The 71,248-nt window shown below is 46.9% G+C and overlaps 4 protein-coding genes, 1 long non-coding RNA gene and 1 other non-coding gene across 6 annotated transcripts; 3 read left to right on the top strand and 3 right to left on the bottom strand.

The window, feature by feature from the left end:
• The first annotated feature begins 17,518 nt into the window (after positions 1-17,518).
• Positions 17,519-23,055, top strand: LOC142564706 (amine sulfotransferase-like). Its single transcript, XM_075675841.1, has 2 exons — positions 17,519-17,658; positions 21,768-23,055. Exons 1-2 carry the CDS (start codon positions 17,533-17,535, stop codon positions 22,608-22,610), a joined length of 969 nt encoding a protein of 322 aa, XP_075531956.1. The 5' UTR covers positions 17,519-17,532; the 3' UTR covers positions 22,611-23,055.
• Positions 23,056-34,743: 11,688 nt separating this feature from the next.
• Positions 34,744-35,313, top strand: LOC142563363 (sulfotransferase ssu-1-like). The gene has a single exon (XM_075673924.1). It carries the CDS (start codon positions 34,744-34,746, stop codon positions 35,311-35,313), a length of 570 nt encoding a protein of 189 aa, XP_075530039.1.
• A 5,388-nt stretch (positions 35,314-40,701) lies between these two features.
• On the bottom strand, positions 40,702-43,245 carry LOC142564705 (globin-like). Its single transcript, XM_075675840.1, has 2 exons — positions 42,784-43,245; positions 40,702-41,058 (listed from the first exon to the last, which is right to left on the bottom strand). Exons 1-2 carry the CDS (start codon positions 43,237-43,239, stop codon positions 40,798-40,800), a joined length of 717 nt encoding a protein of 238 aa, XP_075531955.1. The 5' UTR covers positions 43,240-43,245; the 3' UTR covers positions 40,702-40,797.
• A 15,073-nt stretch (positions 43,246-58,318) lies between these two features.
• LOC142563362 (globin-like) lies at positions 58,319-60,923 on the bottom strand. Its single transcript, XM_075673923.1, has 2 exons — positions 60,468-60,923; positions 58,319-58,756 (listed from the first exon to the last, which is right to left on the bottom strand). The coding sequence occupies exons 1-2, from the start codon at positions 60,921-60,923 to the stop codon at positions 58,496-58,498; spliced, it is 717 nt and encodes a 238-aa protein (XP_075530038.1). The 3' UTR covers positions 58,319-58,495.
• Positions 60,924-61,139: 216 nt separating this feature from the next.
• LOC142565098 (U2 spliceosomal RNA) lies at positions 61,140-61,338 on the bottom strand. Its single transcript, XR_012824792.1, has one exon. It is a non-coding gene; the product is annotated as a U2 spliceosomal RNA (small nuclear RNA).
• Positions 61,339-67,764: 6,426 nt separating this feature from the next.
• Positions 67,765-68,826, top strand: LOC142563694 (uncharacterized). The gene is made up of 3 exons (XR_012824385.1): positions 67,765-67,943; positions 68,545-68,622; positions 68,734-68,826. It is a non-coding gene; the product is annotated as an uncharacterized LOC142563694 (long non-coding RNA).
• The last annotated feature ends 2,422 nt before the right edge of the window (positions 68,827-71,248 follow it).

Here is a 71,248-nt window from a genome sequence, read left to right as displayed (position 1 = left end):
GCATCTAGTTTCTGCTGATTGATCTTTTTAAGGATGGACTTCGCACTAGCGAACCTTCTACCCTCGTTATGCATTGGGTGGATGTGTCGCGGGACGGGGTCAACCATGATGCGAGTTCTGGCTTCCCGGGTGAAGCTAAACTTTGTTGACGATTCTTGTTTAGTTTGGATACCCGCTTCTTCTAAAATCTTGATCCCTGGCGCAGTGGATGATAGTCTGGTTATTTGATCCGTTGTGTGAGCTTCTATTAGCTCATCAATGGTGTTGCGAAGTCCTAGCTCCAGCAGATTCTCGGTGCTCGTGGACTGCGGAAGGCCGAGCACGCGCTTGCTTGAGGCCAGTTCTGATCAGGGAGTCGAGTTTGACCTTTTCTGCCTTACCCCAATTAAGCTACGGCGCGATGTGGATAACATGACTCAGGAAGAACACCTGATAAGCTCTGAGCAGATCGTCATCTTTGAGACGGCCTTTTCTATTTGAGACGCGGGCTACAAGTCTTAGGACATTAATAGCCGGTCCTGTGAGCCCGTCGAGGGCCGTCGAGGGACAGCAATTGGCCCCAACGAGGAGACCTAGAATCTTGACCGAGTCCATGCTCCGTATGGGATGTCCATTCTTAGCACGAATTTCTATCCGCAGAGTCTCGAGAGGCGCAAGGTTCCTGACCCCTTGTCTGGACTGTCGGTATAACAGTAGCTCTGATTTAGTGGGGGATAATTCAAGGCCCATGTTTGAGTCTTCCGTAGCCTCCAACGCGCTTTGTAACGAGTGTTCGAGCATGGCTAGCGAGCCGCCTGGCGCCCAGGTCGTGATGTCATCCGCATCAATTTAAAATGATTCTGCCTACTATTACGTTTGACCGGCGGTATCTGGCGACCTTCGGGGAAGCGACGGTCGAAATGGCGCCGACAGCTCTGCTGCGACTACTCGTTTTGTGAAAACAACGATGCGTCGAGTCAACAGGACATCGGCGCTACCATGGCTGCGGGGGAGACTCATTTTGTAAGGGGTACAATGCGCCGCCTCCCCAGCCCGATGGCGCCACCATGTCTAGGGGCGGCCGGTGGAGCAAGTATTGTTAGTGTGTACGCCGTCACCGGCACGGTCTGTTTGGAGCAGGGGAGCTCCTCGAAAATATTTTGCGGAGCTGTCTTACGCAGCTTAAAAGTCGTGAGTCAATGAACAGACGCGGCGGCCACTGACTGCAGGGTCAACTCTGGGATAAAGAGGCGCCTGCTCGGGGCAGCACCGTGTGTCTGTGAAAACCCTCTCACCTTGGTGGGGTCAGTGCAACCTGTGCGGAAGTGAGTGCGTAAACCCTAGCCCTCAAAGGCGGGTCAGCTACGATGACTTTGAACGCTCCGTTTGGTCTAAAGGCCGTTTTTACCTCACCTAGGGATCTAGGGAGGACAGAGTGTTTATGAGCAACCGTGGCGCGGCTGCTGGGGGTACATTCCTCTTGCAGTCATGTTAGACTGCTGAACTGTAACGTTCTCATGTAGATACTTAAATAAATTCCATATTCCTCGTTCTCGATGAGAACAAGTCTCTCCTTTCTACAACGTCCTCAGCGTGGATAAGTTGGACGACGGCATGGGCCAGCTACCATCTATTTCATGGCCGACCCTAACCATTACACTACTTAAATCATGAACTTCGTACTCGATTCTATCACTACAACCTGTGGTGATTTAATTTCTATCAATGTCTGACAACACATGCTGTCTAGCTATCAGTCCCGTTACATAGGGTTCGTTGTTTCATTGCGTAATTCCTTAGAGAAGAGTCCACCACCGGAACAACTTTATGTGTAGTACAAGTGGTTGTATATAAACCGATTCTTTATATTGCGCGGCCGCACGCAGCTAGAGTCACATGATCGCTCGTTGCACGGCCCAATGCTTAATAAACAGAGCACAGAGGAAGCTGGAGGGAGTTACAAAACGCCAATATGTCTTCCTCGCACGTGATCAGATTCTGCGTCCTGACGCCGTGAATATCAGATAAACATCCTGTAATACAAAATGGTACTGGCTGCCAGGAAATCTGTTATAGTAAATCATTTAAGGGGCTTTGAAACTTGCCACTGATTTTCATAAAGTTCATAGGTCGCGGACTTTCATTTAACGATAAAGTAAAAATCTAAACTCGAAATTGTCCTTCTAGCACTTCTGCGCTTTAACACTTGATTCAAGCTTTCCTCCAAGTATATTTAGGCCGCTTACAAAATACATGCTAACGAGTTAAGCATCTTCACATTCTCTCGCAAAAATTATGCTCCCGCACTTCGGTGAAGCCACGGCAAATAAAGTATGGAATACTGTCTCGTAAGTGCCATTGCGAAGCCACTCACACAGCTGACGCTGTAGGACACCGTTGACGCGATAATGCATAGAAACAATACACTCCTAGCTCGACGATAGTTTGACGATATCTCTTCCGCTGCCGTTGTCAAGTTTCTCGCTTCGCGTGTTCACAGACCTCTCATTTCCTCATATCTCTGTCGATGATAACGACAAAGAACGTACAGTCACCGCCCCGGCGTGGAGGCCCGACCGCGACCGCGACAACCAACCCCGCCTACATTCCTATGCTTATAGTAGTGGGTAGCGTGGTCGCTCCTCATTAGAGAGATACATCGTTAAAAGAAGAGGGCCAGTCGAGGAAACGTTCCCGGTTTGAATTTTAACTCTTCCGGCATTCGAACGAACGCATCCTTCAGTGGCGGCACTGTCAACGGAAGCGTTGGAGATCTTCACGTGGGTAAGAATAGTGGCCAAATTTCTTTCATCGTAGTGTGTATCATTGTAATTCACTGCAGTATAAGTTTATTCGTTGTTTAGTTTCTTCAGTAATCGTGCCTGTTCTAATTTTTGTTCACGCGCCGTGCTGGCTCAGGGACTATGACCTCGCGTCGCAGGGCATGATCTGGTGGGTTCACTTCCTGCCAGCGGTACTACAACAACGTCGTAGTGTCAAACACCTCGTGTCAGGATGTAATACACACCGCGTATCGCAACTTAAACGTTAAAAAATTCCCCGAGAATGTTAGTTGGATCGCGTGACCATACAATAAATGTATGTCCCGGCGGACATCATTCGCAAGAAAAGTTAAGCAATGCTATTCAATAAGTATACTAATCACATTGTAACTTTCAAGCACAGAAATCTTTGCGGCACATCTTTGTAGCGTAATGTTGAACGTAATCGTCATAAAAGGCTACTTCCATTCCTACACAGTTCAAAACGACCATGTACGCCGCGATATTGGCCTCGAACTATATGTTGAATTTATCTAATTACGCACGCAGCTCTTGGAAGTGCAGCTCGTGGTGCAACCCTCCTGAGACGTAGCAGCACGAAGTGAACTGAAGCTGCTGTCGATCTTCTTCCCACAATATTATACGACTCCCGTTAGGATGCATAGTCACTTCAGCAGCAGAGACGAAACGGACGGCTTTATCACACCGTGTAGCGCCGCTTCAGGGTTTTCCACCCTGCTTTGACACAGAACTGTTGCAAAGGGAGCCGTGTTTTGCAGTGTTGCGTGCTCAATCAAGTAAATTGAACCAATAATTCAAGTACAGTTATTTCGTAGAGCACGGCCGTTTTAAACTGCCGAAACTTGAAAGTAGTCTATCATGAAAATTTGCTTCAATTTTCAAAATAAGCGTATGCCGACAGTGAAAAAATGTAATGATGAATTACTTTAGTTTTGAATTGAGTGCTCTCGTTTTCTTTTTGCAAGTGATGAAAGATTAGATATCATTTTTGTGTAGCGGCGTGATTTGCGTTATCTTTGCGGGCTTTCTTTCGAAAAACGTGGTCTAACTAATCAAAAGCTGCATAGAGGAAACTCCAAGGTTGGCGCAAAGAAAACTTGCGTAAGTATATCATACACGAGACCTTTGCCTCATCCATGAAAATGTAATGTCAGGTAGCAGCCCTTCGAAAAATTGTTCGGCATGCTATAATCTATCGCAATGCGATTGCCATAAGGACTGCGTCCCCTCTGTGCTGCACAGAAAGTTGAAAATACATCTGACTAAATCCCATTCACCTGAAGTGAAGGTTTTCATTCCAGCTAGCCGACAATTCTGATTCCCTGACACGTGGTATACCACGCAGTCTAGACTGCGAGAACCTGGGATGAAAGTTAGACGACAATTGGCATCAAACAAAGATAAAATGTAATCTCGTCAATCACAGGCTGCGAGAAAAGCTATTGGGTCCGCTAAATGGGCAATTCATTGCTCAAACTTTTGACACGCCAGACAACGCTACATCGTTTACTGCTACCTCATTTACGAGGTAGCAGTAACTCGCTACCTTTACTTATTTACTCGCTACCTCGTTTACGTACAACGCTACGACCTTTTACTGAATTCGCTCTTGTCTACACAGTCTGCATATTTATCCGGCTGCCAAGATACAGTACGCTTCAGTAATCACCTTGCTTCGTGCTCTGGTCGGTACGAAACTCCAAAAAGCCTATTCGGAACACCGCTCAACACGTCATAAGATGATCCTCGTAAACATAGCGCTAGGGAACCCTGGTGCTGTTATTCTGGAGTTGAGCAGAACATGCCCGAAATATGATGTTTTGGGGCGTTTCACAGACCTTTATCGTTCAATGCAATATTCTGTAGGCACAACTTTGCTAAAGCACGAAATTATCGAGTTCGTGCTTACGATTGAAATGCAGATGAAACAATTGTGCACATTGCACGCACTGTGAGAATCGGCGTACACATACGAAGCTTTATTAGCCACCAAGGCAAAATGGCGCATTTCGATAAAATGCGCATCCGTCATCCACTACGTTAGACGCTTGCCGAAAAAAAATCTTCCTTCATTTCACCCTTTGAAAGTAGATGTAGAGCGAAGCTGTTGCCGAGGTCACAAGCCACCACCACAAGCGACGTACGGTACGCCCTCAATCACGTGTCCGCAACTGCAGCATGCACCCTCATTCTTCTAGGCCCTGTGCCATGCGCAAGTACATTATTGAATTGAATGAATGTTTAAAATTAATATCCGTCAGAAAAATGCGTAATGTACGACTTACACGCAAGCTGCAGACATGATAGCTTCGTATTGATATTGGAATATACGAGAAAACATAAATCTGTTACGCGGAAACAGAAAGAGAATGCCCTTTCCCTGCCGCTGTTTCTGCTCTCGTTTGAAGTCTGTCTGAGTGACCGCCGCCCCTAGGGGGCAGCACCTTCAGCACAGCTAGCTTCCATACTCATTCCTGTAGATCCACCACCTAGCGCAAGTCCGTCATTTAACTAATTGAATTTCTCAAAGTAGAAAGCGTGAGGAAATTCATTAAAACGCTACTTACGCACAACCTGCACACATGATAGCATAGGATTCTAATTCGAATATACGAGAAAACTTAATTCTCTTTAGTAGCAACAGCTACATTTGGGCGACTTGGTTCCTTTTGAGTAAAACTTGAAGCAGCGCGAAGAAGACGAAGACAACAACCGAAAACACGCAAAACAGAACAGCGCTCGTTCTACAACTCTGCAGCGTGGAAAGCATTGAGGTTTCCTTGGCTTCATTGTTTGCTGGCTTTATATGGTCCCGATTCACAAAAAGTGAGCCTCTCAGTTTCATTTCTTATTTCTTCTCTCGTGTATATATATATATATATATATATATATATATATATATATATATATATATATATATATATATATATATATTGCTACGGCATGAGCCGGGTGAGAAGAAGAGGAAGAAGAAGTGAGCTGGTGCAGCCTCAGGACGCCATCTTGACTTTACCATCCATTTCGTCCCTTGAATAAAGCCGGTTTAACATTAACCGTAACAGTTTTGTGGTGGAGGTGCGGGGTACTTCGACCAAGACGACGGAGCTGCTGCAGCAAGTGCCACGCCGGAGCCGACGCCTCGCTCGACTGCCTCCAACACCGCTTGAGATCCCGATGTCCCACAGCAGCGACGAACAGCCTTCTCTGGCAGCTCCGGTGCGAACAACCGGCGCCTGGATGCATCAGATGGAGCCCCGCCCTTTCTCTGGAAAATTCGGCGAAGACGTGGAGGAATGGCTCACCCACTACAAGCGTGTGAGCAAGTACAACGGCTGGAACTCCACGACTCAGCTCGACAATGTGGTTCTGTTCCTCACAGACACGGCGCTAGTGTGGTTCGAGAACCATGAAGATACGTTCACAACGTGGGACAGCTTCGTTACTCACCTCACAGAGTGCTTTGGCGATTCCACCACGAAACGGAAGCGGGCGGAGCAGACATTGCTTCAGCGCGCTCAAGTCCCAGGTGAGACCTGTACTACGTACATAGAGGCGATCCTGAAGCTTTGCAAGACTGTCAATCCTCGAATGTCCGAAGAGGACAAGGTTGGACACCTTCTCAAAGGCATAGCCGAGGATGTTTACAATTATTTAATCGGAAAGGAGAGTCTCGCCTCGGTCGCCGACCTCATCAAGCATTGCCGCACATTTGAGGCCTTGAAGCTGCGCCGTATCACGCCAAAGTTTGGCAGGCTAGCAAATGTCACAACGGTGGCAAGCGTTGACGAAAACGACAACTACAGCTTTCAATTTGACCTTGCGGCAACTATAAGGCAAATTGTCCGCGAAGAACTTGAACGACACACCAAAGGGGCGGATGTCGAACAGCTTGGTTGCGCTTCCAACCAACCTCAAGAACATGCATCTGCTGTGTCAGCATTGTCTGTCATGCCAGGCGTTGCAGACTGTCGAGGTGATCAGCTGCGACAGCACCGACGTACCTTTCCCGACGACATGACGCACGATCAACGAACTCGTCGAGCTACCACCACGAATCGGAATTCGGAAGATCGCGTTTATTATTCGCAGCGTCCCAGGGTTGACTCCGAGGCATACAACGTCGGCCGCGCATCTCCTGTATGTTACAGCTGTGGCGCCTCAGGACACATTGCTCGTTTTTGTCGCCGGCGCCGACAGACAACAACATATGGCCCACCACCAACTTGGCCTAATTTTGGACGTGATAGTTATGACGACCGTTGGCCGATAGACCCTGCGAACACCACAGGCGCGCCACCTCGGAATACCTTCCGTCAGTATAGTAGAAGGAGTGGCTCGCCAGCTTCTGACCGCAGCCTGACGCCCCCAACCAGTCGCCAACGCCGTTCACCGTCACCACGGCGACGTGCTACGTCTCCACCGCCGTCGGGAAACTAGCCGGCGCGGCCGATGGAGGTAAGGTCGCCGGACAGTCTGTGTATCTGCGAAATACTCCTCTGCCTATTATGATGGTGAAGAACAAAGTGCGTGTGTTAATTGATAGTATACCTGCAACAGCATTAGTGGATACTGGTGCTACCGTTTCCGTCATGAGTGTGACTTTCAAAGAGAGGCTGGGTAGGAAAGTTATGTTCCCGTGGAATGATGGTGTGACGTTTCGTGGTGTCAGCGGAGAGTGCCTAGTTCCCCTTGGTATTTGTGTTGCGAGTGTTTTATTCGGAGGAGAAGATCTTAAAACAGAATTTCTCGTACTACCGCGATGCACTCATGATGTGATTCTCGGGATTGACTTTCTTCAGGATTGTGGTGCATCCGTTAACTGTGGCACAGGCGAAATTACTTTGAATAGCGCGCTTCTCGCCACCCTTGCCGACACATCCTTACCAGTGAAAAACTATTGTGTTGTTTCGAACGATTTGCTGCTACCGCCTTGGTCGCTGTCACGTATCCCTGTCAATTTCGCTGCTGCCGACCTTTCATCGTTTGACGCGCAAGTCCATCCACTTACGTCGAGCTGCGCGAAGAAAGATGTACTTGTACCACGCTCTGTCGTGAGAGTAGTGAATGGCGCCTCCAATTTATGGGCTTTCAATTGTTCTTGCGTCCCTGCCGTTCTCCCGCGTGATATGAAGCTTGCTGAATTTGACGAGATTACTTACAGCTCCATTACAGTTCTAAGCGAGGAGGAGCAGTCTCATACTAGCGATCCCCAAAGAAGCATTTCTGAAGAGCAGATCCTACGAATGATCAACAAGGCACTGCCCTCACATGAGCGCCGCGCGCTCGCACAAGTTTTGTGGGCACATCTTTCTGTGTTCGATTTCACACAAGGCCACAAGCAGGCTTCACTCCCGCGTTCTCGTGCTCGCCACAGAATTGACATCGGATCTGCGCACCCCGTTCGGCAAAAGCCTTACCGCGTTTCTTCAGCAGAGAGGACAGTTATTGCTGAACAGGTGAAAGACATGCTGCGGAAAAGTGTTGTCCAAGAGTCTTCTAGTCCGTGGGCAGCACCAGTAATCTTAGTAAAGACGAAGGATGGATCGTGGCGGTTTTGCGTTGATTACAGGAAACTGAATGCGGTCACCAAAAAGGATGTGTATCCGCTTCCTAGAATTGATGATGTCATCGACTGTCTACATTCCGCTGCCTACTTTTCATCACTGGATTTGCGATCGGGGTATTGGCAGATACCCATGCACCCAAACGATAAGGAGAAAACGGCCTTCGTGACACCAGACGGTCTTTATGAATTTAACGTTATGCCGTTCGGCCTTTGTAACGCGCCAGCAACATTCGAACGATTCATGGATACTATCCTCCGAGGACTTAAATGGGAAATTTGTTTGTGCTACCTCGATGATGTGGTGATTTTTGGCAGCACATTGAGTGAACATAACAGCCATCTCAATCTTGTTCTGGATTGTGTCAAACAAGCCGGCTTGATCCTAAATTCCAAGAAATGTCGTTTTGGAGAAACCGAGACGTTAGTACTTGGGCATCTGGTCGACAAAAACGGTGTGAGGCCAGATCCACGGAAGATTGAGGCAGTCAGCTCCTTCGAAGCACCGAAGTCAGTGCGGGAGTTGAGGATTTTCTTGGGCCTGTGCTCGTATTTTCGGCGCTTCGTCCCAAGATTCGCCGACGTGGTGTACCCCCTAACATGTCTTCTCCAAAAAGCCGTCCCTTTCAACTGGACATCGGCTTGCGACGACGCGTTCCGTCAGCTAAAATTTCTACTAACATCAGGGCCCATATTGCGTCACTTCGATGCATGCGCACCTACGGAAGTGCATGCTGATGCCAGTGGCATCGGCATCGGCGCCGTACTTGTGCAACGTCATCAAGGAGCTGAACACGTTGTGGCTTATGCTAGTCGCTCTTTGACTAAGGCGGAACGCAATTACACTGTGACCGAGCAAGAATGCTTGGCAGCTGTTTTCGCTGTCCACAAATTTCGACCTTATATCTACGGACGCCCGTTCACTATCATTACTGACCACCACGCGTTGTTCTGGTTGGTGAATCTCCGTGACCCGAGTGGACGACTGGCACGTTGGGCTCTTCGACTGCAGGAGTACGACTTCGTAATTTCCTACAAGTCCGGGCGTCGCCACGCAGATGCGGACTGTCTCTCCCGCCTTCCTCTGACGACGACGGAGTGTGACGAAGACAATTTTGATGACTGTTTTGCTCCCATTTCTTCTACATTCCCAGACTCGATGACTTTCAAAGCAGAGCAGGAAAATGATATTGGTTTGGAACCTCTATTTGTGGCCGCATCGCGTCCTGGAGCCACCGGTCGATTTTGTGTCCGTGACGGCCTGCTTTACAAGACCAATTATTCGGTTAAAGGCGCACGCTTCCTTCTGGTGGTGCCGCAGAGTCTGCGAACGGACATACTGAGAGCCATGCACAACGATGTGACCTCTGGCCATCTAGGATTCATAAGAACTTTGAACCGGACACAGGAGCGTTTTTACTGGCCCAGAATGCGGGACACGGTCAAGCACTACGTCGCCAGTTGCGAACAATGTCAACGCTACAAGCGCCCTACGACCGCTCCGCCAGGTCTTCTCCAACCTCTGCCGCCGCCTCGCCTGCCATTTGAACAAGTGGGTATCGATCTTCTGGGCCCATTTCCCCGATCATCTAACGACAACCGATGGGTGATCGTATGTGTCGACCATCTGACCCGTTACGCGGAAACGGCGGCCGTGCCATCTTCAACAGCTGCGTCCGTTGCAACGTTTTTGCTTCGATTCATTATTCTTCGACATGGTCCCCCCCGTGTGATCATTAGCGATCGCGGTCGTCAGTTCGTTGCGGACGCCGTAGAAGAACTGCTTCGTCTCTGCAGTTCGCAGTTCCGTCATTCAACGCCTTATCACCCTCAGACAAATGGGCTTGTAGAACGTACGAACAGAACTCTAACTAACATGCTGGCCATGTACGTATCTTCCGATCACAAGGACTGGGATGACGTACTCCCCTTCATCACCTATGCGTATAATACTGCAAAGCATGAGACGACCGATTACAGTCCTTTTTATCTCCTTTACGCACGTTCACCGCTAAGCTGCATTGACACTATACTACCGTTTGACTTTCACAGCGAGTACTCTGTTGCCAAGACGCTTTGTCTTGCCGAAGAAGCCCGGCGTATCGCTCGTCTTCGTACTGTGGCATCGCAAGACCGATCGAAAGAGCGCTATGACAGCCGACACCAGTCTGTCTCGTACGCCAAAGGAGACTTTGTGTGGTTGTGGACTCCTCAACGTAAACGTGGCTTATGCGAAAAGTTTTTACCTCAGTACACGGGCCCATTCGTCATTGTAGATCGCTTGAGTGACTTGACGTACGTAGTGGCACGCTTGACGTCGACTGGTCGTCGGTCTAGCCGGACCCAGTTAGTACATGTTGCCCGTCTTAAGCGGTTTCACCCTACGCTTTCCGAGTGATTTGGACTTGCCCAGCGGGCTTCGTTTGGCAACCGGGGATTGCTACGGCATGAGCCGGGTGAGAAGAAGAGGAAGAAGAAGTGAGCTGGTGCAGCCTCAGGACGCCATCTTGACTTTACCATCCATTTCGTCCCTTGAATAAAGCCGGTTTAACATTAACCGTAACAATATATATATATATATATATATATATATACACTCTCTTGTTTATTTATTTATTTGATTTCAGTACTCCTGCTCTCATTGAAAAGCTAGGCAGGTGTGCAATACAGGCTTACAAGGCAAATATTTTACACGATAAAAAGGAATGGGCTAACGTGATTACTTAATGTGACGGAAAAACAGCCGCTGATAAAAAAGACTAGGCACGAATAACCAATATCAACCAAGCCATACTACATCGTATAAGGAGGCGTCACAGAAATAAATGCATTAGTTATCCAAAGTAAATCATCGCGTACAAGAAACATGCCGAGCGGGTAGAAATACGAACTTTCTCATAAAAAGGGGCAAAGTTTCAACACTACGGCAAACGACATACACACAAAAAGAAGTGCGAGCGCACGTATCGACATTTCGAAACTGAATATGTTAGTGTTGATCTGTTTCTTCTATGCGTGCAGTGAACTTTGGTAGCGGTGCAATTTCCGTGATGGTAGGGCCTAGTCTCTTTCATTCTGGTATGGCGAGTCGGAAGGTGGAGTACTTAAACTTATGGAGTCAGTAGTGATGGCACCACCATAGGTAGCCGAACCTACGACCATTGGTGGGAGTCGGAAGCACAACTTTTGGTTTTAATTAAAGCGAAGTTAATTAAGGCGCTCGCACCCACGATCTTTAGTGTATGTCGAACCCTGAAATCTTTGCAATTTTTCAATTTTTCAACGGAAACTCAATGGTACCAAAATTGATCGTGCCACCATTCGGGGTCCAACCAACTTCCATTGGTGTAAATTAAGGCAGAGTCAATTAGGGTAGAGTCCATTTAGGCCCTCGAACCTAACACATTTGGTGAGAGAAAAATAATATCAAGTTACAACGCATTCGAATGGAGTCAAGTAATTAAGGAATGTCTCCTGAGTGCGGCAGGGTTTCGCCTTCATCCCCTTTAGCGTTTGCTTAAGAGGAAGCTTTAGCTCGAGTGCTCCTATCTAAATACATGTAAAAGGAAAATTCGTTTTTCTCGGCAAGGCAACCACTGCACCAAATTTGACGAGGTTTGTTGCATTTCAAAGAAAAACTTAAAATCTAGTGACTGTTGGTTTCGAATTTTTGAGTTAGGTCATCAATCTTTTATTAAAAATTGGCGAAAATCAAAAAGTTTCAAAAAACGAAACTATCAAGTTTACAACTCTGTAACTCAACCACTAAAGATTATAATACAATTCTGTTAATTGCATCTAAAAGTAAATCCATAGCGGACAAAATTGATATGTTACACATGAATATAAAAAAATTTAATCGTAGGGAAATACAACTTTTGTAAAACCGTTGTAACCAACGTAACAAATTCATGTAAGATGTAAAATGACATATTGAATTTGTCCGCTTTGAATGATCTAATGGATGCCGTTTACAGAACCGCGATATCAGTTCTTGATGCATAGCTATCAATTTGTAAACTTCGGGCTTCTATTTTTTTCAAACGGTCAAATATTTGAAAATCGTTTTAGGAAAATTCAAGCCCTAAATCGAAATTCCGCTTCCAACAGTCACTAGAATTTAACTTTCTCTTTCAAATGCAACAAATTTCATCAATATCGGTCCAGGGGTTATCTCATAAAAACGTTTTTGCGTTTTACATGTATTTGAATAGGCCGCGTCGGAGTTGGGCCCGAGCTAAAGCTTCCTCTTAAGTGATTGCCAACTTTATTCGAGTAGTTGAAACAGGAATTGCAAGCTTGCACATTTTGGGTTATTTTCTTACATCTTTAGAAGCACTCGCGCTTCTCAGGCTTTTGCATCACCGCTTCTCTCATACAGTAAAAAGAATCGCGTTTTTTCTTTTTTTACGTGTCTAATGCCAACCAAGGTGGCATTTTATTGAGGTTGACACTAAGGAATACTTTCTTTAGCAACAGTGCTGAACGTCGCAAGAATCTTATCTCTTTGCCGAAGCATCTTGTTGTCGATGGTACTTCGCTGAAATGGTGATCTGGCACACAGCCCCTGACGACTCCGCTAGGCACAACTCCCTTTGTCGTTTCAGGTCTGGAGACAGTGAGTACGGGAAGGCCGTGCCTCTTTCACCGATACGGCGTATCTCGCCCTCACCGAAGTTGAACACGGCGCTGTCATCAATGGGCACTGGCAGAGCAGAGCGCCTTTTGCGCGTGATCAGCGCACAAAGGAAGCGGCGTCAAAGACAAAGGCTAGCGTTAAGGGAAGCCTGCACCAAACAATCTAGCGGGTCATTCTAGCGTACGGATACCCTGCACACACGACGAGCACGAACACGCTGGTGCAAAAAATAGTATTGGTTCTATCAGGGCAGTTTGTCAGCAACCGTTACCCGCTACACTGGCTCGAAGGGTCTGAACTAACATTCCATTGTATTTCTGCATTCGAGATTACGCACGCCGTCTTCCACTTAATGCTCTACACTCTGTGCTTCCGTATGAGTGGCACCACAAGCGTAAAACATTGTTGAAATGGTGCTCGAAATATTCGACTGATCTCTCCCATCGATGACTTGCTATTTTAAGGTGTGCGTGTTTGCATGGATTATGTCTGGGGACAAGCAACGTTTTTTTTTTGTTCTTGAAATGGAAATAAATTAGGCTGTTTTCCCTGCGAAATCTACGATTCACTACGCAAAGATTATTGTCATTTTTTCGGTTTCGGAGCCTCCCTTAAGCACGAAACTTTTGTAGTAATTTTGACATTTACGGTTCCTCATTTAGTTCTCGAGCTCAGGTACCGCACCACGTTCTTGCTTTCCACCGCACATTTGGATCCGACCACGGCATTTAAAATCAAACCAGTGATGTCATGCTCAACAGCACAATGCCACTCAGCGAGCAACCGCCGCTGCTATTACTCGTCCAATATGCGGGGGTGGTCATTCTTAACTTTCGCGAAATCTTTAAAAATTGTCCGTTGCAGATGACTCTATTCCTTGAGCTGGAATATTCAGAGAGCTGGACATGCACGAGCAGTCGAAACACATATTCAGCTATTTAACAAGAACTTAACAATGATTTACTAATTAGCTCCTTCATTAATTACTTTATGGCACAGGTGGCAACTTACCCATTGTCCCCGGTGAGTTTGCAAGGTGTATCCATTTTAGATAACTTTTCCAGAATGACACCAGTTTGGAGATATGCGTCGTCAAACTCGTCGTAAGAATTCATGGTTGTTCCACTTATTCTTTTAACAAAACAATCTTTCATGCACTGAAACATAAAGGTAACTGGAACGCCCATGTATTTCGTTCCAAACTTTCGTAAATAATATCTTGAAACCGGTGTAAAACTGGAAATTCAATTCAAGTGGTTTCATCTTGAAAACACGGAGGCTACGATTCGTAAATTGGGACATGTGCCGTAAGGTCATTCATTAAGAAATCAATTATTGTAATTATGTTCATTATTCATTGAAGAATATTGATTTCTCTGGCTACTAATCTCCCCCTTTTCGAATAAAGAAGCCCAAGGAAAGCAATTATGCTCTCGGCCACAGGCAATCTCTAATAATTCCGTAGAACCTGGGGATATCACCCCGTGTGCAACGGACAAATAAGGTACATAGGCTTTCTACGACTGGCGATGAAGCGGTGGCAAAGCTACGGTTACTTGTCGAACCATGGCATTCTACGCGACAATGGCCCCCATTGCTGTCAACATTGCCAACAAAGCTGCAGAGTTGCACTACTTTTTTTGTGTGTGCGTAGACGAAAAGTTGTTCAATAAACAACTCCACCTTTTCAACTCTATTATCCACATTTCACTGCGCACCTACGTCCGTGTGTTCCACGTCAACTATGGCCACATCACCACTGCCGAAGGGGCCCTTCACCACGTTTGGGCTATTGCTTGAAAAGTATCGAACCGCCTACGCCGCTATAAACCAGCAGGAACTTCAAACAAACGCCCTGCTTTCTGACTCTGCACAATGATGCTGAAACTAAGGCGCGTGAGTCGTTAAGTGTTGCAAAGCTAGAGACCCCCTCTGGCCGATTTTAAAGACTTTTCACGTCAAAATATCGCACTGTGGCAGAAGCAGTAACACAGACGCAATGCGTCCTTTCTATCGCACCTATACTTCAGTTTGCACACCAGTAAAATCAATAGCCACCACTGATTTAGGCAGCGCTTCATCTTTTATATAGGCGTACCACCCACGCAGATGTATCTGAAGGTCAGTGATTTCAAACACTACCGAGTGCCCAAATAGCATGCCCACCTAAGGGTGGCAACGCGTTCAAAGCCACAGTAACGATGCTGCCCCTTACAAAACGACAGAAAGTTCATGCGCGTTGACAAACACCACTGAGCACGGGCGCATAGGTGATGCGTAGATAAAAAGTGGCACTGGAACTCGATAGCCTGAGCGATAGCCTTTTCGGTTCAGTTTCGGAGTGAAAGAAGGTCGCAAGCTTCCGCACAACTTCTGGTTCGCGCTAAAATAACGTCATTCTATTTGGTTTCCTTGTTCTTATTTTTCATTTTCATGGTTCAGTTCTAGTTTGGTACATGGGTTTTCACTGTTACTGCTGATGTCTTCACAACGAAACAGAAACGGCCAGAGACGGAAATTTTGAAAGACAATTTTAGTAAACATCGTGGGAAGGTTTACAAGGCCCGCGCTGAAAGAGCCATGTCAGTAAATTTTATTGCCTGCATTTGTGTATGTGAATAAATATTGGTAGCAAACCAATGTAAAAGTCATCGAACCCTTTTTAGTAACTGCTCAGTTCCTTTCATCGGGCAGTAAGTGCTCACTACAAAAAATTAAATTTTTGACTCATACAATTGTAATCCGTTCCCTTCTTTCTTCGCTAACGTGTACAAATCTGACTGATGAAATACACACCCAAGCCGCATAATTTTATAAGAAAGTTTTATATGCCTTCTTTCCCAGCGTTTGGTGTGCCTTGGTTGGGGTCGGTATATCGCCGAATAGGATTGGGCAATCGTGGACATAGCTCAATGGAAAAGTTGGTCGAGCCCGGAGACAGCGTCACAGCGAAATGAGCCAATGGGCGACATTGCGATCTTCGGTCAAGGTTACGTGATTGGGAGCCTCTGCGCCCTGCTGTATTGCCTGGCAGGCATGGTAGCGCTGTGCTGCAAAACGCTCTGCAGAAAATGAACAGTTGTATATAATTTATTTACCTGCTTCACATAAATTGCAATGTTTGGTTTGGATCTGCATATATATTCTTTATTGAAGTGAGCAGAAACGATGTGACACGGCAACATATATACTTGCCCATACCTTCTGCAAGGAACCCAGAACGAGACGAAAGAATGCTTCGAATTAAAATATATGCTGGAATTACGTGCTGCAATGAGCCTGGGACGCCGTGTTCCAATGCAAACTCCTTTTAAAAGCATGACGCGTGAATTGGAGAGCAAATTAACAATTCGCATGCCGCTTAGGTCACGCCCCAACTACAGATCACTGCGAAAAGACACTCGCAGGTTCTTTTGATTGGGAAGCAGTGCGCCTCTTGAGATGGCCGAGCGCACGGATGTCCAAGGGTACGAAAATCCGGCGTGGCTGTGCTGATTCTTGTCCGCACAATGTCCGTTAAACACGCGGCAAATAATGTTATTGTTGCGCTCCCACAGCTATTATTGACTGTACTAGGATGACCGAGCCTCCCGATATGCAGCCTGCTCGCAGCTACGCCGCAAGAAAGTTGGCAAACGCGGTCAGCGTTGACGGATGACTAGGCGCTTGCAATATGTTCCAGGAATTACTTGAAAAATTCCAGCACTGCAACTATTGGGTGTTGTTTTAGTTTTACATACGGCTAGTACTTTCGTACGCAAGCAGGTTTTGTAACTCGTAAACAAGACGAATCACACAGATCGGCAGCATTAACACAAAAGCATTATTGCAGAGGTTCACTAATCACCAAGTACACATAACAAAAAATTGATGTTTCGAATAAAATGTGTTAGTGATTCTGCTATTGTGCAGTTTACAGCAGTAGTTTGCAACAGCAGTTTACAACAGTAGCCAGGTAGTTTGTTCCCTTGTGCTATTACAAACGGGAATAAGGAATTCTTATGCACACTGACATGACCTGCTAATCAACGTGTGACTACACTGTGATCTCCTTTCTGAGTGTCTTCGTGGGCCCTGTAGGTAGTGTGAATGTGACATCTGAAACTGACCATGGCAAAAGAGATAGGCAACTTAGGTCTTAAATAATTCTAGGTTGTGCAAGAAGTTGAAGGCTCGCTCGAGTAACTTTGCCTGTTACAGGAATCAGTCCTGGGTAGTCGCAGCATATAAATTGCGCTGCGAACTTTTGAATTCTGTCGACTTTTTTTATTTAAATGCTTTCGATAGGGACGCAAATTTATATGTGCGTACTTCAGGGTCAGTCTTACAGGTTTTGTAAGTATTTTGATTTCCTTTTTAGAAAGCAGTTTGCCTTGGACTTGCTTCAACTAAGGGACCACCTTGGTACGACGGCTGTACCGTCATCTTGGTGGAGTCAAGGAAAAGCTTTGAATATTGACGCGTTTGTCAAGGCGCGAGTACGTTTCAGGAAACGGTTTCAACTAACTTGCGCTATGATGTCTTGCAGACCCTGAACCGGGAGCCTGATGGCTTCCGACGACAAGAAGCACCGTTCCATGGTAATTGATGGCATTCCATACACCGGGTTCGTGGATGAAGAACTTTTCTTCAAGGCGAAAGAACTTAAGCTGCAGGAAGGCGACGTGGTGCAGGTGAGGAAATTGGCTTCAGGGACCCTGAAACGATTTTGGAGGTTTTGTACAAACGTACTGAGCCATTAGAGTAGGTCTTTCTGATCATTAATTGACGCATCTAAGTGCTCCGCGGAAAGCGTGTAATTTATTATAAGGTTTTAAAAATCTACATCGCTGCCGATCGCAGCAGCCTGCTCGGCCGAATTTTCAGCCGCCCCTGCCCATCTGTCCTAACTCACCCAATTGACTTCATGTGGGCGAGCTATCCGATTGGCTGCCTAGGGCGCGCCATCGATAATTTTTCCACCTTTATGGCGAACAAATGATGTCCGTAATAGTTGGAATGTTAGACAATTTGTTTCTATAAGAAGAAAGTAACAGAAAGAGAATGCACAAGAACAATTTCTCGCTACACTTAAGGATTTCCGGCACACAGCAAGTGTCATCTGCTTGTGTTACAATGTGCTCCGTGTTTGCGAGAGCTACATAGTCAGTGTTGGTCTTGATCTTTCCTTTTGCGAGCACCGTGGTTCGCCCTTCTTACATTGTGGGCTGTAAACGTAGCGACTGCCAATAAGTCAAGCTGCGACGTTGTGTCCCTCTGCAAGGTAGCACACAAGTGGAGTGGCTGCAGTGCATCGGACTGTCGGTATCCGATCGGCGCCAGGATTTCCGTATTTGCAGCCCTCACTTTACGCCGGAGGATTACTACCACAATAGTGTTTTATGTATCCGGTATTCGGGTAAATGCAAGTGCGAGTGGACTGGGCTGGGAGTGTCAAGGGATGAGCGGAGGCGCAAACATGAGCGGTCTGCACGGTGCACCCACCAGGTGGCACAGAGCTCAACCACACGCAGTTGCAGTAACGAAATGTATTCTTTGCTGCTCGTGTTAATTTTTCGCAGGAGTGTAATCGTTAGCACGTTGTTTTTGTTACGTTTAAAGTGTTTTACACTTGGTTAGAGCAATATAAGCTCTTTGTTTGGCTGGTTAAGCTCTGCGCCAACGGGTGGCAGGACCGTGGTGACCGATCAGGCAGCTCCACATACGTCTACGCTAACGTTCCTTCATCAGCTTGAGTTTATGCCTCCACCGTTCCGTTGAAACGCCCAGCTCGCCTGTGGTTACCGGAATACCAGACACGTTCGGCGCTGCGACAGAATGCACGCAACGCACGCTGCTTCCATAGCTCTCGCTTGGGGTCGACTGCCAAGTAGCTGGCGGAGAGTTTGGAAAGGCTTCGCGCTCCCTCCTCGAGAACCGGAAGTAGACGACACGACGTGCCATCATGACGCAGAGCCAGTGAAGGCGGAGCTTAGCCCCGGTCACTTGGCGAACGAGTTGAGGAGAAAATGCATGTCTATAGGGAGAAGAGTAACTTGCAATCGTCCATAGCTCTCTTAATGTGAGACGTTTCGCACAAATGGGGGTGCGAATGATCTACTTTAGCTGTACACTACGCGTCTACAAAATTTGTCCGAACCCTTTCAGAGGCCCTTTAAGGTCTTATGCTTGAAATAAGCGACAAGTAACGGACACAGGAAAGGACCGACTTCACTTTATGTCCATATACTATCTCAAACGTCTGTATTCTTGTTGTACGCTCTGTAATACGTAACACTAACACTGCGCATATTACTGTCTTTTCGGGCCTTTGCAGTCGTTCACTCATGACAAGGGGAGCATTCGCAACATGAAAGTGGAGCTCTTCTTATTTCCCACTTTATTGAGCGGCTTCTGCACTGTCTATATAACATGTAAATTCACTATGGATGCAGATAAACGGCAATGGTTAATATATCTCCATTTATTACGGAGTAGAAGCTCACGTACTAGAATTGACACGCGGCGCGTCGGCGGCACACATATTCATTAGCAACAACCTGTTTTCCTCTGGCTAAGCATATTTCTCTGCTGCTTATGGGTAATACCTAGAGCCCGGACTTCACGGAAATGCCTATTTTGTCCTGCACGCCAGGGCCCCATCATTTTGGTGTACGACCAAAAATTATGCGGTGGTTTAACAGGGTCTTTAGAGAGCCTTTGAATGCATATTTTTGTCGCTTGCTCCTATTATGCCTATTTTGGATTCTAGAAACTGTAAATGCTGTTTTGGGGCTCTTCTGGTGTTTTGAAAGCATATTCTGTTACTTCTTTCTACAGTACATGACAGCGTTGACAGACGCTGTTGCTAATGTCAGCACACAGGAGATGTCGCCTAGTTGCATTGTGACCTTGCACATAAGAGCTCGCGTTGTCAATGTTCGTTGAGATTTTTCGGACTTCTCACTACCTGCCAGTGCAATGCCAGATAAAATCGTCATGAAAAGTCTCTTTCTGCGGCAGGGAATACGCAACTCCGTATTAAACTGCAAGCGCGGAATTTTTCAGGAAAGTTCGTACAGCAGACTGTAGTGTCGAAATACCTAATTTTGATTTTGATTAGGCCGTATGTATAGCAGGCATAGTTAACCTTGGGACGTCTGACTGAAATACCGACGATGGTAGTTGCGCAATTCCCCCGCTTCGGCGCCTCCACTCTTCTATGGCCGTAGGGATACACAAGCCGATGGCGGCCAAGGTAACCGCGGTGAGCAAAGCGCTCTATGCTTCACTTTTTGATACCCTCCTCTTTTTATTTGAATAAGCAAAAAAATGCATGACAACGAGCTGAGCCATGTAATAAAAGAAACACCTTGCGAAGCATACAGTCATCGTACTACAGAAAGAAAGAAAACAGAAAGAAAGATTTATTGTGAACAGCTCGTGAGTTGTGACACGTCTACCGCGCGATAACACATACCTGATGCTCTCTACGTTTGTGGCAGCACTTTTCCAGTAGGTATGTACGCAGCTGCAGTCTCAGACAAGAAACGTCAATTTTTTTCTATTTAAAGCAATTTCAAAGGTTCTTAGACGTGAACATATGAATCCCAGATTGTGTACACTCAACGGTAAAACGATCAATTTACCTCTGTCGATGTCGAGTGCTCGCATTCAGTCAACAAGTTGACTCTGAGGGAGAAGAGGGGAGCACAATCTTGAACCGCAAAACCTGTAAATAACAATCATGTGTCACTGTTCTTGTCTATTTTACCAACATTTGTACACGTATACTATGCAACCATTCTTTTGCTTCTAAACCACTTGTTTACTTCAATACATTAGGCACAAATTTTAGCTTCTTTCGTTAACCATTTAGCAGCATCTTATGTTTTTCGCACCTGCTGCACTTGATGCGCCATTGCAAGCAGGACAGATATTAAATATAGTACACTATTTCCTTATAGTATTGCGGCATACATAATAACTCAAATGAGGCCTCTTATGGGCCCAACAAATTCGTATCAAGTGGTTTTCCCATTATGATAGTTGCCTTCCGGACATCACAGGTCAACGCTATGTCAGTTTCTTGATGTGCAAATTGGCTATACACATTCAATACCTCAAACAGTCATGATTTGCAAACAGTTTCTTGTGCCTAGCCCTTCCCCTATCGTTACTAAAATGAAGCCTCTCGCGCCTGTTTTACGCCATTAATGCTCACATTTTCATTGCCAAAAAATTCCCTGTCTAGCAATAAGTATGCCTTAGAGACATGATGTACATACCTCTGCAAGCATTTCATCTGCCCCTAAAGAATTCATCCTTTAAACGGAAATAGCAATCCCCGTGTTACCTTCTTTGCGTGGTACTGCGGCTAACCGCATGCATGTTTGCTTGCGAGGTCGTTTCTGTTTTGGAAGAGGATGCACTACCGCACGCACAGAAAGTGATATTCATTGGTTTTGATGATACGTTCGTTATGTTAACCTTCCCGACGAGCCCTGCACGCTGCTGCAGAGGGTATGCAAATGATATTTCAATTACACGTGTCACTGACGTGTAATGGGGACTTCCGATTAGTTGTGATCGTCTTTTTTTTATTTAGGCGCGCCTATATCTAAGTAAACCCACTGCCGTTTGTTCATTTCGCTCCCATCGAAATACGGCCGTCATTGCCGGAAATGTGATCCGTGACTTAAGGCTTAGCAGCGTGGCACCATAGCCGCTAAGCTGTCGGGATAAAGGCGGTTTAAGCTGCGTAGCAAACTCGGAGCACTGACTGTGCCTCACTCATGTGCAGGTGGCGTTTCCAAAATGCGGAACACATTGGGTGCAGCAAATCATACAGCTGATTCTTCACAAGGGAGAGGGGCCACGTGTCTTCGAGGAGTTCGTCAAGCGGTCTCCCTTCATCGAGTTCCAAGGCGAAGAAGCCATCGAGGGAATGGAGGCACCACGAACGATGCGCACTCACTTGCCATTTCGTCGTCTACCGTTCGAGCGGAAGGCAAAGTACGTCTATGTTGCACGAAACCCTTGGGACACCGCCATTTCCTACTATCACTTCATGGCCATGATACCCGACTGGGAGCTGCGAAATGCGAGTTTCGACGAAGTGCTAGACGCCTTCATAAAGGGGCAATCTGGTTTCGGCGACTACTTCAAGCATGTCGCAGAAGGCTACGCTCACAGGGACGAACCTAACGTTTTCTTTATGACTTACGAGCAGCTAGCGCGGGACAAACGCGGGACGATCATCAAGTTGGCCCGCTTCCTCGGCGAAGAGCACGGAAGTCAATTGGAAGACAACGACGACTTACTTCAAACTATCGAGGATCGTAGCAGCGTGACATACATGAAAGGGTTTCTCAAGGCAACTCACGAGGAACTGGCCCGCCTATTTGTCAGGGATCCCGAAATCCTAGCCATGATGGAAAAACTAAAGACGGAAGAATCTCGCACATTGTTAAAGGAGGAAATCAACTTTGTCCGCGTTGGGAGGGCTGGTGGGTGGCGCGAGGCCTTGACAAAGCAGCAGCTGGCAAGAATTGAGGACAAGATACAGGAGGCTTCGAAGGACTCAGACTTCATGAGCCTGTGGGCGAAGGAGTGGCAGGACGCCAGGAATATAGCCAGCGCTTGATACAAAATTTTGCATGACACACAAAGTGAACTCTGAGAACTGAGCTCGTAGAGATGTAAGAACTGAATGGCTAGTCAAACTTACTACAACGGCCACGTGTTTGCGTAACGACTAACTTCACAAGAACAAATTTCCCTGATGCACTCTTAGCAGGTCACAGAGAAATTTCCTCGCTTGTTATCTTTGTTACCGCGGCCCTAACAATAGTCGCCTGCATAGAAAAAGGCGTTTATGATCGACACTTTGACGTCGCAGACGTCGGCTGCGAACAGTCACTGTCAAATGAACCCGGCCGCACCAGGCGAAGCCGTAATAACGGCGGCCACACTTTCGTCACGTCACCATTGGCAGTTCAAATGTCAGTCCTTGCAAGCACGAATTTGGTGTTCGCAAGCACTCGCATTTCAAACCGTCAGGTTCACTGTCATTGGAATCCAATGCATAGCCTTTAAGTCAGCATTGGAAACTACTGCTTTAGGCTCCTCCCACGAGGTGCGATGAGGGCATAGACTGGTGAGAGGAAGTTGCGAAATCGTATTGCTCCGCACACATGTTCAGCTCCCCGGTAGCGTCTTTTAACGTGTTCATGTTTTACAATATGTCTTTCGAAGCCCGTTTAAATATGGTCTTAGTTATATGCGGACGTTACAATATCTCATTTCAGTATTTCTTTCGGTAATAAATCTATTTGACATACTGTATTCTGCATTGTGTATAGTTTTGTTATTGAGAAGCTCAGAATGTAAGCCTGCTGAAGTTGCATTCATTGAAAAGGTAACTATTTATTGAGCATATGCTATCTTAACATGAGAGCAATTTTAATATAGGGAGTCAGTGTTCAGGGATACTCCTTAAATGCCTTATTAGACTAGCGAAGGTATACAAGCACTCTAAAGGTAAAACGAGTTCGCTCACATAATTTGTCCGCAGTAAACAAAGTAGATTACTGTTAACATACCCGCGACGTTCCGTGATACTCATTCGGCCATGTATATAGGACACTCCCGCTTTCCTATGCTCATAAGAAAATTCGAGCGAGTTTCTACCAACGCAGTGATATAACCTGCACAGCACTTCTTCTTGAGGCGCCGTTGGTGTACAACAAACGTTCTTGCTTTCTTAGCTGCAAACGATGTCTCAAGCGCGTAAGGGTGGTGGTGCTAGATTGGTACACGGCATAGACCTGTGATACGGCCTCATAGCAAAGCCCGAGCTCCGTATGAGTTTGTGTACTACATACGGTTGCAATCGCCGTCATTTTGTGTTCCTGAACGCATGTTCGTGGTAAATTAATGGCGTGTCTTACGTAGGTGCTATAAATTTGTACGCCATCTTATTATACAAGCTTGCCCCGTCGGCAAAGATACAGTCTCGGCTGGGCAGACATTCCGCGTCTGCAGTAGTCGACTATATGCAGCGTTTGGACATAGCATCGAGTGCGACTATTGCGCGTTGTATTTCCTCTGACGGAGTGCTGGAACTTAGCACGCTAGCTGCCTCCCACAGATCCTGCAAGCGCCTTCCTCTGGTCGACAATACGTGCCGATGGCCAGCCAAGGAAGTCCTTACAAAGTAAGTTCGCCCGACTCCAGCATCCTTATGGAGATTGCGTTATATCTGGAATTGCATGCGTGACAGCTAAGCAGCAGCTGCGCTTTCAGAGGACTTCCTGTCTAAGCTTTCGTTCATTCACATACAACGTCGAATTGCAAATTTGTCACAAGCTGCGCGAAAGCGTCAACCTTCACTTGCATCGCTGTTCCGGGAGAGAACACGTCAACAGCCAACATGCATTATACCGTGCCCACGAATAAAGCGCAGCCTCAAAACTGTTGCTATGCTAAACACCACTCAGCAGGAACAACAAACCTTTTCAAGCAATGTTTTTACGACGACACAATAAAAAAGTTCGATTAAATAAAAGTAGACAAGAAAGCGACTGGAATTCGCGAGCTCTCAGCGTGTCCTCTGCGACACATCGCGGCAATTTGGTGGTACCATTACATACAGCACTCCCAATTGTCGCTTCAATGATTGGCGAAGCGTTATATTGTAGCCGGCTTCATGTTATCCAGTGACGGCGCATCTAGGTTGGCCTTCTGGGTTAGCTTGTTCGAACGCACTGCACCACGCAAGCCAGGCTGTGCGGCTGGTGGTGCTTGCGTGCCACCAGCGTCCACTGCAGGTGCTGGTGGTAACGGCGTTAAAGAGTCCGGAACGTCGCAGTGGGCACTTTTTAAAGGAGCACTGTTCGCTTCGCCCAAGACAGTAAACCCTGTCGTTATGCCGCTGACGTTTCCGGCGGGCGCCGCAGTATTCGGCTTCGAAGTGCCAGGAACGCTGTACTGACGCCCGTCGGTCAGTTTCTCCGAAGCACCAGCGCCGGCGGTGGCTTCCTGTGTGGTTACTAGCCCCAGCGCGGTGCTGGAATCAGCTGCAGCATCAGCAGCGTCTGTCTTCGATAGTTCAGCAAAGGCAGCGACCGGGCCGAGCGATGTGCGTTCATCTCCCGACGACGTGTCCTGGCTGGTTGGCGAGAATTCTGCGGCCTCGTCGTACACGTTCCTCGTGATTGTGTTCATTATCTGAAAAGTACAAGACACCATAGGCAGAACGGAAGGTTTATTGCTGAGTTCTCGACGTTTACAAACCGCCATTAACGGTCCATAAGACTGTTGCATCCGGCTAGTTGTTTATTTCTAATTAAGTATTTCGAGTAAACAAGAGCAGTGAATGCATGAAAACAGGAAAACCGACCCAGCCATGACTTGCGAACTTTTCTGTCCTTCACCATTAGGTACTGCTAGAAATTTACAAGTGAATGTGGCTTCTCGAGTAGCCCGACTCACAAGCAGTTTTAAAAACACACTCCAAATATTGTCAGAGCACTATATTTTTATATCTTTTTATGTCCGCTGTCCCTAAACATTCTTCCCATTAGTGTCATTCCCTATCACCGTTTATAGGCAACGTTCGCAAAGATCTGTAAACGAATTAGCGTAAAACTCGTCCCTTTGAGATATTGATGCATTCGGATATCGCTATTCCTAGTATAGATGTATATGGGCTGCTGGCGCTCTCTTTAGCATAAGATATCGTTTCGCAACACTTATACTGCAAGTTATCAGCCATAATAAGTGCGACTGTCGAACATTGAAACGATGCTGCGCTAAATATGCGTTAAAATCCGAGTTGGAGGTTCAGCTCAGCAGCAAGTATGTGAAAGTCCTCCTTCGTAAATGACAACACTGACGGAAATGTTGTTACGAAAGATGTTTATTTTGTTTCATTTATTTTATCTATTTAGAGTTTATTTAGTTTATTTAGTGTTTATATGTAAGAAAGAAAACATGCTCTTATCTTTCCCACCCTTCGCCACCGCATGTCCCCTCAGAAACCCAATCCAAAACAAGCGACATTTGGCTCCTGCGAGGACACCTATATTAAGCCGAAATTTGCTTAGACGCCTTCTATAATTCCTGGGTGATACATAGCTGAAGTATGAATACTAAGCCTTGAAGGTCGACGTGGAATGGATGGCACGCAGCATGTTGCACCTCGTTTCAAATCTACGATGGCCTTTAGTATTTCTTTATGTTACCAAGTGTCTTTGTGTTATAGCATGTAATGTCCATAATAAAAGTAGAAAGCGCGAAAAGGGAACGAGAGACAAGATAGCAGACAGGACGAGTCCTGGCAACTAAAATATTGTTAATGCTCTTGTTAATCTAGTACTGAGGTGTTGTTAAAGCTTTTGACGAATCAAGTTCCAGATGGGTCTGTTAAATCTAGCGTGCCGCAGCTTATGTTATCATTCGTGCGTTATTCTGACATGAATATGCATCACATGATTACACTAATGAACTTCAGTAGCGCGTCAACGCTCGACCTGTCATCTATCTTGCCCTCATTTTTTTTCTTTTATTTGAGGGAGGGAGGGGGGGGTTGGTATCATTATGAACGGAAACCAACTCGTCCAACTTGCTATATCAGGGCAGACGGAGAGGGATGGACTGCAGACCCTGCCGCGTTAGATAAGCAACGTTAGGTTCTTGACGCTCTCACGGAGCAAGCGCCGGCAACTTATGTCAGGCTGTAGGTCTGAAAGAGTGGCGGTTTTGTGCGTTAGTATTCTAACAGAAGGTGGCATTTTCTTTTCCTTTTTTCTTGGGAAGGGGGGGAGGGGTTTATTATTCGGCTATTCTAAGACTAAGTCAAGTATAGGTCCTCCTGCAGCAAGGAACACTCCTCCTCTCTCGAAAAGGGTCTGGTGGTGCCTAAGAAGTGCACTCTCACCTCGAAAAGCCCCTCCCACGCGTTCACGGTGGCTGGCGTCATGAAAGCTCTGTTGCTGGCCACCATCTGCTCGAGCGCGGCGTCGAAGAGGCCCTCGAAGTTCGCGGGCCGCACGCCGGCCCGCGGCAGGTGATTGGCGGCGTTCTTGCGGATCAGCTCGACGAGCACCTCGTCGTCCTCGATGCACTCGACGATGGCCGACAGCTGGTGGCCCACGGCGCATGCGTGAGCCCGGAATTTGGCGTCGTCGCGAAGCGCGCGCAGTTCCTTGTCCCTGAACCTGGGGAACAGCTGCAGGTACTCGGGGTGCTTGGCGAACATGCCGATGAAGATTCGCCCGCCGTAGTCCGGGTTCCGCTCGCAGAACATGCGCCAGCTTTTGCGAATCAGCTTCTTATCGCGTTTCGTCAGGAGGCATCGCTGGTTGCTGAGGCTCTTCCGCAGAACATTGCCCATCTTGGATCTTCTTCCTCTTGTTCTTCCAAAGGTTGGTTCTTCCTCTGTGAAATTGCGCAATGAACTCTGAGGGATCAATCATGGATCGGTTGATCCCTCAAGAAAGTTGATCCCTCAGAAAGTTGAAAACCCATCTGACTAAATTCCGTTCACCTGGGCGGAACATGGAGTGAAGGTTGTCATTCCAGCTCGAGGACAATTCTGATTCCATAGTACGTGGTGTACCACGCAGTCTAGACTGCGAGAACTTGAGATGAAAGCCCGATTATACAAACTTGAATAATTAGCTGACATTACGAGTATGTTTCTCGCATCCTGTAGGAGGGTGGTCCGCCACATTCCTCGAAGAACATTCTAGATAGCGCATCTTCATAGTCTACTAGGATGGAGCATTGTGCCTGGTAAGTTGGTCATCCTGTTCGAACCCCTTGGTGCGTCTGCGCTGGTTTTTATGTCTATATATCTATATCTATATATATATACATAGTCATATCATAGGAAGCCAACAAACACTGACACCAAGGACAACGTAAGGAAAATTACTTGTGCTTAATAAATGAGATACACAAATGATAAATTATTGGAAATTAAAGTAAATGAAAAAACAACTATATATATATATATATATATATATATATATATATATATATATATATATATATATACTTTTTGTTCATTCATTTATTTTATTTCAGTAGTGCTGTTCTCGTTGGCAGGTGGGCAATACAGGCTTACTAGGCAAATATTGTAAACGCTAAAAAGGAAAAGGCAAACATGATTAGTTAATGTGACATTACATGACATGACAAGAACTTCATTTGAGTCCTAAGGGACTGAGACCACGGGGAGCCAAAACCGAAGGCTCCCGAAAATCAAATGGGTGGCTCCGCCCACGATGGAACCGGGAGATCAAGTCCCGCCGCAATGTCGTGGGCCCTCTGGACAGCCTGGAGCTGAATGTGGAGATTGCTGCTCTTGAGAGATTCTTGACATTGTTCCTTCGTGATGGCTGGAGAGGCGTTAAGGGCTGGGCACAGCCAGAGCATGTGGTCAAAGGAGCGTAAGTCATGACCACATTTGGGGCACGACTGTGAGTGGCCAGGATCTATCTTGTTAAGGGACCGAGGAGTGGGACACGAACGGGTTTGCAGCAGTCTGAGTGTGGTAGCCTGAGGTTTGTTCAATTTGGGGTGTCGGGGTGGAAATGTCCTCCTGCCTAGTCGATAATGGGAAACAATTTTGTGGAAAGTACATAATGCATCTTTGTGGATGTTGACTTCGTTCCAAGCATGACTACCCGAGATAGCGCGGTGCGTGAAATCGCGCGCTCTCCGGTGGGCCTGCTCGTTAGGATTGCATCCAAGCGGGTTAATTGAGCAATATAAATGGGCTGGGAACCACGAGATTTGGTATCCTCCTTCGGTGCTCTCCCTAGTTCTTTGAAGTGCTTTAATTGCAATACTCTTCGCCTGTTCAGACATGAGGGCGGACGAGGAGGATCTAACCGCTGTGCACGAGTCCGAGAAGACGATAGCGGGAACTTTTGAGCTGTGAAAAGCCAGAGCGATCGCCGCTTCCTCCGCCACATGGGCAAACTTGGCATAAATAGAGGATGCATTGACCAAATTGCCCCCCGCGTCTACCACCGGGACAGCGAACTTATCCCCACGGTCATGTCTGGCAGCATCGACAAAGAGGGCATCTAGTTTCTGCTGATTGGTCTTTTTAAGGATGGACTTGGCTCTTGCTAATCTTCTACCCTCGTTATGCACTGGGTGGATGTTTCGCGGGATGGGGTCAACCATGATGCGAGCTCTGGTTTCCCGGGTCAAGCTAACTTTAGTCGCCGGTTCATGTCTGGGTTGGATTCCTGGGGCGCTATAACGTAAAACTATTCCAAACTTTTCTATTCCAATTCTGCTATCAGCCCTCCTCAATTGGTGAAAAACTTTTTTCGACCACTCCCACTTCAATTGTCTGTCACGCGACGTCACGAAAACCGCGATACCTTCCCATCTGATTTGATGTGTACACACCGATTATGCATGATTCAACAGAAAAAAGAAAAACAGTTACTTCTGATTTGACCCCTTTTCGCCATTAGCCCTCGGCTATTGGTAAAAAGTTTTCGGGCTGCCCACACTTCACCTGCCTGTCACGCGACGTCACAAAACCGCAAGAACTCACCGCGTCAAAGTGACGTGTACGCGATAAAGATGCATTATTATGCCGAACAAAACTGAATTTTCTTCGGAATAGCCGCAGGCTGCCCTTTTCCGAAAGGAATAAAAGATGGCTGCCACCGATCGCTCAGACGCTGGCTACTCGCTCCTGCCGGAGAGCATGGGTGTATTTGCGTATAATAAAACTTCTTGCGCGGCCGTGTAACGTTTTCGAGCGCTTTCGGCACGTTTACCCCCTGATTCTGCCAACTCTTCTTTGCTGAGGGTCCGTTTTAGCGTCATTCTTGAGCTTCCGTTGCATGCCGCCGCGATTTTCGACCAGCCACCGCAAGCTAAGTAAGGGAAAGCTGAGCAATCGTAGACGCCGGCACCACCTTCTTCACCCGGTTATCGACTTTCAGTGCAGTGGCTCGGCCCCATCGAATCTCTCTCCACTTGAGCGTTCTCCTTGTTTCTTGTCAGCCAATTAGATACGACAAGACGCTCAGTGTAGGCAATGTTATTCGTTTTTCAAGCAAACAAAAGTGACCTCCTATGAACGAGGAGAGCGTTTGATTGGTCGGTTGAGGCAACCCTGCGGGTGACCGCCCGAAGCTTGTGTCGGCAGTTATGCAAACTTGACGTTTGGAGATAATAATAAAAACATGCTGGAATAGTTTTATTACGTTATAGGGCCCCAGTTTGCAACAGCAGCCACGCAGTTTGTTTCCATATGTTCTTACAAACAGGAATAAGGATTTCTTTCGCACACTGACATGACTTACTGGTCAACGTATGACTACACAGTGATTTCTCGTTTCTGATGGTCTTCGTGCGCCCTGTAGGTAGTGTGAATACGACATCTGAAACTGACTGGGGCAAAAAAGATAGACAACTTAAGTCTTAAACAATTCTACGTAGTGCAAGAAGTTGAAGACTCGCTCAAGTAATTTAGACCGTTGCAGGTATTGGTCGTGAGTATAGTCGTTGTACATAAATCGCTCTGCCAACTTTTCATTACTGCCGACTTTGTTATTTAAATGCTTTCGAGAGGGACTCCAAATTATATGTGCGTAGTTGAGGGTAATCCTTACAACTTCTGTAAGCCCTGCAACATGGCATATTTTGATTTCCTTTTTAGAAAGCAATTCGCTTTGGGCTTGCTTCAACTAAGGGACCACCTTGGTACGACGGCTGTGCCGTCATCTTCGTGGAGTCTACGAAAAGCTTTGAATATTGGCGCGTTCGTCAAGGCGCGAGTGCGTGCCAGGAAACGGTTTCAACGAACTTGCGCTATGATGTCTTGCAGACTACGAACCAGGAGCCTGATGGCTTCCGACGACAACAAGCACGGTTCCATGGTAACTGATGGCATTCCATACACCAGGTTCGTGAATGAAGAACTTTTCTTCAAGGCGACGGAACTTAAGCTGCAGGAAGGCGACGTGGTGCAGGTAAGAAAAATGGCTTGCTTTGGGGCCTTACGCTTGAAATAAGTGACAAGTCACGAAAACAGGAAAGCACGGATATCACGTTATGTCGAAGTACCATCTCAAACGTCCGTGTCCTTGTTGTACGCTCTGCAATACGTAACACTAACACTGCGCGCGATTACTGTCCTTCCGGGCCTTTGCAGTCGCTCACTCATCACAATGGCAGCATTCCCAACATGAAAATGGAGCTCTTTTTATTTCAAGCGCTATTCAGCGCCTTCTGCACTGTCTATATAGCATGTGCATTCACTTCACTCCAGATGGAGGAAAACGGCGATGGCAAATATATCTCCGTTTCTTACGGTGTAGAAGCTAACGTACTGACATTACTACGCGCCACGCCTGCGGCACGTATATTTGTTAGCAACAGCCTGGCTTCCTGTGGCTACACATTTTTATCTGCTGCTTTATGGTAATAACTAGAAACCGGACTATGCGGAAATGCTTATTTCATCAAGCACGCCAGGGCCCTATAATTTCGGTGTATGAACATCAATTATGGTGTGGTTTAACAGGGCCTTTAGAGTGCCTTTCAATGCATATTAACGCGATAGCGTTAAGGAGCTCGCGTCGCAGAAAAGCCGGTGTCTTCGGCGTCGGTGTCGGTGTCGGCGTCCGCGGCGTTGGCCGTGAGCGATAAATCACGGCAGGCACTTCATTAATAAAAAAATTGGAGGACGCTTAAGCTTCGCCTTCAAGAGTGGAACGCGACAGCGTTGCCGTCGACCCGCCAAGGGGTGTAAGACAATGCGCTCAGACAGTGATCACTTACGAGGCGCCCCGCATCGGACTCTGCGCCCACCTATCACGCGGTGAGCGTCGAGCAACGCAGCGTTCGGCGCGGCAACGAAACGCGCGCCTGAACAAACGGAACGAAGCAGAGAACTCGGTGTCTCGGAGGGGGAAACGATCTACGCCAGCCAAACGTCGTGATCGGCACGGGCAGAGAGATAGATAGATAGTAATCTAAAGAAAGGAACGGCGCTTGATTCTGCAACCCGTGTGGGAGCACGGCGAAGCGTCGTCAGGGGAGAGGGAGTCGGGGACGCGTGGCGCCTGGCACCGGTCCGCGCACAGCCCCAGTGCGCGCGCGGCGCGCCACCTGTCGGCGCAGTGCCGTACATTGAGAGGAGGAGGTCTATTGTTTGCCGCAAGATGGCTCTGCGTGTGTGGTAAGCGCAGAAGAAATGTAGCGGAAACGTACTTGGCTATTCGTGTAAATGCGACTTCTGTAAGTTACATGCTCATAATTACCGATATACACCGCAGTATAACTTTCTACGGCTCGTTTCTAAGGCAACACCGCGTTCACTAGAGGCGCTTTTGTACCGCTTTGAAGCATCGAACTTGTGGCTCAGTGGTAACGTCTCCGTCTCACACTCCGGAGACCCTGGTTCGATTCCCAACCAGCCCATCTTGGAAGTTGCTTTTTATTTATGAAGTGCCTGCCGTGATTTATCGCTCACGGCCAACGCCGCGGACGCCGACGCCCGACGACACCGGCTTTTCTGCGACACGAGCTCCTTAACGCTATCGCGTTAAAAGCAACTTCCAAGATGCGCTGGGTGGGAATCGAACCAGGGTCTCCGGAGTGTGAGACGGAGACGTTACCACTGAGCCACGAGTTCGATGCGTCAAAGCGGTGCAAAAGCGCCTCTAGTGAACGCGGTGTTGCCTTAGAAACGAGCTGTTTCTAAGGCTCAGGCGTGCGTCGCTTGCTCAGGCGCACATTTCGTTGTCGCGCCGAACGCTGCGTTGCTCGACGCTCACCGCGTCCTATGCGGGGCGCGTAGTCGCTGCGCCGTAGCCCATTGTCTTACACCCCTTGGCGGGTCGACGGGAACGCTGTCGCGTTCCACTCTTGAAGGCGAAGCTTAAGCGTCCTCCAATTTTGGCTTGCGCCTATATGCGCATATTTTTCCTTTCAGCATCTGCAAATGCTGTTTTCGGGGCTTTTTTTTGCTGTTTTGAAAACATATTCTGTTACTTCTTTCCACAGGACATGACAACATTGACAGACGCTGTTGATAATCTCAGCACACATGAGATGCCGCCTATTTGCAATGTGACCTTGCAAATAACCGCTGGCCTTGTCAACGTTTGTTGATATTTTTAGGGCCTCTCATTACCTGCCAGAGCAATGCCAAATAAAGTCGTCATGAAAGGTCTCTTTCTGCAACAGGGAACACGAAACTCTGTTTAAAATACAAGCACGCAATTTTTCAGAAAAGTTCGTGCTGTGGACTGTAGCATCGAAATACTTAATTTTGATTTTGATTGCACTGCGTGTATAGTAGGCATAGTTAACCGTGTAACGTCTGACTGAAATATGGTCGACGGTAGTTGTCGCTTCGGCGTCTGCACTATTTTATCGCGGTAGGTATACACAAGCCGATGGCGGTAAATAACCTCTGTGAGCCAAAAGCACTTTGCCTCACTTTGTCGTGCCTTCCACTTTTTATTTGAATAAGCAGAGAAATGCATGATAACGAGCTCCGCCATGTAATATTAAGGCACAAATTTTAACTTCTTTCGTTAATCATTTAGCAGCATCTTATGTTTTTCGCACTTGCTGCACTCGATGCGTCATTGTAAGCAGGAAAGGTGTTCAATATAGTGCACTATTGCCTTATAGTGTTGCGGCATACATAATAACTCAAATGTGGCCTCTCGTGGGCCCAGCAAATTCGTATCAAGTGGCTTTCCCAATATGATGGTTGCCTTCAAGACATCACAGATAAACGCTATGTCAGTTTCTTGATGTGAAAATTGGCTAGACACATTCAGTACCTCAAACAGTCATGACTTTCAAACAGTTTCTAGTGCCTAGCCCTTTTCCTATCATTATTAAAATGAAGCCTCTTGTGGCTGTTTTACTGCCCTAATGCCCACATTTTCATTGCCAAAAAATTTTGTCTCTAGCAATAACAATGCCTTAGAGAAACGATGTAGCTCTGCAAGCGTTGCTTCGGCCCCTAAAGATTTCATCCTTTAAACGGAAATAGCAATCCCCGTGTTACTTTCCTTGCGGTGTACTGCGTCTAACCACATGCATGTTTGCTTGCGAGGTCGTTCCTGCTTTGGAAAAGGATATACTACCGGAAGCACAGAAACGGTTTCTCGCTGGTTTTAATTATACGTTCGTTGTGTTAACCTTTCTGACGAGCCTTGCACGCTGCTGCAAAGGACAGGCAAATAATATTTCAATTACACGTGTCACTGACGTGTAGTGGGGACTCCGGAATAGTTGTCATCATCTGTTCTTTTTTACGTGCAGCTATATCAACACACTAACGTTTGTTGCATTTCGCTCCCATCGAAATATGGCCGCCATTGCCGGAAATCTAACCCGTTACTTGGAGATTAGCAGCGTGGCACCGTAGCCACTAATCTGTCGGGCTAAAGGCGGTTTAAGCTGCGTAGCAAACTCGCAGCACTAACGGTGTCTTACTGATCTGCAGGTGGCGTTTCCGAGATGCGGAAGTCACTGGGTGCAGCACATCATACAGCTAAGTCTTCACAAGGGAGAGGGACCACGTGTCTTCGAGGAGTTCGTCAAGCGGTCTCCCTTCATCGAAGTTCCAAGCCATCGAGGGAATGGAGGCACCATGAACGATGCGCATTCACTTGGTATTTCGTTGTCTACCGTTCGATCGGAAGGCAAAGTACGTCTATGTTGCACGAAACCCTTGGGGCACCGCCATTTCGTACTATCACTTTATGGCGATGATACCCGCCTGGGAGCTGCGAAATGCGAGTTTCGACGAAGTTCTAGACGCCTTCATAAAGGAAGAAACCAGGTTCAGTGACTACTTCAAGCATGTCTCAGAAGACTACGCTCACAGGGACGAACCTAACGTTTTCTTTATGACTTACGAGCAGCTAGCGCGGGATAAACGCGGGACGATCATCAAGTTGACCCGCTTCCTTGGCGAAGAGCATGGAAGTCAACTGGAAGACAACAACGGCTTACTTCAAACTATCCAGGATCGTAGCAGCGTGACGTACATGAAAGGGTTTCTCAAGGCAACTCACGAGGAACTGGCCCGCCTATTTGTCAGGGATCTCGAAATCCTAGCCATGATGACAAAAATATACACTGAAGAATCTCGCACACCGTTTAAGGAGGAAGTCAACTTTGTCCGCGTTGGGAAGGCCGGTGGTTGGCGCGAGGCCCTGACAAAGCAGCAGCTGGCGAGAATTGAGGACAAGATACAGCAGACTTCGAAGGACTCAGACTTCATGAGCCTGTGGGCGAAGGAGTGGCAGGACGCCAAGAATATAGCCAGCGCTTGATACACAATTTTCCATGGCAGACAAAGTGAGCTCTGAGAACTGAGCTCGTAGAGAAGTAAGAACTCAATGGCTATTCAAACTTACTACAGTGGCCACGTGTTTGCGTAACGATTAACTTCACAAGAATAAATTCCCCTGATGCACTCTAGGCAGGTCACAGAGAAATTTCCTCGCTTGTTTTCGTTGTTACCGCGGCACCAACAAGAGTCGCCTGCATGGATGGATGGATGCAAAACTTTAATGAAGGTCCTGAGGTACGCGACTCAGCGCGCTGCGGGCCGCTCCCACGTTGGGACAGTCAGGCCATACCCGACCGCGGCATCATGGGCCCTCTGGACAGCCCATAGTTGCGACCCGGCATCGGGGCTCTTGATAGCGGAGAGCCACTTGTCCTCATTAATTTGTTCTGTGCCTCGTAACGAGGGGCAACGCCAGAGCATATGGTCTAGGCGAGCGATGTCGTTGCAGTGCCTGCAAGAATCAGTGGCATAGGTGTCGGGATAAAGCTTGTGGAATAAAGCTGGGCTGGAATACGAGTCTGTTTGCAATAATCTGAGGGCCAATGCCTGCGCTCTATATAACTTCTTGTGTGGAAGGGGAAAGTCTCTCCTGCCGAGACAAAAATGCTGCGCAATTTCATTGTATGTGGTCGGTTGATCTCTGTTCTCCACCACTGCGGGCCGGCGTTGGTGTTCTCCATGGTCGCGGAAAGCGAGACCTCGGGCCTTGGAGTGGGCCAGCTCGTTGAGGTTTGTGGGGCCTCCCACGATCGATCCCATGTGAGCGGGGAACCACGTGAGGGTGTGGGTAGCAATGCTTTTGCCGTCGAGGATGCGACAGGCTTCCTTACACACAGCGCCAACGCTGAAGGCGCGGATGGCTGCCCTGGAGTCGCTGAAGATATAAGCATGTTTGTCGTCCAAGAGGGCCAAGGCAATGGCCACTTGCTCGGCCGCACGCGACGGCGTGCTTCGTACCGAAGCGGCGTTAACGGTCGAACCCATGTGGTTGATCGACACTACCGTGAAATTGTTGCTGTTGCCATACTGGGCCGCGTGAACGAAGCAGCTGCCGCCAGGGAGTTCTGTCGCGCGGCGTAGGAGCGCCACTGCCCTGGCCTTCCTTCTTTCTACGTTGCGCTGGGGATGCATATTGCGCGGGGCAGGCGATTTGAGGATGCTATCTTTCTGCTCTTTCGGAAGGCCTTATAGGCGTCTTCGACACTGGCCGGGGGGACGCCCATCTCTGTTAGGAGTCGTCTGCCTGCCCTGGTGCCGGAGAGCATGAGAATCTGTGCCCTTTCTTGTGCTTCTGCAATTTCTTCCAGGGTATTATGAATACCCAACTGCAGGAGTCGGTCGGTGCGTGTGTAGTTTGGTAGTCCGAGCGCGCTCTTGATCCCCCTCCTTATCATGGCATTTAGCTTGTCTCGCTCGGCCCTCTTCCAGACGTTGCATGGCCGCTATGTACGTGAAATGGCATAACAAGAAAGCGTGGACTAGCCTTATCAGATTCTCTTCGCTCAGGCCTCTCCTTCTGTTAGCCACCCGCCTGATTAGACCGATGACGCTATCCGTCTTCTTTGCTAGTTTGTGAATGGTGATGCTATTCGTGCCCGCCCCTTCGAGTGTCATTCCCAAGATTCGAATGGACGCGACTTTGGGAATGAAATCGCCGCACTTAGTGTAGAGATTAATGTCAATTTCAGCGGGGGGTTTCCAGTTATATGGCTTGCGGCCCTTTCTAGTTGGGCTGTAGAGAAGGAGCTCTGATTTCTTTGGGGAGCACCGGAGTCCCGTGTCGGTTAGAAAGCGCTCTGTAGTGTCGACAGCTTCCTGGAGAGCGGCTTCGACTTGTCCGTCACTGCCACCTGCGCACCAGACAGTGATGTCGTCTGCGTAGATCGTGTGACCGATGCCCTGGACCTTGCCTAGGTACCTTGAGAGGTCGACCATTGCGACGTTAAAGAGGAGCGGTGAGATGACTGACCCCTGAGGGGTGCCGCTTCTGCTCAGCTCCATTTTCTCCGATTCCAAATCTCCAGCCTTGAGGATGGCGCATCGTTTGCTCAAGAAAGATCTGAAGAAGGCATGGAAGGACGAGCCTAGGTCGAGTTTGGAGATGGCGTCGAGAACGAACTCCTGACGGATGTTATCAAAGGCCTTCTCCCGGTCCAAACCAAGGATGCCTCTCATGTCCCGAGTGCAGCGTTCCAGGATTTGTATCTTGATAAGCTTCATGGCGTCCTGGGTGGAGAGGCCTGGCCTGCAGCCTATCATGTTGTGAGGGAAAAGGTCGTTGGTCTCGATATACTCGGCAATTCTGTTATGGATGGCTTGCTCGTCAGTGAGATGGGGCAGAGGTTGTCCAAGCTCGGCGGTTTACCAGGCTTTTGGGATTAGTATGACCTTCGCCAACTTCCATTCTTCCGGTACAATTCCCTCCTCCCAAATCCGATTTATCTCATCTGTGAGAACCTCGATCGATGCGTCCTCTAGGTTTCTGAGAGACTTGTTAATGTGATCCGGGCCGGGCGCTGACCTGCCATTGAGGTCGTGTAGGGCACGACGGATTTCACTGGCTTTGAAAGGCTCGTCCAGCGCGGACTTCGGCTTCCCTTTGTACACTGGGTATGTCGCATCATCGGCCACAGTTTTGAGCGGCAGATACTTCTTAGCTAGCATCTCCAGCACGTCCTTTTCCGAAGACGACTTCTTGGCTTCGTGGAGGCTTTAGCGAGGACACATCTCTGGTTTGACTTGGTGCCGGAGTCGTCGAGCAAGTGTGTGATAAGATTCCACTTGCCTCCCGTGCGCATCTACCCGTCGATTGAATTGCAAATTTCGTCCCATTGCTGCCTAGACAGGGCTTGGCAGTGCTCGTCGATCTGCTTGTTGATCTCGGCTATCTTTTTTCTGAGCTTGCCATTTAAGCGTTGGCTTTTCCACCTCTCGAAAAGTGATTGCTTGGCTTCGAGAAGGTGTGCTAGCCTGCTATCCATATTGTCTGTCTGTAGATCCGTCTCTATGGTTTTGGTGGTGCTGCAGACATCTTGCAGAATTAATGCGCTCCACTGGACGAGACTCTCCGGCTTTTCTCCACGGGCGGCGCGGGCCCTGCGAACCTCACGGAATTTGTCCCAGTCAGGGACCGAGAACGCCTTCTTTCTTTTCTGCTCCACTTGCAAGCTGGTGACCGTGATGTAGTGATCGCTACCGAGGTCTATGAGCAGATTCGACCACACGACTGAGCCAGCGTTTTTAACAAAGGCGAGACCTGGGACAGAGTCCCTGGTCGAGGAGGTGCCACGTCTGGTGGGAAAGGCTGGTTCCGTCAATAGAGAGAGTCACGCATCTGGCAAAAGGCATTTATGATCGACACTTTGACTTCGCAGGCGTCGGCCGCAAACAGTCACTGTCAAATTAACACGGCCGCACCTGGCGAAGCTTTAATAACGGCGGCCACACTTTCGTCACGTCACCATGGGTAGTTCACATGTCAGTCCTTGCAACCACGAATTTGGCGTTCGCAAGCACTCGTATTTCAAACCGTCAGGTTCACCGTCATTGGAAGCCAATGCACAGCCTTTACGTCCGCATTGGGAACAACTGCTTTATGCTCGCACGAGGTGCCATGAGGGCATAGAAGTCAGCACCAGCGGTGAGGCGCGTGCACTGGTGAGAGGAAGTTGCGAAATTGTATTGCTCCGCACACTTGTTCAGCGCCCCGGTAGCTTCCTTCAACGAGTTCATGTATTACAATGTCTTTCGAAGCCCGCTTAAAAAGCGCTCTATTTATATGCGGACGTTACAATATCTCATTTCAGCATTTCTTCCTGTAATAAATCTATTTGACATGCTGCATTGTGCATTGTGTATTGTTTTGTTAATCAGAAGTTCAGAATGTAAGCCTGTTGAAGTTGCATTTTCTTGCTGACTGCATTTATTGAAAAGGGACTATTTCTTGAGCATATGCTTTCTTCACATGACAACATTTTTAATATATGGAGTCAGTGTTTCTGGATACAAGTACCTTATTAGGCAGGTGAAGGTATGCTAGCACTCTAAAGTTAAAACGAGTTCGCTCACCCAAATTGTCCGCAGTATAGAAAATAGATCACTGTTAACATAAACACGACGTTCCTTGATACTCAATCGGCCATGTATCTACGACACTCCCAATTTCCCATGCTCATAGGATAATTCGAGGGCGTTTCTACTAACGCAGTGATATAACCTGCACAGCACTTGTTCGTGAGGCGCCGTTGGTGTACAACAAACTTTCTTCCGTTCTTAGCTGCAAACGATGTCTCAGCGCGTAAGGGTGGTGGTGCTACGTTGGTACACGGCATAGACCTGTGATACAGCCTCATAGCGAAGCCCGAGCCCCTAGTGTTGGTGTACTACATACGGATGCATTCGCCGTCATTTTGCGTTCCTGAACGCATGACTGTGGAAAATTAATGGGTGCGCCTTACGTAGATGCTGTAAATTTGCACACCAATTATGTAAGCTTACCTCGTCGACAAAAATACATTCTAGGCTGGGCAGACAATCAAAGTCTGCAGTCGTCGACTATATGCGGCGTCTGCACATAGCATCGAGCGCGACTTTTGTGCGCTGTATATCCTCTGACAGAGGGCTGGAACTTAGCACGCTAGCTGCCTCCCACAGTTCCTGCAAGCGCCTTCCTCTGGTCGACAATACGTGCCGACGGCAGCCAAGGAAGTCCTTACAAAGTTGGCACGTCTCCAGCATCCTTATGAAGATTGCGCTATATCTGGAATTGCATGCTTGACAGCTAAGCAGCAGCTCCGCTTTCAGAGGACCTCCTGTCAAAGCTTTCGTTCGTTCAGAAACAACGTGGAATTGCAACTTTGTCACAAACTCTGCGAAAGCGTGAACCTTCACTTCTATTCCCGTTCCGGGATAAAACACGTCAACACCCAACATGTATTATACCGTGCCCACGAATAAAGCGTAGCCTTCAATCTGTTGCTATGCTAAACAGCACTCAGTTGGAACAACAAGCATTTTCAAGTAATTTTTACGACCACGCAATAAAAAGGTTCAATCGTTTACAAGTAAACAAGAAAGCGTCTGGAAGTCGCGAGCTCTGAGGGTGTCCTCTGCACGACTGTCCGGCAATTTACTCGTACGATTACACACAGCACTGCCAATTGTCGCTTCAATGATTGGCGAAGTGTTATATTGTAGCCGGCTTCATGTTATCCAGTGACGGCGCATCTATGTTGGCTATCTGGGTTAGCTTGTTCGGAGGCCCAGCACTACGCAAGCCAGGCTGTGCGGCTGGCGGTGTTTGCGTGCCACCAGCGTTTACTGCAGGTGCTGGTGGTAACGGCTTTAAAGAGTCGGCAACATCGCCGTGGGCACTTTATTAAGGAGCGCTGCTCGCTTCACCCTAGACACCCAACCCTGTCGTTATGCCGCTGACGTTTCCAGCGGGCGCCGCAGGATTCGGTTTCTAAGTGCCAGGATCGCTGTCCCGACGCTCCGCGGCCAGTTTCTCCGAAGTACCAGCGCCGGCGGTTGCTTCCTGTGTGGACAGTAGTCCGAGCGCGTGGCTGGAACCAGCTACAACATCATCAGCGTCCGTCTTCGAGGGTTCAGCAAAGGCAGCGACTGGTTCGGGCGATGTGCTTTCATCTCCCGACGACGTGTGCTTGCTTATTGGCGAGAATTCTGCGGCCTCGTCGTACACGTTCCTCGTGATTGTGTTCATTATCTGAAAAGTACAAGACACCATAGGCAGAACGGAAGGTTTGTTGCTGAGTTCTCGACCTTTACAAACCACCATTAACGGTCCATAAGACTGTTGCATCCGGCTAGTTGTTTTGTTTCTAACTAAGCAATTCGAGTAAACAAGAGCAGTGAAGGCATGAAAACAGGAAAACCGACCCAGCCATGATTTGCAAACTTGTGTCCTTCATCATTAGCTACTGCTAGAAATTTACAAGAGAATGTGGCTTCTCGAGTAGCCCGACTCACAAACGCTTTTAAGAACACACTCCAAATATTGTCAGAGCGCAATTTTTATATCTTTTTATGTCCATTGTCCCTAAACATTCTTCCCATTTGTATGATTCCCTATCACCGTTTATAGGCAACGCTCGCAAAGATCCGTAAACGAATTAGCGTAAAACTGGTCCCTTTGAGATATTGATGCATTCGGATATCGGTATTCTTCGTATAGATGTATATGGGCTGTTGGCGCTCTCTTTAGCATAATATATCGTTTCGCAACTCTTGCAGTAACTTGCAACTTGCAGTAGCAACTCGCAACTTGCAGTAGCAAGTTATCAGCCAAAATAAGCGCGACTGTCGAACTTTCAAATGACACCGCCTAATATGCGTAAATTTCCGAGTTCTAGGTGCTGCTCAACAGCAAGCAAGTGAAAGTCCTGCTTTGTAAATGACAACAATGCAGGTAATATTGTTACGAAATACGTTCATTTAGTTTCATTTATTTTATTTATTTAGAGCTTATTTAGTTTATTTAGAGTTTACTTATAGGAAAGAACACATCTTTTCTGCCGTACCCCACCGCATTTCCCCTCAAAAATCAAACCCAACACAAGCGACATTTTGCTCCAGCGAGGACACTGAATATTTAGCTGAAATTTGCTTAGGCACCTTCTGTAATTCCTAGGTGATACATACCTGAAGTATGAATAGTAAACCTTGAAGGTCGACTTGAAATAGATGGCACACAGCTTGTTGCGCCTCGGTTCAAATCCACCATAGCCTTTAGCATTTCTTCAAGTTACCAGATGTTCTTGTGCTATCATATGTAATGTTCATAATAAAAGTGGAAACCACGAAAAGAGAACGAGGACAGGATAACATACACGACGAGGGCAGACAATTGAAATATTCTTAACGCTCTTGTGAATCTAGTACTGAAGTATTGTTAAAGGTTCTGACGAATCTAGTTCTAGATGGCTCTGTTAAATTTAGCGTGCCAGAGCTAATGTTATCATCCGTGCGTTATTCTGACATGTGTACGCATCACATTATTACACCTAACGAACTTCAGTAGCGGGTCAACGCTCGACCTATCATCTATCGTGCCACCCATTTTTTTTTTTGACTCGGTATCATTATGAACGGAAACCAACTCGTCCAATTTGCTATATCACGGCAGACGTAAAGTGATGGACATCAGACTCTGCCGTGTTAGATAAGCAATGATAGGTTAGTGGCGCTCTCACGGAGCAAGCACCGGCTACTTATGTCAGGCTGTAGGTCTGAAAGAGTTGCGTTTCGGTGCGTTAGTATTCCCACAGAAGGTGGCGTTTTCTTTTCCTTTTTTCTTGGAAGGGGGGGGAGGGGATCGATTCTTCGGCTATTCTAAGACGAAAATACACGTCAAGTCTAGGTCCACCTGCAGCAAGGAACACTCCTCCTCTCTCGAAAAGGGTCCTGTGGTGCCTAAGAAGTGCGCTCTCACCTCGAAAAGCCTCCGCCACGCGTTCACGGTGGCTGGCGTCATGAGTGCTCTGTTGATGGCCACCATCTGCTCGAGCGTGGCGGCGAAGAGGCCCTCGAAGTTCGCGGGCCGCACGCCTGCCCGCGGCAGGTGATCGGCGGCGTTCTTGCGGATCAGCTCGATGAGCACCTCGTCGTCCTCGGTGCAATCGACGATGGCCGACAGCTGCTGGCCCACGGCGCATGCGTGCGCCCGGAAATCGGCGTCGTCGCGAAGCGCGCGCAGTTCCTTGTCCCTGAACCTGGGGAACAGCTGCAGGTACTCGGGGTGCTTGGCGAACATGCCGATGAAGATGTCCACGTCGTAGTCCGGGTTCCGCTCGCAGAACTTGCGCCAGCTATTGCGAATCAGCTTCTTCTCGCGTGCCGTCAGGAGGCATCGCGGGTTGCTGAGGTTGTTGCGCAGAACATTACCCATCTTGGATCTTCGTCCACTTTTTCTTCTATAGGTTGGTTCTTCCTGTGTGAAATTGCGCAACGCACTCTGAGGGATCAACCATGGATCGGTTGATCGCTCAAGAAGATTGATCCCTCAGAAACTCGAAAACACATCTGACTAAATCCCGTTCACCTGGGCAGAACCTAGAGTGAAGATTGTCATTCCAGCTAGATGACAATTCTGAATCCATGGTACGTGGTGTACCACGCACTCTAGACTGCGAAAACTTGAGATGAAAGCCCGATTATACAAACTTGATTAATTAGCTGACATTAAGAGTATGTTTCCCGCATCCAGTAGGAGGGTGGTCAGCTACATTCCTCGAAGGACATTCTAGACAGCGCATCGTCATTGTCTACTACGAAGGAGCATTGCGCCTGGTAAGTTGGCCATCCTGTTGAATTCTCGTGTTAATCTTAGAAAGTTTTCTAGATCAGTAGGCACGCGTTTTGCGACACTTTTTACTGAAATTGCTCGTGTCTACACAGTCTGCATATTCATCCGGCTGCCAAGATGAAGTAAGCTTCAGTCATCGTCTTGGCTCTTGCTCCGGTCAGTACGAAAGTCCAAAAAGCCAATTCTGAACCCCAGCAAATACGTCACAGAATAATCCTCGTAAACACAGCACTAGGAAAGCCTGTTGTTATTCTCGATTTAAGTAGAACAGGGGCCCTATAACGTAAAGCTATTCCAATATGTTTTTATTCTAATCTCCTGACGCCAAATTTGCGTAACCGCTGACGCAAGCATCGGGCGGTGACCCACAGTGTTGTCTGAACAGACCAATCAAACGCTCTCGTCGATCATAGGAGGTCACTTTTTTTTGCTTGAAAAACAAATACCATTGCCTACATTGAGCAGCTTGTCGTATCTAATTGTCTATCAAAAGGCGAGGAGCACACTAAAGTGGAGAGGTATTCGATGGATCCGAGCCACTGCAGTGAAACCGATAACCGGATGAAGAGGGTGGGGCCGGAGTCTGCGATTGATCCCCTTTCCCTCACTTTGCTTGCGGTGGCTGGTTGAAAATCACGGCAGCATGCAATGGAAGCTTAAGAGTGACACTACAACGGATCCTCAACAAAGAAGCATTGGTAGAACAATGTCGTAAACCTGCCAAATGTGCTCGAAAACGTTACACGGTCGCGCAGAATGTTTTATTATACGCAAATAAGCCTATGATCTCCGGCAGGTGCGAGTAGCCAGTGCATGAGTGATTGGCGGCAGCCATGTTTTCTTCCTTTCGGAATGGGCAGCTTGCGGTTATTCATAAGAATATTCAGTTTTGTTCGGCATATTAATGCATCGTTAACGCGTACACGTCACTTTGACGCGGTGTGTTTTCGCGGCTTTGCGACGTCGCGTGACAGGCAGAAAAGGTGGGTGCAGCTTAGCGACATTGCGAAATTCGATCCGTTAGTCTTGATGTGTTTCTTCTATGCGTGCAGTGAACTCTGATAGCGACGTAGTTTTCGTGATTGTATGGTCTAGTCTGTTTCATTCTGCTATGGCGAGTCGGAAGGTGGAGTACTTAAACTTATAGACTGAGTAGCTATGTAACCGCCATTGTTAGTCGAACGTACGACCATTGGTGGGAGTCAAGAGCAGGACTTTTGGTTTTAATTAAAGCGAAGGGGATTAAGCCGCTCGTACCCACGACCTTTAGCGTATGTCGAACACTGAAACTTTTTCAATTTTTAAATCTTTCAACGGAAACTCAATGGTACCGAAATAATCGTGCCACCATTGGGGGTCCAACCCAGTTCCATTGGTGTTAATTAAGGCACAGTTAAATAATATAGAGTCCATTTAGGCACTCGAACCTAACACATTTGGTGAGAGAAAAATAATATCAAGTGACAACACATTCCAATGATGTCAAGTAATTATTTATGTCTCGTGAGAGCGCAGGCATTCGCCCTCATCCTCTTCAGCGCTTGCTAAAGTGACTGCCAACTTTATTCTAGTAGTTGAAACAGAAATTCCAAGCTTGCACATTTTGGGTGTTTTTTTTTACATTTTGAGAATCACTCGTGCTTCTCAGCCTTTTGCATCGCCGCTTGTCTCATACAATAAAATATAGCTTATTTTTTTCTTTTTACACGTCTATAATGCCAACCAAGGCGGCATTTTATTGAGTTTTTTTTATTTTATAATTTTTATTGTTTTTTTTTTTGCAAGAGTGCTGAACGTCGCAAGAATATTATCTCTTTGCCGAAGCATCTTGTTGTCGATGGTACTTCACTGGAATGGGGATCTGGCACACAGCCCCTGACGAACCCAAGAGGCACAAATCCCTTTGTCGTTTCAGCACTGGCGACAGCCAGTACGGGAAGGCCATGCCTCTTTCACCGATGCGGCGTATCTCGCCCTCACCGAAGTTGAACACGGCGCTCTCATCAATGGAGAGTGGCAAAGCAGAACGCCTTTTGCGCGTGATCAGCGCACAAAGCAAGCGACGTTACAGACAAAGGCTAGCATTAAGTGAACCCTGCACCAAACAATCTAGCGGGTCATTCTGGCGTACGGATATCCGACAAGCACGAATGCGCTGGTGCAAAAAATAGTTTTGGTTCTCTCAGAGCAGTTGGTCCGCAACCGTTATCCGCCGCACTGGTTCGAAGGGTTTGAACAAACATCCCATTTTATCTCCGCATTCGAGATTACGCATGCAATCTTTCACTTCCACTCTCCACTCTGTGCTTCCCTAAAAGTGGCGCCACTGGCGTAAAAAATTGTTGGAATGGTATTCGAAATATGAGATTGATTGCTCCCTTGGATGACTTTCTTTTTAGGCTGTGGGTGTGCGTGGATTATGTCTGGGGATGAACCGCGTTTTCTTCTTACTTGAAATATCAATAAATTAGATTGCTTTCCCTGCGAAATCTGCGATTCATTCCACTAAGATTATAATTATTTTTTTGCTTCGGAGCCTCCCTTTAGGCTTAAGCTTTTGTAAAAATTTTGACAACATTTGCGGTTCCTCATTTCGCTCTCGAAGTTAGTACCGCACCACGTTCTTGCATTCCACCGCACATTTCAATCCGGCCACGGCACCTACAAATCGAACCAGTGGTGTCATGCTTAACAGTACAATGCCACTCAGTGAGCAACCCCCGCTGCTATTACTCATCCAATATACGGGGGCGGTCATTCTTAGCTTTCACGAAATCTTTAAAAATCGCCCGTTGCAGATAACTTGACTTCCTTGAGCTGGAATATTCAGAGAGCTGGACATGCACGAGAAGTCGAAACACGTATTCAGCTAATTAACGAGAATTTAACAAGGATTTACTCATTAGCTCCTTCGTTAATTACTTTATGGCACAGGTGGCAACTTGCCAATTGTCCCTGGTAAGTTTGCAAGGTGCATCTATTTCAAATGAATTTCCAGAATGACACCAGTTTGGAGATATGCGTCATCAAAGTCGCCGTAAAATTTCTCTGTTCGACCTATTCCTTTAACAAAACGCTTTTTTATGCATTGAAACATAAAAGTAACTGCAACTCCCATATATTTCGTCCCAAACTTTGGTAAATAATATCTGTAAACTGGTGAAAAAATTTGACATTCATTGCAAGTTGGTCCATCTTGAAAACACGGACGCTACGATTCGTAAGTTGTGACATGTGCTATAAAGTCATTCATTAAGAAATCAATTAGTGTATTTATGTTCATTAGTCATTGAAGCATTTTGATTTCTAGGGCTGCTAATGTCTACCTTTTCGATTTAAAAAGCCCAAGAAAAGTAATTATGCCCTCTGCCGCAGGTGATTTCTAAATATTCCGTAGAATCTGGAGATATGAACGCGTATGCGACGCACAGATACGGTTCATAGGCTTTCTACGAGTGGCGATGAAGCGGTGGCAAATCTACGGTTACTTGTCGAACCATGGCGTTCCACGCGACGATGACCCCCGTTGCTGTCTACATTGCCATCAAAGCTGCAAAGTTGCACTACTTATTTCGTGTGTGCGTAGACGAAAAGTTGTTCAATAAACAACTCCACCTTTCCAACTCCATTATCCACATTTCACTGCCCACCTACGTCCATGTGTTCCACGTCAAATATAGCCACATCACTACTGCTGAAGGGGCCCTTCACCATGTTTGGGCTGTTTCTTGAGAAGCATCGAACCGCTACGCCTTTATCAAACGCCTGGAACTTCAAACAAACGCCCTCTTTCTCCCTTTGCACCATTATACTAAAGTGCATGGGTAGTTAAGATTGCAAAGATATAAGCGAGAGTGCTTTGGCATATTTCCGTTATTAGTGGTTTTAGCAAGCCATCCCCTACGGCCGATTTTAAAGACGTTTCACGTCAAAACATGACATTGTGGCAGAAGCAGTAACACAGACGCAACGCGCCCTTTCTATCAAATCTACACTTCAGTTTGCAAACCAGTAAAATCAATAGCGACCACTGACTTAGAAGTGCTTCATCTTTTGTATCGGTCTGCCACCGACGCAAATGCATTTGATGATTAGTGATTTCGAACGCACCCGAGTGCCTAAATAATATGCCCATCTACGGATGGCAACGCCTTCAAAGCCAGACTAAAGGTGCTGCCCCTTACAGAACGAGAGAATGCTCATGCACATTCACAAACACCACTGAGCACGGTTGCATAGGCCATGCGTAGATAAAAAGTGGCACAGGAAGTCGCCAGCCTGAGCTAAAACCACTACTTTTTTTTTCTTTTCGGCTCAGCTTCGGAGTGAAAAAAGGTTGCATGCAAGCTTCCGTACAAGTTCTGGTTCGCACTAAAACATTGTTATTTTTTTGTTTTCTTGTTCTTATTTTTCATTTGTTCTTTTTGTGGTTGGTTCAGTTCCAGTTCGATACACAGTTTTTCAGTGTCACTGCTGATGTCTTTTCAAGGAGTAAAAGATGATGAGAGACGAAAATTTTAAAAGACAATTTTAGTAAAGATAAACATCATGGGAAGGGTTACAAAGTACGCACCCAAAGAGCCATGCCAGTAAATTCTATTGGCTGCATTTGTGCATGTATATAAACATTGGTTGCAAACTAACGTAAAAGCCATCAAATACTTTTCAGTAATCGCTCAGTTCCTTTTGTCGGGCAGTACCTGGTCACTCCAAACAAATAAATTTTTGGCTGAAATAATTGTAATCGGTTAGCTTTTTTCTTTAACGTGTACAAGTCTGACTGCAGGAAATACACACCCAAGACGCGTTTTGTAAAGAAGTTTTATATGCCTCCTTTGCCAGCGTTTGGTGTGCCTGCTTGGTTGGGATCGGTTTCCCGCCGAATAAGATGGACAATCGTGGACATAGCTCCTCCGAAAAGTTGATCGAGCCTGGAGACAGCTTCACAGCAAAATGAGCCAATGGCCGACATTGCGATCTTCGGTCACGTGGGTTCGTTATTGGGGGTCTCTGCGCCTTGCTGTATGGCCAGGAATGCGCGGTATCGCTGTGCTGCGAAGCGCTCTGCAGATAATGAACAGTTCTATATAACCTAAATAGCTGCTTCACTAAATATTGGCTTCACATAAATTGCAATATTTGGGTTGGATCAGCATATTTCTTTCTTATTGAAGTGTCCAGAGACTATGTGATACGGGAGCCTATATACTTACCCATACCTTCCGCAAGGTGTCCGGAATCAGGAAAAAAAGAAGCTTCGCAATTAAAAATGTGCGCATCCAACGAGCTGTGGCGAAGCTGTCGACGGTGATTGAGAAGAACGGGCTGTTCTTGCCTAGCCGTCATTTGCAATTAAAGAACACAAGAACAAGTTAGACACATTTTCATCGAGAAGCGCATCGGTCAACATAAACATGAGGCGCTCGGCCGTGCGCATACCACGCATGGCGACGAAGGAACGACGACAAAAGAAGAGCCGCGACAACATTACGGCGGCTGTATGAGGACCATTGCGCGACGACGCTGGAATTCACTACGACAGAATAACAGCAATGGAACGATCCCGACGGCATGATAACGGCTGCAGAGCCGTAGTAACGATAAGGCCCCGCGATTACAGGAGCCCTCACGTTGTACGGTGCTGAAGTCGCAGTGTCTGTAAACAGTCAAGTCTTGTACTTAAAACGTCGGAAGCACAAAAAGGACAGCGAGAACGCGGTCTAACAGGGAAAAAAAAACGGGAAGCTCGCTATGATGCGGGCATGTAATACGTGCGGTGACGAACGGAATAGAAGAGTTCGTTGATCCAAGGCCTCACGTTGAAATCGCCTGTCACCCAACTCCTCCTTTTTCACAACGGAAGAAATGCGTGGTCAGTCAATTTGAGTATGCAAACACTCGAAGCTGAAAACTTAACGCCCACGGAGAAGTAACAGTGCTCATCATTGGCGCCCACAGAGCTTTACTTTTATTTTAGTTTTCTAGAAGCATCACTACTGCTAGAGCTGCGACATTGTGGCGCACGTGTGGCGCGTTTTCTTGTGGCCGCAATGAGCCTGGGACGCAGTGTTCCAATGAAAAGTTGTTTTAAAAGCATGACGCGTGAATTGGAGAGCAAATTAACAATTCGCATGCCGCTTAGCTCACGCCCGAACTACAGATCACTGCGAAAGACACTCGCAGGTTCTTTTGATTGGGAATCAGTGCGCCTCTTGAGATGGCCGAGCGCACGGATGCCCAAGGGTACGAAAATCCGGCATGGCTGTGCTAATTCTTGTCTGCACAGGGTCCGTCAAAGACGGGGCAAATAATGTCATTGTTGCACTCCCACAGCCATTGTTAACTGTACTAGGATATCCGAGCCTCCCAATATGCAGCCTGCTCGCAGCCTGCTCGCAGCCATGCCGCAAGAAAGATGGCAGACGTGGTCAGCGTTGCCGCATGACTAGGCGCTTGCAATATGTTCCAGGAATTACTTAAAAATTGGCATACAAATTTTTAGATAACGCTAGTACTTTCGGATGTAAACAGGTTTTGGGACTCGTCAACAAGACGAAACCTACAGATAGGCAGCGCCAACACAAAAGAATGATCACAGAAGATCACCAATCACAAAGTACACAAAAGAAAAAAATTATGTTTGTAATAAAATTTGTTAATTAATATTCTATTGTGCAGTTTACAGGAGTAGTTTGCAACAGCAGTTTACAACAGTAGCCAGGTAGTTTGTACCCCTGTGCTATTACAAGCGGGAATACGAAATTCTTGTGCACACTGACGTGACTTGCTAGTCAACGTATGACTACACTGCGATTTCTCCTTTCTGACTGTCTTCATAAGCCCTGTAGGTAGTGTGAATGCGACATCTGAAACTGACCATGACAAAAGGGATAGACAACTTAAGTCTTAAACAATTCTAGGTAGTGCAAGAGGTTGAACGATCGCTCGAGTAATTTTGTCCGTTACAGGAATCAGTCGTGGGTAGTCGTTGTATATAAATTGGGCTGCCAACTTTTGAATTCTGTCGACTTTGTTATTTAAATGGTTTCGATAGGGACGCAAAATTATATGTGCATGCTTGAGGGTCAGTCCTACAGATATTGTAAGCATTTAATCTACCTTGCAACATGGCGTATTTTGATTTTCTTTTTAGAAAGCAGTTTGTCTTGGGGACTTGCTTCAACTAAGGGTCCACCTTGATACGACGGCTGTACCGTCGTCGTGGTGGAGTCAATGAAGAACTTTGAATATGGACGCGTTTGTAAAGGCGCGAGTGCATGACTGGAAACGGCTTTCAACGAACTTGGGCAATGATGTCTTTCAGACCACGAGGCAGGAGCCAGATGGCTTCCGACGACAAGAAGTGCCGTTCCATGGTAATTGATGGCATTCCATGCACCAGGTTCGTGGATGAAGAACTTTTCTTCAAGGCTAAGGAACTTAAGCTGCTGGAATGTGACGTGGTGCAGGTAAGGAAAATGGCTTGCTTTAAGGTATTATGCTTGAAATAAAAGACAAGCCACGGACACAGGTATGGACCGATTTCACGTTAGGTCCATATACTATTTCAAACGTCTGCATTCTTGTGCGCTCTGTAATGCGTAACACTAACATTGCGTGCGCTTACTGTCCTTTCGGGCCTTTGCAGTCGCTCGCTCATGACAAGGAGAGCATTCGCAAGATGTAAGTGGAGCTCTTCTTCTTTCCCACGCTATCGAGTGCCGTCTGCACTATCCATATAACAGGTGCATTTACTTTAGATGCAGGTAAACGGCGATAATAAAGGTATCTCTCCGTTTTTACGCAGTAGAAGCTAACGTGCTGACATTGAGACGCGGCACGTCTGCGGCACACATATTTATTAGCAACAGCCTGCTTTCCTATGGCTAAGCATTTTTCCCTGCTGCTTATGGGTAAAACCTAGAGCCCGGACTTTGCGGAAACGCCTATTTCGTCCTGCACGCCAGGGCCCCATCATTTTGGTGTAGGACCAAAATTATGGGATGGTTTTACAGGGCTTTAGAGTGCCATTTCATCCATATTTCTGTCGCTTGGTCCTATAATGGCTATTTTTTTATTCTAGCAACTGTAAAGCTGTTTTGGGTGCTCTTTTGCTGTTTGGAAGCATATTCGGTTACTTCTTTCCACAGTACACGACAGCATTGACAGACGCTGTTGCTAATGTTAGCACACAGGCGATGTCACCTATTGGCAATGGGACCTTGCACATAAGCGCTCGCGTTGTCACCGTTTGTTTAGATTTTTAGGGCTTCTCACTACCTGCCAGAGCAATGCCAGATAAGATCGCCATAAAAAGTCTCTGTGTGCGACAGGGAACACGAAACTACATATTAAAGTACAGGCACGGAATTTTTCGACAGGGTATGTGCGGTAGGGCTGTAGTTTCGAAATACTTGTACCAGTCTTAAAATCACGTACGCACTCCCGTATCAAGTTAAGCGCAAAAGCGAGACGTTGCGCATGGACACTCGTATGAGAACGGCGTACAAAACGGCCTTACAGCTACCGTCAAGTACAAGTACAAAGAAATTACTAGCGCTAGGGGTATACAACACCTTTGAGGACCTAGCAAGTGCCACACTCATAGCGCAGAGGGAGCGCCTCAACAACACACAACAGGGAAGGCACCTTCTTCAACGGCTAGGGTACCCACTGACACCTCAGTACTGCAAACAAGAAACACAACTCCTGCCTAACCACATTAGAGAGAATATTGTAGCAGACCCTATCCCCAAGAACATGCACCCCCCCCCCCCCCACAATTAAGAGAGAAGAGCAGCGCATGCACGCATGTTGCACAAACGCTTTTTCAGAAACCCAGATACATACTACACGGACGCTAGCCCGTATCCCTCGTCGCCACGTCGTGGGCCCAAATACACACTCGCCGTCGTCAATCAGGGGAACCTGGTAGCCTCTGCCTCCACCCGCGCCACATGCAACGCAGCAGCAGAAGCAGCGGTGATCGCTCTTGCAATTCGCGACGCCGAGAGCAATAGAAGGTCCGCCCGCGTCCTTACGCACTCACAAGCGGCTTGTCGGCTGTACACGAATGGAAGACTCCCTATACAAGCTGTACGAATCCTGGGCCGCTCACTAGAATGGACCCACGGTATCGTCTGGTGCCCCGGGCATGAAGGCGTGCGGGGTAACAAAGAGACGGACTGCACAGCTCGAGGTCTCACTAGCCGAGCTGTAGACCACACCATTCTTCAGCCCCGACAGACTGACGAGCGACCCACGAGTTGACCACAAGTCAACAAATACTACAGGACCAACGCCTCGAAAAAACGCAATACGCTACCCCACACAAAGCTCTCAATAAACTCGAGGCAAGGGACTGGAGCCGCCTGCAAACGAACACATTCCCACACTTGTCTCCTCTACGCGCAATCTACCCAGACAGATATACGTACCGGACATGTCCCTGGTGTAGCAACCACACAGCGACACTCGCGCACATAACACACGAATGCACCGACCGTCCGGGCGATGCAATTTCGCCATGAGTCACAACACACACACTCACTACGTGGTCTTGGGAGGCGATACTCTCCGAACTGGACCTCGGAAACCAACTGGCGACCCTCGACCACGCCCGGCAAGCCGGGATCGCCAGTGGAGCCCTGTCAGAGGGAACCATCCAGGAATAAACCGCCAAACCGTTTCTGTAATAATAAAATACCGTCCTCCTCCTTCGAAATACTTAATTTTGACTTTGATTGCACCATGTGTATAGTAGGCATAGTTAACCGTGTAACGTCGGACTGAAATACCGTCGACGGTAGTTGCTCAATAGCCTTGCTTTGGCACGTCCACTCTTTTGTAGCTGTAGGGATAAACAAGTCCATGGCGGCAAAGCTAACCTCTGTGAGCAAAGAGCTCCACGCCTCACTTTGTCATACCCTCCTCTTTTTATTTGAATAAACGAGGAAATGCATGATAACGAGCTCCGCCACGTAGTAAGCAAGAAACACCATGCGAAGCATAAACTCGTAGTACGATAGAAAAGAGATAGTTCTTGTGAAAATAAAGTTATAAGGGTTTACGCGCTAAAACCACTTTCTGATTATAAGGCACGTCGTAGTGGACGACTCCGGAAATTTCGACCACCTGGGGTTCTTTAACGTGTACTTAAATCTAAGTACACGGGTGTTTTCGCATTTCGCCCCCATCGAAATGCGACCGCCGTGGCCAGGATTCGATCCCACGATGTCCATGCTTAGCAGCCCAACACCACAGCCACTGAGCGACCACGGCGGGTTGTTCTTGTGAACAGCTCGTGAGTGGGGACACGTCTACCGCGACATAGCACAAATATGATACTTGCTATGTTTGTGGCAGCGTTTTTCCAATAGGCATGTACAAAGGTGCAGTCTCCGACAAGAAACGTGAAATCTCTTTTTTCTATTGAAAGAAATTTCGGAGGCTCTTAGAAGCGAACGCATGAATTCCAGATTGTGTACACTCAGCATTAAAACGATGAATTTACCTCGGTCCATCTTGAGTGCTCGGATTCAGCCAGCAAGTTCATTCTGAGGAAGAACAGGTGAGCACAATCTTGAACCAAAAAACCTAGAAATAACAATCATGTGTTACTGTTCTTATCTATTTTAGCAACATTTGTGAACGTATACTACGCAACCATTCTTTTGTTTCTAAAGCCGTTGTTGACTTCAATACATTAGGCGCAAATTTTAGCTTCTTTTATTAACCATAAAGCAGCATCTTATGTTTTTCGCTCTTGCTCCACTCGATTGGCCATTGTTAGCAGGAAGGGTATTAAATATACTACACTAGTTCCTTGTAGTGTTGCGGCATACAAGATAACTAACATGTGGCCTCTTTCAGGCCCAGCGAAATAGTGTCAAGTGGCGTTCCCAATATGACGGTTGCCTTTCGGACAACACAGATCAACGCTATGTCAGTTTCTTATGCGCAAATTGGCAACACACATTCAATACCTCAAACAGTCATGGTTTTCGAACAGTTTCTAGTGCCCAGTCCTTGCCCCAATGTTCTTAAAATGAGGCCTCTCGTGCCTGTTTTACTCCCATAATGCCCACATTTTCAATGCCAAAAATTTTGTCTTTAGAAATAACAATGCCTTAGAAACAATGTACCTCTGCAAGCATTGTTTCAGCCCCTAAAGATTTCATTCTTTAAACGGAAATAGCAATCCCAGTGACATTCTTTGCGCGGTACTGCGTCTAACCGCATGCATGTTTGCTTGCGAGGTCGTTCCTGCTTTGGAAAAGGATATACTACCGGAAACACAGAAACGGTTTCTCGCTGGTTTTAATTATACGTTCGTTGTGTTAACCTTTCTGACGAGCCTTGCACGCTGCTGCAAAGGACAGGCAATAAAATTTCAATTACACGTGTCACTAACGTGTAGTGGGGACTCCGGAATAGTTGTCATCATCTGTTCTTTTTTTACGTGCGCCTATATCAACACACTAACGTTTGTTGCATTTCGCTCCCAGCGTAATACGGCCGGCAGTGCCCCAAATCTAACCCGCTACTTGGGGGTTAGCGGCGTGACGCCACAGCCACTAAGTTGGCAGGCTAAAGGCGGTTTAAGCTGCGTAGCAAAATCGCAGCACTAGCGGTGTCTCACTGATGTGCAGCTGGCGTTTCCGAAATGCGGAACTCACTGGGTGCAGTAGATCATGCTGCTGATTCTTCACAAGGGAGAGGGACCACGTGTCTTCGAGGAGTTCCTCAGGCGGTCTCACTTCATCGGGTTCCAAGGCGAAGAAGCCATCGAGGGAATGGAGGCACCACAAACGATGCGCACTCACTTGCCATTTCGTCGCCTACCATTCCATCGGAAGGCAAAGTACGTCTACATTGCAAGAAACCCTTGGGACACCAGCATTTCGTACTATCACTTTATGGCCATGATACCCGACTGGGAGCTGCGAAATGCGAGTTCCTACGAAGTGTAGACACCTTCATAAAAGGATAAACCGGGTTCGGCGACTTCTTCAAGCATGTCGCAGAAGGCTACGCTCACAGAGACGAACCTAACGTTTTTTTTTGTGACTTACGAGCAGCTTGCGCAAAAGAAAACGCAGGACAATCATCAAGTTGGCCCGCTTCCTTGGCGAAGAGCATGGAAGTCAACTGGAAGACAACGACGACTTACTTCAAACTATCGAGGATCGTAACAGCGTGACGTACATGAAAGGGTTTCTCAAGGCAACTTACGAGGAACTGGCCCCCCTATTTGTCAGGGACCCCGAAATCCTAGCCATGATGGCAAAACTATACACTCAAGAATATCGCACACAGTTTAAGTAGGAAGTCAACTTTGTCCGCGTTGGAAAGGCCGGTGGGTGGCGCGAGGCCTTGACAAAGCAGCAGCTGGCGAGAATTGAGGACAATATACAGGAGGCTTCGAAGGACTCTGACTTCATGAGCCTGTGGGCGAAGGAGTGGCAGGACGCCAGGAATATAGCCAGCGCTTGATACAAAATTTTCCATGGCAGACAAAGTGAACTCAGAGAACTGAGCACGCAGAGATGTTAGAACTGAATGACTATTCAAATTTACTACAGTGGCCACGTGTTTGCATAACGACGAACTTCACAAGAATAAATTCCCCTGAAGCACCCTAAGCTGGTCACAGAGAAATTTCCTCGCTTGTTATCTTTCTTACAATGGCACCAACAAGAGTCGCCTGCATGGAAAAACCCGTTTATGATCGACACTTTGACGTCGCAGGCGTCGGCCGCAAACAGTCACTGTCAAAAGAACACGACCGCACCTGGCGAAGCCGTAATAACGGTGTCCACACTTTCGTGACGTCAACATTGGCAGTTCAAATGTCAGTCCTTGCAAGCACGAATTTGGTGTTCGCAAACACTCGCATTTCAAACCGTCAGGTTCGCCGTCATTGGAAGCCAATGCATAGCCTTTAAGTCGGCATTGGGAACTACTGCTTTAGGCTGCTCGCACGAGGTGCCATGAAAGCATAGAAGTCAGCACCAGCGCTGAGGCGCGTGCACTGGTGAGGGGAAGTTGCGAAATCGTATTGCTCGGCACACTTGTTCAGCTCCCCGGTAGCTTCTTTTAACGAGTTCATCTTTTACAATATGTCTTTCGAAGCCCGTTAGATATGGTCTTAGTTATATGCGGACGTTACAATATCTCATTTCAGTATTTCTTTCTGTAATAAATCTATTTGACATGCTGTATTGTGCAATGTGCATAGTTTTGTTATTCAGAAGCTCAGAATGTAAGCCTGCTGAAGTTGCATTCATTGAAAATGTAACTATTTATTGAGCATATGCATTCTTAACATGACAGCAATTTTAATATAGGGAGTCAGTGTTCAGGGATACAAATGCCTTATTAGACTAGCGAAGGTATGCAAGCACTCTAAAGGCAAAACGAGTTCGCTCACACAATTTGTCCGCAGTAAAAAAGTAGATCACTGTTAACATACCCACGACGTTCCGTGATACTCATTCGGCCATGCATATATGACAGTCCCACTTACCCATATTCACAAGATAATTCGACGGAGTTTCTACCAACGCAGTGATATAACCTGCACAGCACTTGTTCGTGAGGCGCCGCTGGTGTGCAACAAACGTTCTTGTGTTCTTAGCTGCAAACGATGTCTCAGCGCGTAAGGGTACACGGCATATACCTGTGCTACGGCCTCATAGTCCTAGCCCGAGCTCCGTAGTCTGTGCACTATATATGGTTGCACTCGCCGTCATTTTGTGTTCCTAAACGCATGACTGTGGTAAATTAATGGCGTGTGTGCTGTAAGTGCCGCTGTAGTGGTGCGTAGGTGCTGTAAATTTGTACACCATTTTATTATACAATCTTGCCTCGTCGACAAAAATACATTCTCGGCTGGGCAGACATTCGGCGTCTGCAGTCGTCAACTATATGCGGCGTCTGCACATAGCATCGAGCGCGACTTTTGTGCGTGGTATTTCCTCTGACGGACTGCTGGAACTTAGCACGCTAGCTGCCTCCCACAGTTCCTGCAAGCGCCTTCCTCTGGTGGACAATACGTGACTACGGCTGCCAAGGAAGTCCTTACAATGTAAGTTGGCACGTCTCCAGCATCCTTATGAAGATTGCGCATTATCTGCAGTTGCATGCGCGACAGCTAAGCAGCAGCTCCGCTTTTAGTGTACTGCCTGTCGAAGCTTTCGTTCGTTCAGAAACAATGTCGAAATGCAAATTTGTCACAAGCTGCGCGAAAGCGTGAGCCGTCACATGCATCGCCGTTCCGGGAGAGAACACGGCAACACCGAACATGCATTATACCGTCCCAACGCATCAAGCCTAGCGTTAAAACTGTTGCTATGATAAACACCACTCAGCTGGAACAACGAACCTTTCCAAGTATTTTTTATGACCGCACAATAAAAAGGTTCGATTTATTACAAATAGACAAGAAAGCGACTGGAATTCGCGAGCTCTGAGGGTGTCCCCTACGAGACGGTCCGGGAATTTGAAGGCAGGATTACATACACCACTGCGAATTGTCGCTTCGATTATTGGCGAAGCGTTATATTCTAGCCGGCTCCATGTTATCCAGCGATAGCGCATCTAGGTTGGCCTTCTGGGTTAGCTTGTTCGAATGCACTGCACCACGCAAGCCAGGCTGTGCGGCTAGTGGCGCTTGCGTGCCACCAGCGTTCACTGCAGGCGCTGGTGGTAACGGCTTTAACAAGTCCGCAACGTCGCAGTGGGCACATTTTAAAGGAGCACTGCTCGCTTCACCCAAGAGAGCCAACCCTGTCGTTATGCCGCTGACGTTTCCGGCGGGCGCCACAGTATTCGGCGTCTAATTGCCAGGAACGCTGTCCCGACGCTCCTCGGCCAGTTTCTCCGAAGCACCAGCGCCGGCGGTGGTTTCCTGTGTGGTCACTAGTCCCAGCGCGGTGCTGGAACCAGCTGCAGCATCAGCAGCGTCTGTCTTCGAGGGTTCAGCAAAGGCAGCGACCATGTCGAGCGATGTGCGTTCATCTCCCGACGACGTGTCCTGGCTGGTTGTCGAGAATTCTGCGGCCTCGTCGTACACGTTCCTCGTGATTGTGTTCATTATCTGAAAAGTACAAGACACCATAGGCAGAAAGGAAGGTTTGTTGCTGAGTTCTCCACCTGTATAAACGACCATTTACGGGGCATAAGACTGCTGCACCCGGCTAGTTGTTTTACTTCCAACTAAGTTTTTCGAGTAAACAAGAGCAGTGAAGGCATGAAAACAGCAAAATGTACCCAGCAATCACTTGCAAATTTTTCCGTTCTTCAACATTAGGTAGTGCTCGAAATGTACAACAGAATGTGGTTTCCCGAGTAGCCCGACTCACAAACAGTTTTAAATACAAACTCCAAATATTGTCAGAGCGCTAACTTCTTTCTATCTTATTATGTCCTTTGTTCCTAAACATTCTTGCCATTAGTACCATTCGATATCACCGTTTAGAGACAACGCTCGCAAAATTCTGTAAACGAATTAGCGTAAAACTGATACTTCTGAGATATTGATGCATTCGGATATGGGTATTCGTAGTATAGATATATGGGCTGCTGGAGCTCTCTTTAACATAAGATATCGTTTCGCAACCCTTATATTGCAAGTTATCAGCCATAATAAGAGAGACTCTCCAACTTTCAATCACACTGCTTAATATACGTAAATATCCTAGTTAGATGTGCTGCTCAACAGCAAGCAAGTCAAAGTCCTACTTCGTAAATGACAACACCACAGGTAATATTGTTACGAAAGATGTTTATATAGTTTTATTTATTTTATTTATTTACAGTTTATTTAGTTTATTTAGAGTTTATTATAGGAAAGAACACTTTCTCTTATCTTTCCCACCCTACGCCACCGCATCTCCGCTCAGAAACCAAACCCAACACAAGCGACATTTTGCTCCAGCGAGGACACTTAATATTTAGCCGAATTTGCTTAGGCGCCTTCTATAATTCCTGGGTGATACATAGCTGAAGAATGAATAGTAAATCTTGAAGGTCGACGTGAAATGGATTGCACACAGCTTGTTGCGCCTCAATTCAAATCCACCATGTCCTTTAGCATTTCTTTGATACATGGTGTTTTTGTGCTATCAGATGGAATGATCATAACAAAAGTAGAAAGCGCTAAAATCAACGAGGACAAGATAACAGACAGGACGAGGGCTGACAACTGAAATATTGTTAATGCTCTTGTGAATCTAGTACTTAGGTATTGTGAAAGGTTCCGATAAATATAGTTCTAGATGACTCTGTTAAATTTAGCGTGTCGTAACATATGTTATCATCCGTGCGTTATTCTGACATGAATATGCATCACATGATTACACAAATGAATTTCAGTAGCAGGTCAACGCTCGACCTGTCTTCTATCTGGCCCTGGTTCTTTTTTTTCGGTGGGGGGGGGGGGGGGTGGGGCTCTGTATTATTATGAACGGAAACCAACTCGTCCAACTTCCTATATCACGGCAGATGTAATGTGATGGACTGCTGACCTTGCCGCGTTAAATGAACAAGGTTAAGTCAGTGGCGCTCGCACGGCGCAAGTGCCGGCAACTTATGCGACACTGTAGGTCTGAAAGAGTGGTGGTTGGGTGCGTTAGTATTCCAACAGAAGGTAGTGTTTTCTTTTCCTTCTTTCTTGGTAGGGGAGGGGGTCGATTCTTCGGCTATTCTGAGACGAAAATAACACACGTCGAGTCTAGGTCCACCTGCAGCAAGGAACACTCCTCCTCTCTCGAAAAGGGTCCGGTGGTGCCTGAGAAGTGCACTCTCACCTCGAAAAGCCTCTCCCACGCGTTCACGGTGGCTGGCGTCATGAGTGCTCTGTTGCTGGCCACCATCTGCTCGAGCGCGGCGGCGAAGAGGCCCTCGAAGTTCGCGGGCCGCACGCCGACCCGCGGCAGGTGATTGGCGGCGTTCTTGCGGATCAGCTCGACGAGCACCTCGTCGTCCTCGATGCATTCGACGATGGCCGACAGCTGGTGGCCCACGGCGCATGCGTGCGCCCGGAATTTGGCGTCGTTGCGAAGCGCGCGCAGTTCCTTGTCCCTGAACCTGGGGAACAGCTGCAGGTACTCGGGGTGCTTGGCGAACATGCCGATGAAGATGCGCACGCCGTAGTCCGGGTTCCGCTCGCAGAACCTGCGCCAGCTGTTGCGAATCAGCTTCTTATCGTGTTCCGTCAGGCCGCAGTGCTGGTCGCTGAGGCTCTTCCGCAGAACATTGCCCATCTTGGATCTTCTTCCTCTTCTTCTTCTATAGGTTGGCTCTTCCTCGGTAAAACTGCGCAAGCACACTGAGGGATCAACCGTGGATTGGTTGGTAGGAGGTTTCAAGCAAAATTAATGACTGTGAGGAGAAAATTTTGTGCCGAAGCTGCATATGGCAAGGTTCTAGAAAACAATTTTCGGGCGTCTATCGAACCACGTAGATTGACACTTTCTCCCCATACGTGGGCCGATCCCGAAGATAGTGCAATACCGGGCCGACCCGCGGCGGATGTGAAGCACGCTTTAAGCGCTCCGCCAACTTGCAAAAATTAGTTATCTATCTTAGGTTCAAATACCACCCCTATAAGGTATTAAGAAGATATCAGGTATTAAGAAGCTGATAAGAAGATACTACGCTTTCACGCGCGTTGGCCGTGTCTACGTTCGCAATGCCCTCTCTTTGTCGGCGTTCCAAGCGCATGTGTATCGTCTTTCCTTTCCTTTCACTCATCCATGATGCCTGTCGCGTAACTGTGCTGGCCGCCAGGACCGCGACGTGTAAAGAAATGCGAACCGTCCATATGTGGCCCCCATCCCACAATCTTAGAACTTTTCATCGGAGCAACGGCCAGGTTTTAAAGGGAGTTTCTGGGGAACCAATTTTGTGTGGCCAGCTGTGTTTTGTGTGACCGCTCGTGGTTTTCAAGTGACCTCACAAACATTACTGCACAGCCAGACGTCGACCAACGCACGATCGCCTTGGTGGCAGTGAAGCAGTGTGGGCCCTCGGAGTGCGGTAAGGTTCGTGTCTGTTGTACGTGCCGGCATTCGCTAGTAAAAGGTGTCGTGCTGCATTTCGTAACAGCATGGGTATGTGTACCCCCCGGTGCTTCATCATTTTCCGAGGCTGAACATCGTGGAGCCTCGCCTCGCCTTCCATTTATGTGCATACGGCATTTGGCGCACGGCAATAGACAGCGCGCCATTAAGGCATCAAGGAGCCCCCATACACAGCTTCGCCGGTCATCCACCTTAACATTGTGCAATGGCACTGAATATGTCAAACAAAATTAGTTACTGGAAATTGTTAAAAGGTAACTAGCACAGATATGATTGTAATAATGATTAAATGTTATAGTAAAATTCAGAATACGAGAAAACGACATTGATTTCGTGCAGTTCTTGCCTCGCGCAAGTTTCAGATGGCATCATCGCAAATGTTTTGGTGGATAAAACCCAGATCGGTAGGGTCAAAAGAAAACATTTCCGGCAGAGTCAAGTTGACTCCAAACTTGCGAAAGGGTTTCATCAATAATATTTTTCTTTGAATAATAAAACGGTGCCATGTTAAGGAGTAACGTTCTCGAGATTCATGTTTGGAGAAAAATAGTAGAACTCACGCATATGTGAGATTCCATGACAACCGAAGGTTTAAGATTTACTGAACTGTCTTGACTTCTCTTCTTCTATGTAGCACAGTGTAACTTCGCTGTATGCACGCTGTGGGGCCATCTTGTTCTCTTTACTTCGTTCGCCGCAATAGGCTGCGGTTTGTGTCATTCCACTTTCCGGCTACAGACAAGTCATCATCATAGGCTGACGGTGATGATGACTTCACTGTAGCCTTCTTCAATTTTATTTTATTTATCTTGTATCTTGTTCAGCTTCTCTCTTTGGACACCTACCCAGTTCCACATGCCAGTTCGGGGGAATCGGCTAATAATGTTCACGCACCCAGTGCCACATGCCAAGCTGCACCTGCCCATTGGCCCAAGTGGTGCACTCATCAAGGCAGCAGCATCCAGCACCCGCAAAGCGAGGGGAAGTCCCACGCAAAACTTTCCTTTAAAATGACAATGATCATAATGCCAGACATCACCAGCGAGCGTAAATGTTTAGTTGGGGGAATCGCCAACGTAGTGTTGTAAGCACCACTTCAAACTGTCTAGTGTATGACACAGGGCCACGGTAATATATTGCATTTGGATGGGACTTTGGCGTGAATAGGAATTCTTGAATCAGACATTTAACAGAATCTCTAGAGGAAGGTACCGAACATTTTCTAAGTGATGAAATTCAGTGACGAAGTAAGCAACCACAATTATTTTTTCATGTTGTACATTTTACTCAATTTACTTCGCACATTCATTGATTTTTCTGTAAGGTTCCAGTTCTCCACTTTCGTTAAAGTGTTTCTCTCTTTGTCCTAGGCCAAAGCAACAAGCATCCATAAAGGGTACTTGAATAAAATGGACTGGTTAAACAATATTTGCGCAACAGCATTTAAAGATACATAATACAATTGAAAAGAAAGTGTACTTGCAAGTGAAATTGCGTTACTACTTTCAAGGAAAACTGCGGTACACACTGTCAGACGTAGGCTAAGAACCGTCAGATACAAAACAAAATTAAGTCACATTGAGCAAAAGGAAACTCAAGAAAAAGAGAGAGAGAGAATCAAGCAAGCCTGCTTTTGCATTTCTGCCAAATGTATACCCACATTTACGCCAAATTTAACCTGCAGGCGTGCACATCAAATTTAGTACAAATGTTAAGATCATGAAAATAGCGAAAATCACAGTGTAAATTACTTAACAAATAGATGCGCTTCTGTGGACTCTCTCCGTGTTTCGCCAGGATTGTCTTTGTTTATTGGTGTTTCCTTCTTTGAATCAATCGCCTTACAGATGTAGGAAACGACGTAACCGCTTTATGGTTCGATTGGTGAAAGAAAAACTATGTGAATATGCAAAAAGGGGCTTGCTAGCTATGGCACTTCTAGTAGAGCCGATAGCTGCATGCCACAAAAAGCAAAACAGGGATGATATTGCAACACAGTGTTTATTTCAGCTGACCAGATCTTCACTAGATTACCTTATAGCACTCACACTATTTGTGTTCCAGTTTCACATACACTTACTGAGTCTTTGCTAAAGATGGTCTTACAATCGCCAATGTAAATATTGGTCCGGGTTTCTCAGATCCCATCTGGTACATTTCTCACAAACACTGCGAATGTGCACGCTCTGCTCGACGGAGGAGAAGTATTTCGTTAGCGATCTTTCAATTTAAGCTTATAGTCTGACGTCAATGCTGAAATTACCGGCCGTCACTCCTGGCGCCTGACAGATCGAATATCGACTGACGTGCGGCGTCACGGAAGATTTGATCTAACAGCTCTTTCACGCTGTCGCGAGGCACATTTATTGTTAGTTTATGAGTGAATGGAAGAATTGTCGGGCGCCATTGTACCTGGCGGTGTCAAGAAAATATAATAATACCTGTATAACGTACATTTTGATAGTCTCCTACATGTCGCTGCTCACTGGCGTACGTCTCCTGCCGTGCTTCTTAGAAGTTGCTACCACACGAGCACGACAAGTGCGTCTGTGTTCATGCCACAATATTCTATTTTTCTGCTGTACGTAGCCAGCACACAGCAAGAGATAAATCACAGCCGGTTTTGGGGGGGCACTCGCCGACGCCAGCTTGCGATTCTCAAGCGAGAACGCAGTGAGAAGCACGGCGTTTTCCTTGCGCTGTGTACTGTGCACAATGTTTGTTTTAACGCCTCCACACGTGGCGAGTTGCTTCACGAGTAAGGCTAATGCTGTGACATAAACTCAAATAATGATGTAGAATGAAAACACAGGACCAACGAAAAAATGCGCTGTGCAAGTGCATTTTAGGTACTTCAACGAACCGATGATAACGCTGGGGCCCGTGCGATGTAATGGGACAGTCTTGCAGATTTCCGTAGCCACTGCACCCCATTACCTATGCGCTGCGCACGCTCTGCTTCGACGGGAAACAGCGTATCTAGATCACTGCGCAAAACAAGGATGAACCACTGACAGTCTGCATGACATTTGCTTGCACTGAGACGTCCACTAATAATAGTGGCACTGCAGTGTAGCCCGTTTGTCTGAGGAATGAACTCGCGGATTTTGACGGGAAACGTGTTTAAGAACGGTCATAGGGGTTCGCTTGCTACATCCGATGTACGAAAAGATGTTATAGCATTATCGTTTATATTTTTACAACCGTACTATACACGCACCATGCTTTGGTATCATAGTGTAGAGGAAAGACGCCGTCGCTCAATAATACATGTTTCATGCGAACAGATGACGCCGTTGTCGAAGCTACATTTAGCTACAAGCTCAACTTTCACAGAGACAGTACGTTTGTCGATCCGAGCTGAAGGGGTCGCCATTGAAATAATTAACTCATTCAAAGTAGATATAATCAGTGTAATTTGTTATCTTGTTACTTTAATAATAATGAAGTATCAAAAGAACATTGCGTAATCTATGAAATTCAAACCTGTGCTTACATGTCGGAAATGTTATAGCACTAGAGCCAAGGAAATTGACTCATAGAGTAACATAGTAAACGACAAGAGCGGACACTCGAGCCGTTTCGGGGCCGAGCTATGGAGGTTCGCCGATTCCACCAGGTGGCAGGGCACAAAAACAAATGTGGCTGCGGCTGTGGTCGTGACTTGCAGTGGCTCGCAGTGGGTCTCGACAGCCATTCGGCCACAGTCATAGCGTTGCTCACTAAACTCTATGGCCACGGCAATGGCGTGATCGACGACGGCGTGATTTTTACGGCGTGGGGCTGGCGTGGTCCACGCCGTGCGAACACCCCTTCATCCCTGTAGCTGTGGCTTGCACCTTTATAAAATGGGTTTGATACGGCGATCGCTCCTGGGTTTGTCTTGTGCCAGCTGCTCCTGCTGCTTCGTTGCCGCCGTTTCATGGTAAGACCCAAGTTGTTTGTTCTTTTGAATGTGTTAAACCTTTTGTATCCCGTTACGACACCCGCTATTCTGTAACCTGTGACTGTGCGATCGGGCATTGTTAACATTGTTTCATAGTGGGAATGTGTCGCAATGTGAAATTTGGCGTCAAAAGTATTTCCTTCTTTGCACTTGTGAAAATTTAACGCTTGTTGAGTTGCTTGTGTTTGCGTAAACAAAGCTTTTGCCGGCTACGCTTCTCAGCGCGATGTTATTCTTCTCAGCACGATGATATTTGGAATGTTCCGGCATTTCATGGGAATTAACAGTGAAAGCGGAGGATCGCATAACTCCGTTGCTATGTTAGCTAAATTAATGGCATTTGTCCTTTTGAATATCCGTTCCGGCGTGGATACAGCAAGATTGGCGTCGCCGTTTGTTTTTGTGTGGGCGTCCATCAGAAAAGTTTTTTTTTGTAACAACTGTGGCTGAATGCTTTGGGGAATGAGCAGTGTAACATAACTTGTCGGAACAGGCGGTTGCAGAGCAGGGAGAGGAGCCGTGATCAAAAATATCTCTTTTGTCAGGTCATACCTTCGGGAGGTGTTGCCTACGGAAAGTACTGCTGTGTGAAATGGTGTGGGAACAGTGGCAGGACACAGAGGTAGCCTGGCATTAAGTTCTTCTGGCTGCCACGGAATGACAGGTGGTCTTTTATGATCATTTTCTGGAGCTGTAACTTGTTACACTCATAAGGTAGCTCTTCCTTATGGCGTTAATCTTTGTGCACACATACTCGTTTTCCCCCATGATGTAAATCGTCAAAAGTTTTCACACTGCATGACGCACATTGGCTGCAAGCGTCTAACACAGCTACTATGATGCTATAAACCTTTTAAATGCTGCTCTACTTATCGAACTTCCAGATTTGACCAGCTACATTAGTTTAGTCGTGTGTACTTTTACAGTTCTGTCGAGAGCTAAAACTGCACTAAGCGGGAACTTTTCGGCGTGATATTTAAAATTAATAGCATTCTGCTCGGTACTTCTGTCTGCAAATGTCATTAATACTAAACCTTCCAGAGACAATGCCCAGAAAGATACGTAAAACATGACTCCTTTGATAATAAATATCTTGTTTTTTCCCTAGGGCCAGGATATGGCTGCAGTATGCTGGGCGAGAGGACCTCCTTTCAAAGCCAGCTTCAGCAGTGAGCAATAGATATTTCGTGCGCAGTGAACACTTTGCAGCACACTGCTTTATGGATCCTGGCCGAACTAAACTGAAGAAAAGTGCAGTTCCTATTCTCCCACCCCCGCTGACACGTTGGCAGGTCATGACAGCCCAGGGTAGCTTAATTTTGTAAGGTTATGCATTCTATGTGTTCCCACATTTCCACTGGAAGTAGTATAATGTGTGCCTCTCTAATAGGCTCACATACCTTACTAATTAGTCCTAAGCTTGATTTTGACTGTGGCATGAGCAACATTCTTTGTGTTGATGCAATTGCTAAACTCCCAGTATACTCACTAAGTGGTGTGTGGGTCCCTCTCATGTATTGTATTGTTTAACCAAAGGTTGTCCTGTTGGGGCAGTGTTAGAGCCACTAACTTCCTTGTGGATTTGCTCTTTTCACGTTTAACATATTTAAACCCTGTGAGCATATTTATTGACCCTGGTCAAATAAAACTGACAAACGTGAAGTTCTTACTGCCGACACCCCCACTGACATGTTGGCAAGGGCATCATGGCCCAGCCAGGGAAACTTAATTTCTTAAGTTTACGAATTTTATGTGTGCACTTATTTTCACAGGAAGTAGTGTCATATGTGCCTCTCTAATAGGTTCACAAACCTTACTGATTGGTCCTAAGCTTGTTTTTGACTATGCCACAAGCCACATTCTTCTATGTGTTGATGCAGCTACTAAATTCTTAGTACACCTGCTAAATGTTGTGTGCGTCCGTTTTAATTTGCGTTTCGTTGTTTGACAAGCTTATGTTGGCCCAAGTGGCGCGATGTTAGAGCCGCCAACCTCCTTGTCGATGTGCTGTCTTTTCATGTTTAACACACTGAATCCCTGTGAACATATGCACATTGCTATTGAATGCTCTGTGCTTTGCTCTACACTGCCTTGGTATTTTGTCTTGTCCAGTCCTGTCATCGGGCCCATCTGGGATGAGTCGCCAGTGAAATGTTTAACAGCATGATCGACAATTGGTCCTGGACAATCCGGGTTGGTGACTGCAGTGCAGCTTTCCTTCCCATGAACACAGTGATGGATCATGGCAAGTCAAGGTAACATTTGTTTTCGTATGCAGACCATTCTGCAGCATTGCACGCAATGTTTTGTAGTGTTAATTCAGCAGTTTGCAAATACATGTGTGTATTGTGCACCAGTTTCGTTTGCGTCAACTTTAGCTTTCTAACCGATTTGTTTTTGAACTACCAAATGCCATTTGTTTGCGTTGACTGCCCTGTCCTTGCGCAGACTCCATGGGCATGAGTAGACTTTGGCGGAATGAGGCTGTCATAATAACCCAGTCTGCTCCTTCATGCTTCTTTGGAGGCACTGCCTATATGACCACTGGAGTTTGGTCATGGGGTTTGGTCACAGTGCATGCAATAACCTATTTGGTATACTTCGGCGTCGTCAAACTACCCAATAAAGAACCCAATGTGCTAGTAGACACTACTAATTTTAAAAAAAGTTGCCTGCCAGACTTGAGATGTTCATTGCGCCTTGTGTCTTCCTCGCCCTTTCTATTCCGTTATTTTCTCCTGACTTTTCGCAAAACTTCCACCCTTATTGTCTTGGTATGTGATACCGTCGGTTTTGAGACAGCCGTAATGATGTGTAATGGTAGGGCAACCATACCTCATGCAAAAGTTTTTGCAGGCTGAACCAGTGTCACTTCAAGAAGCAGGTCCGCCCCTTCAGGCACTCGCAGAATATGGCCTTGCGTCGCACTTGAGGGTAGGGAGCCCCTATCAGTCTCGGTGCTTGATGCAGCAATTGCATGCATGGCCACCATGTAGGCAGAAAAGTTCTTGCCAATGACAATTTTGGCATTTATGTGATTTACAGATATCCAAGCATCAAGCTCATGAACAAGTGCTTCACAGCTTCTGCACACTGCATAGCCTCTGGATTGTGTTGCAGAGCCTGCAGAAATCCTGCCACATGGTGAGACGTATTCATCTCATACCCAATGCAGCATATTTAACTCGGGTACTTCTGTGGCAATTGCAGGAACAGCTGTAGGAGACGACAATGAAAACCAAGATTCTGTGGAGTGCCTGCAATATCTGCAGCGATTTCTAACTGTATGCGACAACAATCAAAGCCAAAGTCCTGTGCCCTGTGTGGAATCTCTGCAGCATTCTCCAACTGTGTGCGACGACAATGAAAACCAAAGTCCTGTGGAGTTTGTGGAATCTCTGCAGCATTCTTTGACCGTACGCGACGGCAACGACAACCAAAGTCATGTGGAGTGTGTGGAATCTCTCCAGCATTCTTCGACTGTACGCGACGGCAACAACAACCAAAGTCCTGTCAAGTGTGTGGAATCTCTGCAGCATCATTCGACTGTACGCGCCGGCATCGACAACAAAAGTCCTGTAGAGTGCCTGAAATCTCTGCATTATTCTCCGTCTGATGGTGAGAGGTGTTTTTTTTTACACCCAGCTGCTTATGTGCCTAATCTTTTTTTTCCTTTGCAGAACCACATTCAAGTGACAAACACGAGAGCCGGAGCCCTTCAGAAGCTGTGGCAAAGACTCCATGCACTGCACTTGACGGTGAGAGATTTTTTCTTGCTGCCAGCTGTTCCATGTCTAATTGTCCTTTTCCTTTTTATTTCTTAGGCTGGTATTGCACCACTAGCTCCATGTGCCAGCTACAAAAGACGAAGTACTGGTCCCTGGGAACCATCTTGTGAGTACAACAACCTGACTGCATTTACTTTGCAACACAAGTAAGGAATAGTCATTAACACCATTACTTCATGCACATTGTTAACTGACCTGACGAATACCAGTTTTTCATGTTGTAAACTGCATCACAGAATTCCTGCTGTAAAGTTTTGCCTTTCTTGGCCTTCAGTCAATGTTTTGTGCGAAGGAACGTGACAGTCAGTGTGCGAGAGCAGAATACACTATAGACAAAGCAGCAGCTGCATCGAGGAAATTTGTAGGTGTGGTGTAATAATGAAGGTTTTCTCTTCTGGAAGTACCTCGTGAGACTAGACTTAATCTCTTATCACATATTGTGTTCTAAAGTCCTTTGTAGCAGGTGACAGAAAATATTTGAAATGTTTTTTTCTCAGTGAATACATGCCAGCAGCTTAGTGTACAATGTGCAGAAGGTTCGTGAACTGGTTACATGTCTAATCATTAAAGTATTGGGGGGAAAGTAGCAGGGAGCTGGCTTTGTCAGTCCACTGTGATGTTTGGAATGAGGGATTCTGGTCGCTGTATGTGACAAGCATAAATTGCGGCGTCATATGTGATATAGCAGGGAGTTGATTATGTTTTGCTGGACAGGAGCAGAGCTTAGCTGTCGCAAAACAAATTTGGTGGCGAAATTTGCATTGTTAGGCAACTTCTTATTATGCTCGTTATTGTGATCACTGCAGGAAAAAAAATTATGCTCGACGTAACAAGAGTGCAACCATTCTCCAACAACAATAGACAACGTCCTAAAGAAAAAATAGTAGAGGGACAAAGTATTACTTAGGCTTCCATGAAGTTTTCATATCTGGTGGGTCGATATTTCAGCTGCTATAGCCATAATGATTTAAAAAATAGGACAGCTTATCTTTCACATGGAAGGTGGGCTTTCTTAGCGTTAATCTATGACACAGTGCCCGCACTACAGGTTCTTTTGAGGTTTTGCACGTGTACTTTTTGTTTCCGTGATTTTCCACTGCTATATTGCACATTCAGCCAATTTATTGTGATCTCAATATGTGCAAGAATGTATGAAGACGGTTATGTGGAGCACACAATGTCTGAGCACATGTTACGCAAGAGAGCAAACTTGTGCTATAAAGGGGAAACGAAATTTGTCTGATTCGCCTGAACCAGTTGACGAAAGGATGCACGTTGCCGTTTGTTTCAGCGGAGCAGCAATGGCGCCCTCTGAACCACGTAGTTCGTTTGAAAAGGTGCATGACGATTCATGATTTTGATGCGCCTTTGATGATTTTGATGCGCCTTGATGATTTTGATTCATGATTTTGACAAGCAATTCTCTGCTGTCGCTGCCAACTTGGTACAGACGTACAGGTGTGAAGCAGCAAACGACAGGGCGCATGCGCGCAAGCGCTGTTGAAGCTCCGCTTATGCGCGTCTGCTCTGTCTGCACAGGCGCAGCATATAGCTGCACCTCTGCAGCCGCTCATGCCTGCGGTTCAGGACCTCTCAAGCTTATGCACTCGATGAACATTGGTCTGGCCAAACATGACGTCTGCACTGTAGAAATTTCGGAACTCCTCATGCACTGTTCTCAACTGCTTCACTGCAGTGCAGGTGAATCGAACAAACCTAATAACTCATGTTTAGTAGTGCACTGTACTTTCATTTATTGCTAAACATTTCTT

This window comes from Dermacentor variabilis, chromosome 11, assembly GCF_050947875.1.
Source record: "Dermacentor variabilis isolate Ectoservices chromosome 11, ASM5094787v1, whole genome shotgun sequence".
Lineage (NCBI taxonomy): Eukaryota > Metazoa > Arthropoda > Arachnida > Ixodida > Ixodidae > Dermacentor > Dermacentor variabilis.
The sequence above is the reverse complement of the archived record's forward strand: the minus strand, read 5'-3'. Positions and strand labels throughout refer to the sequence as shown.

What these genes read in the sequence shown, in the direction of transcription:
- LOC142563363 (XM_075673924.1), top strand. Translation starts at nt 34,744, where the DNA reads ATGATACCCGCCTGGGAGCTGCGAAATGCGAGTTTCGACGAAGTTCTA.
- LOC142564706 (XM_075675841.1), top strand. Translation starts at nt 17,533, where the DNA reads ATGGCTTCCGACGACAAGAAGCACCGTTCCATGGTAATTGATGGCATT. An exon ending in AGGAAGGCGACGTGGTGCAG is followed by an intron (nt 17,659 to 21,767) that starts GTGAGGAAATTG and finishes ACTCATGTGCAG; the next exon opens with GTGGCGTTTCCAAAATGCGG.
- LOC142564705 (XM_075675840.1), bottom strand. Translation starts at nt 43,239, where the DNA reads ATGGGTAATGTTCTGCGCAACAACCTCAGCAACCCGCGATGCCTCCTG. An exon ending in CGTGGCGGAGGCTTTTCGAG is followed by an intron (nt 41,059 to 42,783) that starts GTGAGAGCGCAC and finishes TGTACTTTTCAG; the next exon opens with ATAATGAACACAATCACGAG.
- LOC142563362 (XM_075673923.1), bottom strand. Translation starts at nt 60,923, where the DNA reads ATGGGCAATGTTCTGCGGAAGAGCCTCAGCGACCAGCACTGCGGCCTG. An exon ending in CGTGGGAGAGGCTTTTCGAG is followed by an intron (nt 58,757 to 60,467) that starts GTGAGAGTGCAC and finishes TGTACTTTTCAG; the next exon opens with ATAATGAACACAATCACGAG.